The 72,089-nt window shown below is 37.4% G+C and overlaps 1 protein-coding gene across 2 annotated transcripts; it reads left to right on the top strand.

Moving 5' to 3' along the window:
• Positions 1-31,292: 31,292 nt before the first annotated feature.
• Positions 31,293-65,073, top strand: LOC131152660 (PITH domain-containing protein At3g04780). 2 transcript variants are annotated; one of them, XM_058104446.1, is made up of 9 exons: positions 31,293-31,535; positions 31,631-31,717; positions 31,834-31,957; positions 60,049-60,097; positions 60,202-60,259; positions 60,410-60,456; positions 60,598-60,675; positions 64,627-64,677; positions 64,826-65,073. In XM_058104446.1, the coding sequence occupies exons 1-8, from the start codon at positions 31,497-31,499 to the stop codon at positions 64,673-64,675; spliced, it is 531 nt and encodes a 176-aa protein (XP_057960429.1). In that variant the 5' UTR covers positions 31,293-31,496; the 3' UTR covers positions 64,676-64,677; positions 64,826-65,073. The 2 variants fall into 2 exon arrangements, with proteins under 2 accessions (XP_057960429.1, XP_057960427.1); XM_058104444.1 differs by having other exon boundaries at positions 64,627-65,073.
• Positions 65,074-72,089: the final 7,016 nt, after the last annotated feature.

The raw sequence follows: 72,089 nt of genomic DNA, 5'->3' as shown, positions 1-72,089 counted from the left end.
GTTGCGAGGCACAAATATATACTCCACGAGCTATGACGTCTAACAAGTGGCATCAGAGCCAGACGCTTGAATTTAACAGAGTAAAATTCCATAGTGTAAAGATCAAATAGAGCATTTGGCAAGTACCTCCTCCCAAGGGCAATCTGTGGCAAGACTGCCATTGTTCAACGGTTCAAACTACCCAACTTGGAAAAATCGAATGACTACCTTCATCAAAGCACACAATTTCAAGATGTGGTGGGTCATCACAAAAGGAGATTATGAATTCAAAAATGCCAAGGGTGAACCAAAACAACCTAAGGAGTTTTCGAAAACCGAACTAAGGTTAGTTTAGCTTAACTTTCAAACCAAAAACTTTCTTTATTGTGTTTTAAGTGATGATGAATACAATCGTGTTTGTGGTTGTGATACCGGTAAAGAAATATGTGAAAAACTTGAAGTCACATATGAAGGTATTTCACTAGTTAAGAAGTCCAAAATTTACATGTTAGTCAATGAGTATGAAATGTTTAAAATGGATGAGGGAGAATCCATCACATCCATGTGCATTCGGTTCACACATATCACAAATGAACTAAAAGCACTCGATAAAACTTATTCTATGGAGGATAATGTTCAAAAAGTTCTCTAATCTTTACCCGAGTCATGGCATGCAAAATCTACTGCCATTGAGGAGGCAAAGGGTTTAACCAAAATCACACTTGATCAGCTTATTGGGTCACTTATGACTTATGAACTTAAGAAAAATACGACTTTGGATCTTAAAAAACCTAGGAAGGATAAACGCATTATCATCTAGTCCAAATCTCAAAGAAATTCTTGAAGATGATGAAGACAGTAAGGATAACGTGGAATCACTCATAAGAGAATTGAGGAAGTTCCTTGTAGGAAAACAACACTTTAGGAATGAAGAAAAAAGCAAAAATGAGGAAGAAGCACATCAATGCTTCATGGCCAACGAACATGAAGTAGAAGGAACAAATTCGGAAGATGATGATGATTATACTCCTTCATATGATGAGTTAGAAGAAACTTTTAGAAAACTTTAAAAAGAATTAATTGCAACTAAAAGGAAAAATAAACATCTTGAAGCAACTCTCTCAAAATGCAAACAAAAAGAACTCTCTTTGAACGAAGAAATTGAATCCCTAAAAAGGGAAAATGAAGAGCACAAAACTTTAGAAGTGAAAATAAAGAGCCTCGAAGATAAATTGCTAAAATGCAAAGAAAAGGAACCTTGTCTTTGTCCTACCTTAAAAAAGGAAAATGTTTTCCTTAAAGAGGAAAATGAGAAGCTTATAGAAAAAGCTCAATAAGACCATGGATCTTTTCAAGTTGAGGTGAAAATTTTGAAAAATCAAATTGAAAATGTTTTGAAGGAAAATGTTATCTTGAAAAAGAAAAATGAAGATCAAGGCAAAGACATAAGAGGTAAAGAAAATTCAAATAAATTCTTAGGAGCTAAATTAAACAACTTTTCTAAAAAGAATTTGAAAACCTCTTTTAAATCACATAGATGTGCCTCAACAAGCAAAAATAATGCAAATAAGGCAAGACCCTCACATGAAAACAAGACTTATTTATATTGTGAAAGAAAGGGTCACATAAGATATTTTTGCCCATTTAGAAGAGCTAGAGGCAAAGCAAGGAAACTTGAATGAGTTGTGAAGAAAAACCCTTTGGGACCCAAGAAAGAATGGGTTCCAAAAGGAATCACATGAATTCCTTGAATTGCTTCCTTAGGACCAAGGATTAGGAAATAGGATTTAGGTAGAAACTTAGGAGAAATAGAATAAGTGTTGAGAAAGTAAATTGTCTTTATGATTAAATAAAAACACATATTTTTGGTTTGAGCTCAAAATGTGAAAATTCCAGTTCTTGCCTTTTAATTTGTTTAAATTATTTTGCTGAAAATTTCAGGAATCATGCCAATATTGATGAGTTCAATTGATTAAAACCAATAAAATGCTTTATTTGTTTTTATCTTGAAAATTAGTTTATTCCTTATTGAACTTTGGCTATTGTTTATGGGATGATATAACAAGTATTCAAAGCTTGTTCTCTAGGAATAAATTTTTGAGTGACAAATGGAAAGACCTTGTTTTTCTCATATGAATTACTAAGGTTTTGAATTTTTTTTTAAAAACATGCTATGATGTGTTTCGATGATATTTGCTTAGTTTGTAGAATGTCTAAGCATAGCATATCATATCCCATTTTTGAACTTGAGCTTTAATGAAAGCTAATCATAACAAAAATTGAAAAATTGACTTGAATGATTGATCTACATCATATGGTATAATTCTTCGAAATCATCATTCATGTGTTTGCAAGAAAGCCATTCTAAGCCTTCCGATGTTATGGTTTAGAAATTTTTTTGGTATATGTGTCTAACACACACTTGACTCACCACCATTGTAGTATATATTTAAGGGGGGGTGGGAATTTTTAGTTAAAGAGTACCTCTCCTTTTGATGATGATCAAAGGGGGAGAAGATATTTGGTGTTCCATTTGTTAGGAACAAGATATGTGGGGGAGAAATGGAGAATGCATGTGGTAAATATAATATGAAAGTTCTAATTGCTTACTTGTTTTATTTTGAATGAATTTTCTATCTTATGCATTGCATGTTTAAAGCTCTAATGAATATGAAAAAAATAGTTAAATATTTTTATACCTTATATGCATAAAGTAAAGGGGAACATATTTTAGTCTTATCTAAGAATATGTATAAAATAAGGGGGAGTTTTAAATTATACCCAATAGGAGAACACCAATGGTTTGCCATCATCAAAAGGGGGGAGAATGTTAGCCTTAGAAGCTACGTGAGCTTAATTGTCTTGTTTTGATGATAACAACCCATTAGTGGTTCTAGGTTAGTTTATCTTTGCATATCAAGTCATAGTAAGTATAAACACGAATGCAGAGATTAAGTAAATTAGTAATAGGCTAGACATCATAAAAAATGGGAAGAATGTTAGCCTTGGTGGTTACACCATCATTGTTTTAAGTGTTTTGACAATATTAACCTATATATTGTTCCTAGGGTTTTTCTATCTTTGCAGATCATGTTTAGTACAGGTACTCATACATGAAGTATTGGACCAAAGGTAAAGATTGGACCGAGTTGATGTGCGAATAGGAAGATCGAAAGAACACGCACTCGGAAGGACCCAAGTAAAATCGGAAGATTAATTGTTAATTTATATGTAATAAGGGTTGTATAACTTAGGAACGTTTGGTAACTCTTGTGGGTGTGTTTCTTGCATGGTTTCAGAGTAAGAGTTGAGCCAATGCATGCATACTAGGACAGTTGAGTTTATAGGATTGCACTAAAAGTCACAAACTCAATTCATAGTTTTCAAATTTAAAATCAAAGAGTTTGTTAAAAGAATCCTAAACTCAAATATGTTTTTCAAAGGGATAAGTTTTCAACATCTTGGTATTTTTAACATCTTCATACTTATTCCCAATTTTATCTAAATGAGTCTTGTATCCAAAAGCTTCAAGAAGTCAAGCATATTTTCATTAAAGGACATATTGACATATAAGATATCAAAACGAGCTTTCAAATGTGTTTTATCAAACAAGATATCTTATATTTGAGGAAAAGCTCACTTGGATAAGTTTTAATCTTCATTAGACTTTATATATTTTATATACTTTTGTCCAAGAATGTTTTAAGTGATTAAAAGATTTATTGGTTGGGTTTAAAACCTCAGTTATGCACCTATTTAATTTCTTGAACACTTTTCGGTATTTGGGATATAACTTTTGTTATAAAAATCCAAAAAGTGTGATATTGGTGTCTATGGAAAGTTAAGAAAAAATCCCACAACTTTTATGTTGATGACTTTGACAATTTCAGGAAAACCATTGATGGTTTTCCTGAAACTGTCGACGATTTGCGTCGGGATTTCCACCCCAAAGGCTAGTTTGCATAGTTTTTTATTGTTTTAAATGCCCAACAGCCATAAAATGGCTAGTAGCCTAGTTTTCCTATAAATACAAGTCCATAGACTTATTTAGTATGGTTTTTGTGATTTATATAAACATTTAGTGAAAAATCTCTTTGATTACAAAACCTAGGCACTTTGCATTTAGTTCACTCATTCAAAAGTGCTCAAACTCTCTTGTTCTCCAATCTTGTTTGATACAATCCTTGAGAGAGTGTATAAGGTTTGGTTTGTAATTTATATCAGCTCATTTTTAGAGCATCCTTTGTATTTCCATAATCTTTAAGGTTGCTTGTGAACTATTTGTTGGAAGGTTCTTTGTGAACAGTTTTGGTGAGGGTTCTTTGTGAGCCGAAAGCTCTTTGTGAGCGTGTAGGGATTTGTTCAAGAGAGTAGGATTGTGTACCCGAGTTGTAAGGCTTACTTCGCCAGGGAAGGAGCGTTTATAATGGATTGTGGAATCCTTAACTTGGTACTCAGGCGTGGACATAGGCTTGGTCCCAAACCACGTTAAAACCCGGTGTTAAGCTTTGCACTCCCTACTCTTTATTTTACTAAATGTCTTGTGCATGACTTATATTTTGATTATTGTGATATAATTGCTTATCATCTTGCCAAGACTATTGTTTTGTAGAGAGAAATTTTTAATACGTGAAAAGAGTCATTCACCCACCTCTGACTCTACATTGTACATCCGCTGCGAAGCACACGTATATACTCCACGGGCTACAACGTCTAACAATTATGTTCTTCTTTTTCACCTTCTTTATATATTAAATTCTTCGTCAAGAGTTCTAAATTTTCAATAACTTAAAATTTGGCTTTGAATTCTTAGACTTAAAAGACCAAAAAGTTTCAAACAATATCTTTTCAATGTATTAAGCCTATTTTGCCTCTTTTCTTATGAATTGCAACATGTGAGAGACTCAAGTTCGAACGACTTTCCATTTTAACTGGTTGTGGATAGGTCTCCTTGAAATTTATGCCTTCTTATAGATTGAAACCTATTACAATTATCTTAGCCAATCAACACCATTCTAACGCTCTAATTGATTTGATTTAAAGTCGAAAGCTTAAGAAGGGAGTATGTAACGACCTGATTTTACTACCGTATTCTTTTTTTTCCTATAAATATAGACTATGAAATTACACTGCTCTGTTACCTTTTAATATAAATCAAACTATTATCATTGTCCAGATAGGACCCATAGAATCTGAGACACAACAACAACCTAAGCAGCAAGAAACCGAATTCATAAAATCATAACCATATAAATTCATTACAATACTAGGGTGTCTGAACAATTTTCAAAACATACATACACAACTGTTCCCAGAAATACCCTCAACTGAAACCAGGGCTATACAAAATAACCTCCCAAAAATACTCACCCTACTGATGGAGCAGTACAGTAGCCCCCTCTATCTGCGAGCCTGATCCGCTCGCCTAACTGGTTCACCTGAAAAATGTTAAATCTTTGGGATGAGACAACACTCAGTAAGACGAAATATGTTATTACTAGTGTGTGGCAAATGAGTTACATATTCGTAAAACCTTATTTAGAAACACTATAGATAACTAAATATGAGAAAACATGTATAAATAGAGTAGCATAGTTCATATATGTGATACTTAACAAAGCTATTTCTATGATTTTTCTATTCATAATACTTCTAATATTCATAAGTACATTCACTATTTCTGTAAATCTGATTACACATATAATAATTAATAAAATTTCCCTGGATGACTGTATGTCATGATTTAACCCCTCATGATAGGGTTGTGCGGCCCGTAGGTGGGACTTATCATTGGCTGCCCTACCAAGATAAATCACTATACTCCAAAAATCAGATCGGCCTCCTCAACCCTAACTGATGGGGAGCCTGTCCACAACATAGGCATGATCGACTGCTATAAATCAACATACTATCTGAGTTAAGTGGTTGCACTCTGAACTGTAAATAGCTACAGTATCGTGCTCTGTAATTCAGTAATGAATTTGAAAGAGCATTCATAAGTGATTACAAGTCAACATTATTCTAAATAAGCAAAATATTTTTGTGCTAGTGAATATGTCCTAACTGCTTAGGCAAAAAGCATTTTGGAAGTATATGAATGTAAGAACCTAAACGGTGATAGGTGGGTTTAATTAAATAAGAGAAGGGTAAAATTAGAATTTGAGCAGGCTTCGTCGACGTAGCTAGATTTCGTCGACAAAGCTAGATTTCGTTGACGAAGGCTATGTTATGCTCGTCGACGAAGTTCAGAGGCTCGTCGACAAGGAGAAGCCAAGAGATTTCGAAAAATCAGGGATCTCAAGCTCATTGACGAGGTCACCGTCTCGTCGACAAACTAACTACAGGGCCTCGTCGACAAAGTCGCCATTCGTCGACGAGAGCAACCAAGTCAAAAGGTTATAAATATTAGTTTTATTGCTTAACCATTAAGAAATCTCAAAATTCTCTCCCTCTCTCTAGAACTCATCTTACTCTCTCTCTCTCTCTCTCTCTCTCTCTATCTCTAGATTTCTTCATCGTTCATCGCTAGAATCGATGATCTGACGTTACCATGAGGATCAGGGAAGGATTCTCTACAAAACCTAGGGATCGGAATCCCGTTTCGGAGATTTTTTGGGTTTCGGCTTAAAATCGAGGTAAGGCTCGATTTTCTTTTCTGATCTGATAGTTTGGTAGAGGACAGAGTTGTGAGTATATTCTGTACTATGTTTTGTAGATTTTGAGAACTTGATTCGCTGTTTAGGAGCCGTAGAGTTTGGGATTGATCTTTTGGGGGAAAGTTAAAGGAATACAGTTTATATTGGTTCTTTTTTAAATCAGACTCGGTAGAACTGTGGTTCACGGTCCTATGTGTGTTTGGTTACTCATTTGGGAGAATCTGACAGGTAAAATTATGGGTTTTTCATGTTACATTTTTGGGAAAAGGGGGGTATTGGGTTGCATCCCTGGTTTTGTTGAAAACCTTTGGTATATTGTGATTTATACTATGTATTAGGGATGGTCGTGCCTTGACTTTGTTTTAAACTGTATATGAATGGAAAACATGATTTTCAGATTACCAAATGGGTGTGGTATGTTTGGTTATATGAGCATGCATGAATGTGTTATGTTAAAATGAAATAGGAACTGGGTTCCGAATTGTTCGAGGTACTAAAAGAGTGTCCGCCTCTATATCTGAGGGCGTGTGTTTATCGCCTGCCATGTTGGCAAGAGTGTCCAGCTCTATGTTCGAGGGCATGAGCCTATACCGGTTGATCACTGAAGGGTGTGGATCCACCAGATAGCGTCGGTACGATGCCATGGGAGTTTGGGACTAGCCATGTGCCGGTGGCACCGTGTGTTGCGGGTTGGCTACGGGCCAACGCCGGATATCGCGGACCGGCTACGGGCCGAGGGGTGTGACGACACCGTGTAGATCATGGGCGTGCGTATGCGTGTGTGTGCGTGTATGCACTGTACTGGAACTGTATTGTGAGAATACTGGAATTGCATTAACTGTGTTTATTTGCTGTCATGATAACGCTTGAATGCCACACACTAATATAACCTATGTTTGCCTTACTGAGATGTGTCTCACCCTTACTATACGTACATTTTTACAGGTCCTTCGAGTAACCGAAACTAGGATTGCGGGTAGCACTTGGGTAAGTGCTAGGACTTTTGTTTCGTGGGTTGCCGTTTTGGGGTATGTTGGCACCCGGATGTACGGTTAATATGTATAGAGCCTGGACTCCGTTTTGTTTTGTATAGGCTCTAGTATGGTACGGTACTTGTATAGAATGACCTTTTCCGCTGTGTATATGCTTTGTATATGGATGCGTATAGGGTGCCTGGTAACCCCATGGGGTCGGACCCTCATTCATTATGTTGTATCATTGTTATCTGTATGATACAGGGACAGGTTAGGTTACTAATTCACCCCTGGGTCCCATTTCCAGGTTCGGGATGTGACAGCTTGGTATCAGAGCTATCAGGTTACTAGGTTTTACAGACTTGGTTAGGTGTAGCTATGTGTACATACCGGAGTATAGGAGGAAGGAAATGGGTAGAGTACGTCGAGGGTTGTTTTGTTGCTAGACAAGGATTTGTTGGCGGTGTTCCGTGTTTTTCCTGGAATGACGATTCCAGTAAAATCAGGGCAAACCATTGATGACTTTCGTGTCGGTGTGATAGAACAAACCTAAGCCTGTGAAAGGGTAGTTAACATGATTGTTTGTTAATTATTGTGTTAACTGTATATGATATGGGAGTCCTAATTGATTCTTATTCTGTTTCAGAATGGAGCCCAAGGATAATAACTTAGGGAGTAGTTCTAAGGATACTGTCAGCGACGAGTCTCCTTCTGTGCCTCGGGGTTTGACGAGGTAGGTCATGCGAGAAATCAGGTGGAGTGTCAGGGGACGCGAACGCTCTCCTACTGCTGCGGGGTGTACCATCGAGAGGTTCACACGCATGCACCCACCGACGTTTGTAGGGGGACTCGACCCAATTATAGTGGAGGACTAGGTCGAGAAGACCGAGAGGATTCTGGAAGTCCTCCACTGTATAGATGGGCAGAGAGTCCTATACGCTACCTTCCAGCTATTTGGGGGAGGTGGGGCGTTGGTGGACTGCCGTGAATCTGCTGGAAAAGCGGAGAGCCAGTGTTTCAGAGATGTCTTGGAGCCATTTCAAGGAGGTGTTCTTTGAGAGATACTTCCCGGCCTCCACTCGTGATGCAAAGGCGAATGAGTTTTCTGCTATGTTATAGGGAGATATGACTGTGTAGGGGTATGGTGCTAAATATATGGAGTTATCCCGCTTTGCACCGTGTCTTATCTTGAGCGAGTATGAGAAGACTTGGAGGTTCGAAAAGGGTTTGAGGAAGGATATTCGCAGGTTGGTGGGTATGCTTCAGATCCCCGAGTTTTTGGTTTTGGTAGACAAGGCCACGATGATTGAGAACGACATTCAAGAGGATGAGGTAGATCAAGAATCAAAGAAGAGGACAGTACCTTCTAGTTCTTAATCGAGATCTCATTGGGGATCATGGAAGAAGAGGAACAAAGGCTCGGGTTACCATCAAAATACCGAGTGCCAGAGAACTTAGGCGAGTTAGACGTAGGATCGTTGTACCAGGTGCCTCAAGTGGCACGAGGGCGAGTGCTGGTCATTTGGGGGTAACTACTACAATTGTGACCAGTCAGGCCACATGGCTCGCGATTGTCGTGTACCGAAAAGAGATATGCCTGCATCTTGTGTGAACTGAGGGAGCTACCAGATACCTCAGGGAACCATTCAGGTGAATACAGCTCTTACCAAAGTATACTCTCTTACTTCAGCGGATGCTAAACATGTAGGGAACGTAGTGACAGGTACCCTATTATTGCTTTCAAATAAAGCTTCTGTTTTGTTTGATTCGGGTGCGACCCATTCTTTTGTATTTTTGAGTTTTCTTAAACTATTTGGGGTTGAGACCCAAGTCATGAACGAGGTATTATCTATTGCTACACCATCTGGGAGTATATCATTCTGTAGTAGGATGTTAGCAAACTGCCCAGTGATAATTCAGGGAAGGCTACTACCGGCGAATTTTATGGTATACAATATGTCGGGGTTCTAAGTCATTCTAGGGATGGATTAGCTATTCTCCAGTTATGTTGTGATTGACTGTTGTAGGAAGGTAGTAGTTTTCAGACCTCCTAGGAAGCAGGAGTATGGGTTTATAGGATCATGTGTTCATTCGATGCCACAGGTTCTGTCGGCATTGCAGGTGAGGAGGTTACTCTTGGACGAGTGTCAGGGGTACCTAGCATGTGTGAAAGAACCGCCGTGGGATGAGTTGAGACTCGAGGATATTTGGGTAGTCAGCGAGTTCCCAGAATTGTTTCTAGAAGATTTACTCGGTTTACCTCCGGATCGTGAGGTGGAGTTCGCAATAGAGTTGCTGCTTGGTAAGACACCGATCTCTAAGGCTCCATACTGGATGGCTCCAGCGGAACTTTGGGAAATGAAGGAGCAGCTACAAGAACTACTGGACAAGGCTTCATCCGACCGAGTGTTTCGCCTTGGGGAGCTCCAGTATTGTTTGTGAAGAAGAAGGACAGATCGGTGCGTATGTGCATTGATTACCGTGAGATCAACGAGGTGACTGTGAAGAATCATTATCCTTTACCTCAAATAGATGATCTCTTTGACCAGTTACAGGGGACATGGGTCTTTTCGAAGATTGACCTATGGTCAGGGTATCATTAGGTGAGGGTTCGATCTAAGGATGTTGCAAAGACTGCTTTTCGAACAAGATATGGCCACTATGAGTTCTTGGTTATGCCATTTGGGTTGACCAATGCTCTGACGGTGTTCATGGATTTGATGAATAGGGTTTTCCATGAGTACTTGGACCAATTTGTAGTGGTATTTATTGACGACATTCTGGTGTATTCGAGGAGTTCGGAAGAGCATGAGAACCATCTGAGGTTGGTACTACAGATTCTGCAAGGAAGGAGGTTGTATGCCAAGCTGAAGAAGTGTAAATTCTAGTCGAATCAAGTCGTGTTCTTGGGACATGTGGTGTCTAAGGGCGGTATCTTGGTTGATCCTAGTAAGATTGAAGTTGTGGTCGACTAGGTGAGACCGAAGAGTGTGCAGGAGGTTCAGAGTTTTCTGAGACTGGTGGGTTACTATCGTCACTTCGTAGAGGGTTTCTCTAAATTGTCTAAACCTCTGACACGATTGACCAGGAAGGGGGTGAAGTGTGACTAGACTAATGATTGCGAGCAGTGCTTTCTTAAGTTGAAGCACCAGCTGGTTACGGCTCCAGTATTGACCATTCCTTCGGGGGATGGCGGGTTTGTGATCTATAGCGACGCGTCCCTAAAGGGTTTGGGATGTGTGCTTATGCAACAGGGTAAGGTAATAGCCTATATTTCTCGGCAACTTAAGAAGTACGAGAAGAATTACCTTACGCATGACCTAGAGTTAGCTACTGTTGTTTATGCCCTGAAGATCTGGCGACACTACATGTACGGTGTTCAGTGTGAGATTTTCACTGACCACAAAAGCCTCAGGTACTTTTTCACGCAAAAGGAGCTGAATATGAGGCATAGACTGTGGCTAGAGTTAATCAAACTACGATTGCACGATCAGTTATCACCCAGGGAAGGCTAATGTGGTAGCAGATGCTTTGAGTTGAAAGTCAGAGCATGCAGTAGTATCTGCAGTTGTAGCTCAGCATCAAGTCAGACGGGATCTAGAAAGCCTTCGTGTGGAGTTGGTATTTGGTGATCATCAAGCTTTTGTTGCTAGCTTGGTAATCCAGCTGACCTTGTTTAAGCGTATTAAAGTCGTGCAGGCCAGTGATGCAGAGTTAGCTAAGATTATGGAGAAAGTGCAGCAGGGATTGGCTGCAGATTTTAACATCTTTGAAGGAGGTGTATTAAGGTTTGGGACCAAGCTATGTGTTCCGAATGATGATGAGATCAAAAGGATGATTCTGAAAGAGGCGCATCGTTCTTTGTATATGGTACACAAAGATGTATCGGGACTTGCGCGAAACCTCTTGGTGGTTTGGTATGAAGAGGAAGATTGCTCAGATCGTAGGGCAATGTCTGATGTGTCAGCAAGTGAAAGCTTAACATCAGAGGCCAGAAGGGCCGTTGCAGCCTTTGCCTATTCCGGTGTGGAAATGGGAGCATATTTATATGGACTTTGTGACCCTATTGCCGCCAGCACTTCACGGGCAAAATGCTATTTGGGTGATCGTGGAAAAATTGAAGAAATCTGCTCGTTTCATACCGATGAAGGTTAGCTATCCTTTGAGTAGGCTAACAGATATGTATGTGCATAAGATTGTGAGAATGCACGGAGTACCGGTGTCCATTGTGTCAGATCGGGACTCGAGGTTTACTTCTCTATTCTGGACGAGTTTGCAGAAGGCGCTAGGGATGAAGCTTACTTTCAGTACAACGTTCCACCCCCAAACTAATGGACAAATGGAGAGGACGATACAGATCTTGGAAGATATGTTGCGAGCTTGTGTGTTAGACTTTGGTGGTAGCTGGATACAGTTTATGCCACTAGTGGAGTTCGCGTATAACAATAGCTTTCAGGCTAGTATCGGGATGACACCATTCGAGGCTTTATATGGTCGGAGGTATCGATCTCCTTTGTGTTTGGATGAGGTTGGTGAACGTCAGGTGTTAGGACCTGAACTTGTGTAGTAGGCGTCTGAGAAGGTGGGTTTGATCCGGGAGAGGATTAAATTAGGTCAAATTTGGTAGAAGAGTTACGCAGATGTTCACCGCCGTGAGTTAGAGTTCGAGGTGGGGGGTAAGGTATTTTTGTGTATCGCTCTAATGAAAGGGGTGATGAGATTCGGAAAGAAGGGCAAGCTGAGCCTGAGGTATATCGGACCATTCAAGGTTCTTAAGCGAATGGGTTCGGTAGCCTACATGATTGCACTACCCCCAGCACTTTCGAGGGTCCACGATGTGTTTCAAGTATCCTTATTGAGGAGGTACGTGTTGGATCTTTCACATGTTATCAGCTATGATAAGTTGGAAATTGGGGATACTTTAGCGTATGAGGAGAAACCTGTTCAGGTTCTGGACCGTAAAGTTCAGAAGCTTCATACCAAAGATATACCATTAATGAAGGTATTGTGGCAGAACCACGAGATTAAGGAAGCTTCTTGGGAATTGGAAACGGAAATACGCCGGAAGTATCCACAGTTGTTTTGAGTACTTGTACATCATCCTACTTTGGGTTGGGATAGGTGGTTATGTCACACCCCGAACCCCAAAATGGGACCTAGGGGTGAAAAATGTAATCTAACATGTCCCTGTATCATACAACATCCAAAGATACAGTACAAAGGATGAGGGTCCGACCCCGTGGGGTTCCCAGGCACCCTATACGCATCCAAACATAACAAAATATACGCAGTAGAAAATGGTATTTCTATACAAGCATGGTACCATACCAGAGTCTATACAAGAGTAGAAACAAGGTTCCACCAAAAACGTACAAACGGGTATCCAACATATCTCAAAATGGCAACCAACCAGAACACGGTCCTAGCACTTACCCAAGCGCTAACCGCAGTACACCGGCTACTACGCTCCCTACACTAGGATGTTAGTTCCGGTTACTCACAGGACCTGTAAAAATGTACGTATAGTAGGGGTGAGACACCTCTCAGTAAGAAAGAACACAGGTTATATCGGTGTGTGGCATTTGAGTGTTATCATGATACAACATACACGCAGTTAAATACAGTTCCAGTACTAATTTCACAACAGTGCATACACACACACACACACACACACACATGATTAGCAATCTCGGTGTCATCACACCCATCAGCCCGAATCCAGCCCGCGACATACGGCGTTGGCCGTAGCCAAACCGCGAACACGACACCACCGGCACATGGCTAGTCCCCGACTCCCATGGCATCGTATCGGCGCTAAACTGGTGGATCCACACCCTTCAGCCTGATCTTCAGGAATAGGCTCACGTTCCTACTAGCATTTCAACCAATCACACACACACACATGCATGCTCATATAACCAAACAAATCACACCAATTTGGTAATCTAAAATCACAGTTTTCCAAACACATACAGTTTAAACAAGTCAAGGCATGAGCATCCCTATAACACAGTATAAATCAACATATACGCTCGGTTTTCAACAAAACCAAGGATGCAGCCCGTCGCCCCCTTTTCCCAAAACTATAATCATGAAAAACCCATAGTTTTTTCCATTAGATCCCCCCAAATAAGTAGCCAAAACACACACAGGACCGTGAACCACAGTTGCATCGAGTCTGATTTCAAAAATAACCGATATAAACACAATTCCCTATACCTTTTCCCCAAATAGCAAATCCCGAACTCTAAGGCCCTTAAACAGCGAACCGAATTCCAAAACCTTTAATCAATAGTACAGAATATACTCGCAAGACTGTTACCTACAAAACTACCGGATCAAAATTGAAAACTGAGCCTTACCTCGATTTTAAGCCGAAACCCGAAAATCTTCGAAACGGGATTCCGATCCGTAGAACTTGTAAGAGAATCCTTCCACGATCCTCGTGGTAACTTCAGATTTACGATTCTCACAACGAACAACGAAGAAATCTCGAGAGATAGAGAGTAGGGAGAATTCTAGAGAGAAAGAGAGAAGATATTTGAGTTTTCTTAGCTTGGAAATAATGAAACTTCTATTTATAACCCTTTGACCCCACCACTTCTCGTCGACGAATTGCGTCCTCGTCGACGAGGCTCTATAGTCTTCTCGTCGACGAGACCAAGACCTCGTCAATGAGTCTGGGATCTCCGATTTTTTGAAACCCCTTGGCTTCTCCTCGTCGACGAGCCTCTAAACTTCATCGACGAGAGATGCATAGACTTCGTCGACGAACTCTGGCTTCGTCGACAAATCCTTATAAATTCCCAACTTGCCCCTCTCTTATTTATTTAAACCCATATATCATAGTTCGAGTTCTTACAACCTCCCCTCCTTACAAAAATTTCGTCCTCAAAATTTGCCATCTCTCATTCACAAACTTATTCGTATAATCAAACATATATACACAACTCTAGAGAAAACTGGCGACTACTACAACATAGCCCAATCATACAAATATATACACACCCTCACTTATGGTAGAGGAATACCGTGGTTACAACATAAACTGTCTCACGAGTTCACAATATACACACTCCCGACGACTAACCACCTATCCCAACCCAAAGTAGGATGATGTACAAATACTCAAAACAATTGTGGATACTTTCAGCGTATTTTCGTTTCCAATTCCTAAGAAACTTCCTCATCCTCGTGGTTCCACCACAATACCTTCACTAACGGTATCTCTTTGGTATGAAGCTTCTGAACTTTACGGTCCAGAACCTGAATAGGTATCTCCTCATACGCTAAAGTATCCCCAATTTCCAACTCATCATAACTAATAACATGTGATGGATCCAACACGTACCTTCTCAATATGGATACGTGAAACACATCGTGGACCCTCAAGAGTGCTCGGGGTGGTGCAATCCTGTAGGCCACCGGACCCACTTGATCAAGTACCTCAAATGGTTTGATATACCTCGGGCTCATCTTGCCCTTTCTCCCAAATCTCATCACCCCTTTCATCGGAGCGATACGCAGAATTACCTTACCCCTCACCTCGAACTCTAAATCACGACGGCGAACATCTGCATAACTCTTCTGCCAACTCTAAGCTAATTTAATCCTTGCCCGGATCAAACCCACTTTCTCAGATGTCTGCTGCACAAGTTCAGGTCCTAACACCTGACGTTCACTAACCTCATCCTAACACAAGGGATATCGACACCTCCGACCATACAAAGCCTTGAACGGTGTCATCCCGATACTAGTTTAGAAGTTGTTATTATAAGTGATTTCTACTAGTGGCATAAACTGTATCTAGCTACCACCGAAGTCTAACATACAAGCTCGCAACATATATTCCAAGATCTGTATCGTCCTCTCTGACTATCCATCAGTCTAGGGGTGGAACGCTGTACGGAAAGTATGCTTCATCCCCAATGCCTCCTGCAAGCTCATCCAGAATTGAGAAGTAAATCTCAGGTCTTGATCAGATACAATGGACTACAGTACTCAGTGCATTCTCACAATCTCTTGCACGTACATATCAGCTAGCCTACTCAAAGAATAGTCAACCTTCATCGGTATGAAATGAGCAGATTTCGTCAATCTGTCCACGATCACCCAGATAGCATTCTTCCCGTGAAGTGCTGGCGGCAATCCGATCACAAAATCCATGGAAATATGCTCCTATTTCCACACCGGAATAAGTAAAGGCTATAACGGCCCTGCCGGTCTCTGATGTTCAGCTTTCACCATGCTGACACGTCAGACACTGCTCCACGAATTAAGCAATCTGCCTCTTCATACCAGACCACCAGAAGGTCTCGCACAAGTCCTGATACGTCTTTGTACTACCCAGATGTACCGTATACAAAGAACGATGTGCTTCCTCCAGAATCGTCCTTCTGATCTCGTCGTCGTTTGGAACACACAGTCTTGTCCCAAACCTCAACACACCTCTGTCTAAGATGTTAAACTCTGTAGCCAGTCCCAGCTGTACCTTTTCCATAACCTCTGCCAACTTTGCATCACTGGCCTGCACGACCTTCATACGCTCAAACAAAGTCGGCTGGACCACCAAACTAGCAAAGACAGCCTAATGATGCCCAAATACCAACTTTATACCTGAGCTCTCCAAATCCCATCTGATGTGACACTGAGTTATAACCGCAGATACAGTCGTAGTTCCCGACTTCCAACTCAACGCATCAGCCACCACATTAGCTTTTCGCGAGTGATAGCTGATGGTGCAATCGTAGTCCTTAATCAACTCAAGCCACCGTCTCTGCGTCATATTCAACTCCTTCTGTGTGAAGAAATACCTGAGGCTCTTATGGTCGATGAAGATCTCACACTGCACCCCGTACAGATAGTGTCGCTAGATCTTTAGTGCATATACAACAGCAGTCAATTCTAAATCATGTGTATGATAGTTATTCTCATATTCCTTCAGTTGCTGAGAAGCATATGCTACTACCTTACCCTGCTGCATAAGCACACATCCCAGACCTTTCGGAGATGCATCGCTATAAATCACAAACCCATCATACCCCGAAGGAATGGTCAAAACTGGAGCAGTAACCAGCCGATATTTCAACTCCTGAAAACACTGCTCGCAATCACTGGTCCACTCAAACTGCACTCCCTTTCGGGTTAATCGAGTCAAAGGCCCAGACAGTTTAGAGAACCCCTCCATGAACCGATGATAATAACGTGCCAGTCCTCGAAAACTTTGAACCTCCTGCACATTCTTCGGCCTCACCCAGTCAACCACAACTTCAATCTTGCTAGGATCAATTGATATACCATCACTAGTCACCACATGGCCTAAGAATGCAATCTGACTCAACCATAATTCACACTTCTTCAGTTTAGCATACAACTTCTTCTCCTGCAGGATCTGTAATACTAACCTCAAATGGTCCTCATGCTCTTCCAAACTCCTTGAGTATACTAGAATATCGTCAATGAATACCACCATGAATCGATCTAGGTACTCATGGAAAACCCTGTTCATCAGATCCATGAACACCATCGGAGCATTCGTCAACCCAAGTGGTTGTATCTGGTTCGGAAAGCAGTCTTCGCTACATCCTTCGACTTGACCCTCACAAAATGATATCCTGACTGCAAGTCGATCTTCGAAAAGACCCGCGTCCCTTACAACTGGTCAAAGAGATCATCGATACAAGGTAAAGGATAGCGATTCTTCACAATTACCTTGTTGATCTCACGGTAATCAATGCACATCCGCATCGACCCGTCCTTCTTCTTCACAAACAATAATGGAGCTCCCCAAGGTGAAACACTAGGTCGAATGAATCCCCTATCCAGTGATTACTGCAACTGCTCTATCAACTCCCAAAGTTCTACTTGAGCCATCCGGTATAGAGCTTTAGAGATCGGTGCCTTGCCATGCTACAACTCTATAACAAACTCCACCTCTCTATCCGGAGGTAAATAGGGTAAATCATCTGGAAACACGTCTGGGAACTCACTAACTACCCGAATATCCTCGAGTTTCAACTCATCCAGCAGCGGTTCCTCCACATAAGTTAGGTACCCCTGACACCTGTCCAAGAGTAACCTCATCGCATGAAGTGCCGAGAGAATCTGTAGCGTTGGACGTACACACGATCCCACAAATTCGTACTCCTGCTCCCCAGTAGGTCTGAACACTACTACCTTCTTACGATAGTCGATCACAGAATAACTGGAGAACAACCAATCAATACCCAGAATGACATCGAACCCTAACATGTCGTATACCACAAGATTCACCGGTAGCAACTTCCCCTGAATTACCACTGGGTAGTCTACCAACATCCTTCCACAGAAAGATTGTAATGACCCGAATAATAATAATGTAATTTAGATAGAGAGGAAGGGAAATTATCAGGGCCTCGTTGACGAAACCAAGAGATTCGTCAACGAGGGTATAAGAGGACCTTGTCGACGAAGACAAGATTCGTCGACGAGAAAATACCAAGAGAGGGTTTTAGGGAAGTCTAAAATTCATCGATGAAGGTGCAGGTTCGTCAACGAAATTTCTACTGGACTCGTCGACAAGGTGACGTGTCTCGTCGACGAATTCAGTCCTATAAATATCAAAAACTCGGATTTAAACTTCAAAATTAAGAAATCTCTCACTCTCTCTCTCTCTCCCTTCGGCTTCCTCCTCTTCTCCCTTCGATTTCGGGTCAGATTTCCGCCGGATCGACGATCTGAAGCCACCATGACGCTCCTAGTGGATCATCGGTGGAACTCTGTTGGAAATCATCCCTAAGTTGAGGTAAGGCTTTTTAAGCCAAATTTGGTCTTACGGTAGTTATAGGAAATGATATATACATGAAAATACTGAAGTTTAGTACTAGGAGTTTTCATTTTCAAGGTATTGATTAGGAAACCCTACGGGTGTGAGACCAGAATTTATAGGGGCTTTTCTCAATAGCCAAGTAAGGGAATAAACTAAAGCAATTATCTTCCATGCAAATTATTATTATGTATGAGTAAACTTATTTTCAGGAAAGCATGTATTATATTAGTATATTACAAAGGAAATGCACGTTTGGGAAAATATTGCTATTATGCTTAAATGTATATATATGTATGAGATGCCAGAAATCATGATTTTTAGAATAGAATGTATGGCTTTATACAGCAAATGTGTGGCATGAATATTACTTTACGTGAAATGTATTACGATGTGACTTTGTTACAAATGAAGCATGTTTTCAGGAATATGAAATGTTACAGTACAAATGATGTTGAAAATACATGATAATTGATTTATTTTCATAATGGTATTTATGAAATGTTCGGCGAGAGGCCGTATATATGAAATGATTTTTGGCGCGAGACCGTATTTATGAAATATTCAGCATGAGGCCGTATATATGGAATGATTTCGGCGCAAGGCTGTATTTATGAAATGATTTTCGGCACGAGGCTGTATTTATGAAATGATGAAAAATGCTATAATATCATATATTATATGTTATCAGAACCCATATGTTAGTTTAGTTCAGTTCAGGAGCACGGTACCGTAGCTTATAGATCAGATATCTATGATCAGATTGGTACTAACCACCCCACGAGGGGGTGGGAGATGGATAATCGATGTGGCTTTCAGTAGAGTGTGGACGTCCACCTAGCAGTCCGGACTAGGGTGTGGCAGGCCCATCGTACTTATAAACATTTTTGATTTGGCAGTGGTCGGCCAGCTATTGTCGGGTCCCGCCTTCGGGCTGCACAACCTGTCATGGGAGGTAAAACATGACATCAGCTAACTATTCATCATGTGTATGTTTTCAGTATTATCAGTTATAACAGACGTTTTATGAACAGTATGAATTATTAGAAAATATGAAAGTATATAATTATTCCACCATGTTATGATGTATGTGTTTTTTTTTTAGATATATGAAATGTACTGAGTATGTATAACTGCAATAAATATTCATGTTGCCACATAGCTGTATTTAGTTTATTTTCCCTTACTGAAAAGTGTCTCACCCCCGAACATTAAATGATTTTCAAGAAACCCAGAGAGACCGGCGGGTTAAGGCCGCCGTTGAGTGAGTTGAACTTCCCTACTAGAAGGGTAAGCATTGATCTAGGATCAGAAGATTTTGTTGTATGATCCTAGGGTTATTTTGATGTTTTGGAGGTTGTATATAAATACAGTATTTTGGTGATGTAGTAAACTCTGATATTATGTATTCTATGGTTTTGAAAATGTGATTTATATTTACTACTTCTTAGGTTTCCGCTGTGATTGACAGGTGTCCCCGTTAGCCACGGGTTCGGGTCGAATTTTCTATCTATTATATTTCATTTTATATTAAGATTTTTGTGGATGTTACAAAGATTCACTCCCAGATGGCGTAGTAACAGATAACACTTCGTTCATGATTTGGGTCTCAACCCCACACCGTCCAACAAAATTTACAGATATAAAAGAATGGGTTGCACTTGAAACAAACAAAACAGAAGCCTTATTTGAAAGCAATCATAAGGAACCTGTCACTACGTTCCCTACATGCTCAGCATCCACTAGAGTAAGAGAGTATACTCTGGTCGAAGCTGTATTCATCTAAACGGTTCCCCGAGGTATCTGATTGCTCCCTCGGTTCACACTGGATGCAAGCACGTCTCACTTAGGTGCACGACAATCATGAAACATGTGGCCTGACCGACCACAGTTGTAACAGTTACCCCTAAATGACCGGCACTTACCCTTGTGCCATCTGGTATAACGACCACTGGTCAGCTCCCCTGAGAATCCTGGCGCTCGGTATTTTGACGGTAACCCAAGCCCTTGTTCCTCTTCTTCCACGATTCCTGATGAGATCCAGATTGAGAACAAGAAGGTACTGTCCTCTTCCTTGATTCCTGATCCACCTCATCCTCTCAGATGCCGGTCTCAATCACCATGGCTTTATCCACCAACACCAAGAATTCACAAATCTGGAACATACCCACCAATCTGCGGATATCCTTCCTCATGCCCTTCTTGAACCTCTGAGTCTTCTCAAACTCGCTCGAGATCAAACATGGCGCAAACTGAGACAACTCTATGTACCGAGCCGCATATCTCTGCACTGTCAAACTCCCTTGAGTTAGAACAAAAAACTCATCTGCCTTCACATCACGTACAGAAGCCAGGAAGTACCTATCAAAGAATACCTCCTTGAAATGGCTCCATGTCATCTCCTCAGGACCGTCTCTCTGCTTCTCCAGCAGACTCACTGCAGTACACCATCGACCCGCCTCCCTAGATAGTTGGAAGGTAGCATAAAGGACTCGTTGCCTATCCATGCAGTGCAAGAACTCCAAGATCCTCTCAGTCTTTTCTACCTAATCCTTTGCTATCGTTGGGTCAGGTGCTCTAGAGAACGTCAGAAGATGAATGCGTGTGAACCTCTCAATGGTGCACCCCGTAACAGTAGAAGAGCGCTCACGTCTCCTCACGCTTTGCCCAATCTCCCGTGACACCTGCCTCATCAACCCTCGAGGCACATAAGGAGACTCATCACTCGCAGTCTTCTTGAAGCCACTTCCCAGGCCATTATCCTTGGGCTCCATTATGCAACATAATAGGAATCTATCAGTATCCTTACACACATACAGTTAACACAATGATCTATATCTAATCGTGTTTACTACTCCCTGCCAGGTCTAGATCTATCCTATTACACCAACACGAAAGTCATCAATGATTTACCCTACTTTTATTAGAATCGTCATCCTAGGAAAAACACAGAATACTGCCAACAAGTCCTGATCTAACAATGGAACAACCCTCAACCAACTCTACCCATATCCAACATCCTATACTCTGGTATGTACTCATAGTTAAGCTTGACCAAGTCTACAAGACCTAATAACCTGGTTAGCTCTAATACCAAGATGTCACGCCCTCTGAACCCCAAAATGAGACCCAAGGGTGAAAAATGTAATTTAACATGTCCCTGTATCATACAACATCCAAAGCTACAGTACAAAGGATGAGGGTCCGACGCCATGGGGTTCCCAAGCACCCTATACGCATCCAAACATAACAGAATACATGCAGTGGAAAAAGGTTTTTCTATACAAGCATGGTACCATACTAGAGTCTATACAAGAGTAGAAATAAGGTTCCACCAAAAACATACAAACGGGTGTCCAACATATCTCAAAATGGCAACCCACCAGAACACAGTCCTAACACTTACCCAAGCGCTAACTGCAGTACATCGGCCACTGCGCTCCCTACACCAAGATACTAGTTCCAATTACTCAAAGGACCTATAAAAATATACGTACAGTAGGGGTGAGACACCTCTCAGTAAGGAAGAACAGAGGTTATATCGGTGTGTGGCATTTGAGTGTTATCATGATGCAACATACACGCAGTTAAATGCAGTTCCAGTACTAATTTCACAACAGTGCATACACGCACATACACACATGATCAGCAATCCCAGTGTCATCACACCCATCGGCCCGAAGCTGGCCCACGACATATGACGTTGGCCCATAGCCAACCCATGAACACGGCGCCACCGGCACATGGCTAGTCCCCGACTCTTATGGCATCGTACCGGCGCTAAACTGGAGAATCCACACCCTTTGGCGTGATCTGTCGGAATAGGCTCAAGCCCTCATATATAGAGCCAGACATTCTACCAATCTATGGCCAGCGATTTCATACGCCCTCGGATATAGAGCCGGACACTCTCAGTACTTGGAACAATTCGGAACCACGTTCCTACTAGCATTTCAACCAATCACACACACACATGCATGCTCATATAACCAAACAAACCACACCCATTTGGTAATCTAAAATCATGGTTTTCCAAACACATACATTTTAAACAAGTCAAGGCATGACCATCCCTATAACACAGTATAAATCAACATATACGCTTGATTTTCAACAAAACTAGGGATGCAACCCATCGCCCCCTTTTCCCAAAACTGTAATCATGAAAAACTTATAGTTTTCCTTGTTAGATCCCCCCAAATGAGTAGCCAAAACACACATAGGACCGTGAACCACAGTTCCATTGAGTCCGATTTCAAAAATAACCGATATAAACACAATTCCCCTTACCTTTTCCCCAAATAGCAAATCCCAAACTCTAAGGCCCCTAAATAGTGAACTGAGTTCCAAAACTACAATCAACAGTGCAGAATATACTTGCAAGATTGTTCCCTACAAAACTACCGAATTAGAATTGAAAACCGAGCCTTACCTTGATTTTAAGCTGAAACCCAAAAATCTCTAAAACGGGAATCGATCTGTAAAACTTGTAGAGAATCCTTCCATGATCCTCGTGGTAAATTCAGATTTATGATTCTACGATGAACGACGAAGAAATCTAGAGAGATAGAGAGTATGGAGAGTTCTAGAGAGAGAGAGAAAAGATATTTGAGTTTTCTTAACTTGGAAGTAATGAAACTTCTATTTATAGCCCTTTGACCCGACCACTTCTCGTCGACGATTTGCGTCTTCGTTAACGAGGCTCTATAGTCTTCTCATCGACAAGACCAAGACCATGTCGATGAGTCTGGGATCTCCGGTTTTCCGAAACCCCTCAGCTTCTCCTCATTGACAAGCCTCTGAACTTCGTCGACGAGAGATACATGGACTTCGTCGACGAACTCTGACTTCATCTACGAATCCTGCTAAATTTCCAATTTGCCCTTTCTTACTTATTTAAACTCATATATCACAGTTCGGGTTCTTACAGGTTAGTCATCGAGAGTGTGTATATTGTGAATTCCTGAGACAGTTTATGTTGTAACCACGATATTCCTCTGCCATAAATGAGGGTATGTATGTATATGTTATGATGGGGCTGCGCTGTAGTAGTCGCCAGTTTTTCTCGAGAGTTGAGTATGTGTGAATGTTTAATTGTATGTATGAGTTTGTGAATGAAAGATTGCAAATTTCGAGGATGAAATTTTTGCAAGGAGGGGAGGTTGTAAGAACCCGAACCGTGATAGGTGGGTTTAATTAAATAAGAGAAGGGTAAAATTAGAATTTGAGCAGGCTTCGTCAACGAAGCCAGATTTCGTTGATGAAGGCTTTGTTATGCTCGTCAATGAAGTTCAGAGGCTCGTCGACTAGGAGAAGCCGAGAGATTTCGGGAAACTAGGGATCTCAAGCTCATCGACGAGGTCACCGTCTCGTCGATGAACTGACTATAGGCCTCATCGACGAAGTCGCCATTCGTCGATGAGGGCAGCCGGGTCAAAGGGCTACAAATATCAGTTTTATTTCTTAACCATTAAGAATTCTCAAAATTCTCTCCCTCTCTCTCTAGAACTCATCCTACTCTCTCTCTTTCTAGATTTCTTCGCCTTTCATCTCTGGAATCGATGACCTGATGTTACCACGAGGATTAGGAAAGGATTCTTTACAAAACCTACGGATCAGAATCCCGTTTCAGAGATTTTTGGGTTTCGGCTTAAAATTGAGGTAAGGCTCGATTTTTTTTTTTCTGATCCGATAGTTTGGTAGAGGACAAAGTCGTGAGTATATTCTGTACTGTGTTTTGTAGATTTTGAGAACTTAGTTCACTGTTTAGGAGCCGTAGAGTTCGGGATTGATCTTTTGGGGGAAAGTTAAGGGAATACAGTTTATATTGGTTATTTTTGAAATCAGACTCGGTAGAACTGTGGTTCATGGTCCTATGTGCGTTTGGTTACTCATTTGGGAGAATCTGATGAGTAAAATTATGGGTTTTTCATGTTACAGTTTTAGGAAAAAGGGGGTATTGGGTTGCATCCCTGGTTTTGTTGAAAACCGTTGGTATATTGTGATTTATACTGTGTATTAGGGATGGTCATGCCTTGACTTTGTTTTAAACTGTATATGATTGGAAAACATGATTTTCAGATTACCAAATGGGTCTGGAATGTTTGGTTATATGAGCATGCATGAATGTGTTATGTTGAAATGCAATAGGAACTGGGTTCCGAATTGTTCCAGGTACTGAAAGAGTGTCCAACTCTATATCCGAGGGCGTGTGTTTAACGCCTGCCATGTTGGCAAGAGTGTCTAGCTCTATATTCGAAGGCGCGAGCCTATACCGGTTGATCACCGAAGGGTGTGGACCCACCAAATAGCGTCGATACGATGCTATGGGAGTTTGGGACTAGCCATGTGCCAATGGCGCCGTGTGTCGCGGGTTGGCTATGGGCCAACGTTGGATATCGCGGACCGGATACAGGCCAATAGGTGTGACGACACCGTGTATATCATAGGCATGCGTATACGTGTGTGTGCGTGTATGCACTATACTGGAATTGTATTGTGAGAATACTGGAATTGCATTAACTGTGTTTATTTTTTGTCATGATAACACTTGAATGCCACATACTAATATTACCTGTGTTTGCCTTACTGATATGTGTCTCATCCCTACTGTACATACATTTTTACAGGTCTTTCGAGTAATTGGAACTAGCGTCTTGGTGTAGGGAGCGTAGTGGCCGGTGTACTGCGGGTAATGCTTGGGTAAGTGCTAGGACTTTTGTTTCGCGCGTTGCCATTTTGGGGTATGTTGGCACCCAGATGTACGGTTTATATGTATGGAGCCTGGACTCCATTTTGTTTTGTACAAGCTCTAGTATGGTACGGTACTTGTATAGAATGACCTTTTTCACTGTGTATATGCTTTGTGTATAGATGCGTATTGGGTACCTGGTAACCCCACGAGGTCGTACCCTCATTCATTATGTTGTATCGTTGTTATCTGTATGATACAAGGACATGTTAGGTTACTAATTCACCCCTGGGTCCCATTTCCGGGTTCAGGGCTTGACAATGAATCTTTCTTAAACAATGCTTTTTGGTGAGAGAAGATCTTTTTCTCCTAATTTACCACTAATGGAAGGTATCCTTTCAACATGATCACTACTTTGAGCAAGGATACATAATAATGAAACTATACTTCTTTATCGAGTATTATTGATGTTTGGTAAAGAGTTCCTATAGAAGAGATGACTTTCTATATTACCATTAGCCTTGTGATTTGTCACTGATTAAGCACAGAAGGAATATTTTAATTTCACTAAATGAAAAACTTGAATCCCTTAGTGGATGGCTCTAATTTGATTATGAAAGGATGTCTTTTAATAAGCACTAGTAGATGAAGAATCAATTATGATAATCATTGCTTATAACTAGATTTGAGATGGTTTCACTAGTGAAGTTTGACATGCTTAATTATGAGTGATGACTAAATTTTGATCAAGGATTTAATCTTCTAAAATGAGTTTAGGATTGGATGGTACATAGAACATGATTAGTTCCCTAAAGCTCAAATTTGTGCAATGGAAAAAATATGCTTAACTTTAGATTTTCATATTTAAGCATGAATTAAACATTAAGAAACATTTAACAAATAAAGACACATTTGTTCATTTGGAAATGGATTTACTCGAGCATGCTTCTGAGATTTTATTCATGAGTTGATGATTTATGTTATTCATCTCAGAAATAAGAGGTTCCAAATGTTATAACCAATTACGTCCTTAACCTTTTACTTTGAACATATCAGAGGAATGATATGAATTATGTGGAGACTAATGTCCCGTTTAGGCAATTCTCATTCCTTTCGGGTTCAAAGTTAGCATGCTATAGCCTCTATTTTCAAACTTTAACCAATTATAATGATATATAAGTTAAGCTATCAAATTGGATATATCACTTGAATTTTCATATTGGCTTGGTTCTCTAAGGCAATTAGTATAACAATAGCATATACTAGGATTTGAAATTTTAAGCACAAACCACTTTCCAAGCATTTGGTCATCACTATCCTCTTTTCATTTAGGGATAGTTAACTTTACTAAGTTCTTAATCCTAAGATCTAAGGAGGAGTCATTGGGGCTCGTTTTGGTACCCATTTTCCTTGATCCTCGATGGGTTAGAACCTGGGGATTCTTTGACTCTCCAAACCTGTTTGAGTTTCACACCTTTTCTTTTAAATGGACAATCAAATTTGTTGTGACTCTTCTTTTTACATAGGAAGCACGTGGTGTGAGCATGGGTACTATAGGAGGTACTAACATAGAATTTTGATTCTTTCACAAAGTACCCCATGTATAGGTTATTTTTCTTCCTATTTTCAATTCCATTAAATCCTATGCCCTCCTTGTCTAAGGCCATCTTTTGTGAGCCTATGAGCTTATCAAAATTTTCTTTGCCTCTAGTAAATGTATGGATGATCTTAGATTGGTCTTCTATTTTGCTTTCGAGCTAAGTGTTTCTGAATCTTTTCTGCCTTGGCAATTTGCTTGTAGTCTTACAAGTTCTTTAGCCATCTTGTTAATTTTCTTATCAAGTTAATAAATATACAGATCCTTCTCATTTTCAATGGAAATTTGGGATCTTAGATCTTCCAGTTCTTTCACCACTTTTTCATTCTTGTTTTCTAACCTCTTGATTTTCAAGTCTTTTTCTTTTTCAACAAGAATTTTAAATTCTAATTCTTTCATTGATGTTTCATTCTTGTTTTTCGAATAAGTATATCGTTTATTTATTTTAACAAGAAACTTATGAGTCCTAATATATTCCTTTTGAAGTTCCTTATAAGTGGGGATGCTATCATCACAGGATTCATCACATGATTCACTACTAGATTTATCACAAGATACATTACAAGAATCATTGTACAAATCATTTAATGAAGTAGAAGGCGAGGAATGTACCTCTTCATTAGTCAAAGCTATAAAGCAACAAGTTTTTCCTTCTTGATCTTTTGAGCTCGAATCATTTGGAGTGGTGGCCTTCTCTTTCTCGATTTCTCCATACTTCTTATTGAGTTCCTCCCAAATAGCCTTAGCATTTTGACATGTCATGATTTCTTTAAAAACATTAGTATCTAGAGCACAACATAACATGTTCATGGCACTATAATTGATTTGCATTAAATTTATATCATGCTCATTCATCTCATTTTTCTAGTTTATGAAACTATATATTTTGAATAGTTTTTTATGGGAATATAGTCCCCTTGATCGATCACTTTTCAATCCCTCCAATCAACAGTTTAAACAAAAGTGATCATTCTTTGTTTCTAAGCGATGCAATCTATACCCCAAAACAATGGAGGCCTTGAGAAAGATCGACCCTCACAAAACGGGAATACACCAATGTGAGTCATGCAATCTTTATACAAAAACGGTTAAACTTATTACAACCGGACTCTGATACCAATTGTGAGGATTTGTGTAATTCCATGGGGGGGGGGGTGGATTGGATTTTTAAAATTTTTTTATAATTATTTAACTAATTCACAAATAATATCCCAAACAAAATTAAAGACGTGTGTGTAAAACAATCACAACAATATATAAATAATCATACAAGTGCGAAAATATAAAAAGTATAGGGAAAAAGAGATCGACACCGAGATTTTTACGAGGTTCGGCTATCCCCGCCTACGTCCTCGCCTCAAACAAACCACTTGAAGATTTCCACTATCCACTCCTTCAAAAAAGGCGAAACCACTTTATACACACTCCTTCACTTGGGCGGAGCCACCCGTTACAACACTCCTTATAGGCGGAGCCACCTCTCCGAGTAATCCCCTCACTCGGTACAGTTCACAACTATAATCCCTCCTTTTAGGCGGAGATACCTCTCCAAGTGATATACCCTCACTTGGCACGGTTCACAACCCAAACCACAAATACAGATGATTTGAAAAATAAATTTGCATACACTGAATATTCCTTCAAGAGTTGATTTGTACAATGAAAAATATTTCTAAATGCACTTTCAAATGATTTAAAATATGAAGCTTGGTAGAGTATGATATTCCTCTCAAAAATATTTTGCAAGTAAGTGAGAGTATGGAAAATGATTTTCTCAAAATTTGACCTTTGCACTATAAAGAGTAAGAAGTATTTGAATCAATATATATGAGTGGATATATGCTCAAGGCTTTCAAGAAAATGTCAAAAGATTTTCCTAAAAAAAATTTTCAAAGTTAAAGTAGGAGAAAAATGAGTTTAATGCTCAAAATGAGTATAAAATATGAGTAAGAATCAAAGAGTAATCAAATATGCTTGTAATATATTTTTCTAACCTTCTCCAAGTGATTGGGCAAGGTATTTATAGCCAAAACCAAGATATATCTGTTATATGACCGTTGGGGCTTTAAAATATATGTTTATTTTGAAAACTAACTGTTTTCCAGCCATTGCTGTTCAGGTCTCGATGTTAATCGTTCATGAATTGCACCCAATCGTCGACAAGTGACCTTGAGTTGTCGACGAATCATCCCTTTTCGTCGACGAGTCACCTGGGCTGAAAATCACATTTGCCTACTGGAAAAATTCATCGACGAGTCTCTTTCATTCGTCGACGAGTTAGCCCCATTCGTCGATGACTCGACCCCATTCTTCGACGATTAGTCTGGACAGATTCTCATTAAGGCTACTAGATATATTAGTCGACGAATGCACTCGAATAGTCGACTAATCCCTTATTTTTCATACTAATACGCCTTCTAATGACTTAACCCATGCTAGGACAAGTGTATATAAAATATATTGAGTCTAATGGTGATTAAAACATGTCCTAATGATTCTTCGAAAGACCATAAGATATCTTGTATATGAAAGTGCCTTTAAAACTCATTTTGATATCTTATGCACTAGTATGAGTTTAACTTTTTAAGTAAAAACATTTTCCATGAAAAGTTTAAGTTTTTAAGGTCAGTCTAAGGTCAATGGTGAGCTTCACATTAAATCAAATGATATGCATATACAATTGAAACCTATAAACATTACAACTGAAAAACACAAGTCTTCAAACTTTTGCTCTTCTGATTCCCATGGATTGTGCCAAGATATGTGTGCGTTTAAGTGCTTCATGACTTTCGTTTTGCATCGGTCATTTGTGCTCACAGAAACATAAACCTATTCAAATATTTAGTGCACAAATGAGATGTTATAATTTGTCATTATTAAAATGGGATAGGACTCAAAAAGTCAACAACCTTATTTGGATTAAGCAATGAGTCAATTTAACCTTTTTTAAATATAAAAAAATAAAGAAACAAATAGAGAAGCAATTGGACTTAAACTTAAAACTCTGATATTATTTGAGGTTCAAAGTAATTAATACCTTTTTTTTAAGGGTTAAATCCAGCAACACCCTATGAGTTTTGTGAAAATAACACTCCACTCCTTGTATTTTTGAAAACTACAAAAAAATCTCTTGAAATTTAAATTTTGTGACAAGATAAAACTTCTGCTAGTTGACCGTTAGTCACCATTAAATATATATGAAAAAATAAATAAAATGATAAATTTGTCAATTTTTATGCGCTAGTGATTAGATTGCTTAAAAAATGACATTAACTTAATGAATAAAGTTAAAAAAAAAATTGTTCAGTTAAGTAGAATATGTTTTGTAACTTGATCTCATAAATAAATTGGACACCTAAACCACTCGATTAGTTCAGGTCAACCAGTTGACATAAGTATGACAACATAATTAAATTATTATTTTTTAAAATTTAAGAATATATGTAAAATAAATAATTTGATAATTTAGAAAAACACTTATACAATTTAATTGTTCCAAAAATTGTTATATACAATTTACATGAAAATTAAATGATGAAATATAATTTTAAAATTAAAATTTAGTTTTAAAAATCAACTCATATCAACTGATTGATCAAATTGTCACGTGTTTTCTAAGTCTAATTGAATTCGTATTTAATAAAATAGTAGCTTGATTAAAATTTAAAAAGATTGGTGAATTGGTTAGATCAAAAGTTAATCAATTAATAAAAATTTAGGCATTTTTTTTTTATCTATTTAGCACTCATATTTTACATAAAGATCAACAACCATTAAACTTTATAATTTTAATTTATGAGTTTAAATTTTGAAATTTTAGTTTATTTTTTTTTTAGCATTATGGTTAATAGGTTACTTGAATTTTAAAATATTGAATTATGTTTTATTTGTTTTATAATGTGTTTAGTCAAAATTTTTTATGACATTAAATCTAACATCATTATGTAATGCTATAATTACTAGACATTTTTATGATTTATTAGTAATTTTAATTTTTATATATATATTTTTAAAATTTAAAAATAATAATAAAATTATTTTATCATGTTTATGTCTCAATTGATTGATCTAAAGTAATCGGTCGACAAACTGCTCAATTCAAGAATTGGTTAGATTTCTACTTTGTTTATTCAGCTTTCAAGACATTATACTAACTAATTTTTTAATTTAATTTATTTTTAAAAATAATAAAAATAATAATTAAATTATTTTATCATATTTATGTCAATTAATTGATCAAAAGCGATTGAACTAGTAAATTATAATTCATTTGTTTAGTTTTTATGACATTACATTTGTCAATTTTTTTGAATTTAATTTATTTAAGCCAGTATCATTTAAAAAAATTATTTTATTAAGAATAAAAATTTATTTTTTTACATATACTTAATGGTTAATTAACAGTCAACTAAAGGAGGATTTATATTATTAATAAATTCAAAATTAAGGATAAAGTGTCATATTTAAAAAATTCAGAGAATATTGTTGAATTTTATCTATTTTTTAAATATATGCACAAGTAGCTAATATTTTTGCAAACCAACTTAAGTAATTATTAATTAAATCGGACTTCAATCTCATTTGTAACAATGTTCTAAGAATTCGCAAGTGTTGCGCTTGTTGTGCTAGCCGTGAAATATCCATTACAAATAAAACGCCATATTCCCCCCGCCCCCCCTCTCTCTCTGTCTCTCTCTCTCTCTCTCTCTCTCTCAAGTCTCAAGTTCAGTATTCCACTTCCCAAGTTTCTCCCCGTCCTTCCGTTGAACTGTGATCATTCACTCATTCATCGGCCATGTCCACCGAATCTGCCAGTGCAGTTCAAAGAGGCCATGTACTCTCTCTCTCTCTCTCTCTCTCACACACACACACACACACACACACACACACGCACGCACGCTCTCAATCTGATATATATGGTATTGGCAGGTTGATCTACTGAGCTTTGTGTACTGGGCTGGCGTCGAATGCCTCAACCAAAGCACCACTCACTCTCTCTCCAACGCTCTCCAACAGGCAACATTCCTTCACAACCTCATTTTAGGTTTTTCTTTTTTATTTTGTATTTTTTCTTGAAAGGTTGTTAGGGTTTAACGGGTTTTCGTAATTCTTGTATTTTTGGTCGACTATAGACTGAGAGAGAAAACGATGATTTGAATCTTGAAAGCGATGCAGACGAGCAGCTTTTGATATATATACCTTTCACCCAAGTCGTCAAACTCCATTCTATTCTCATCAAAGGCCCTGAAGATGATGGTATCACCCTCATTTTTCGTTTTATTTGTTTATAGTTGTGTGATTTATGTATGTTTTAATTTGTTCTATATCATGCATGTATGTATGAATGCATTCCTGTGTAGCGTAGTTGTATGAATGTATCTACAAACGGTCACAAGCATAAAGAGTATCAAAATTATTTACTGTTAGTTGAGAGATTGTTTATGTTTCAATCAATTTTTATTTGTTTGGAGGAAACTCATGCCGCTGCACTATACATGTCTGATCATAAATGATCAATTAGTCACTTTTCTTGGATAAAAAATCACTTTTTTTTTAATGTCTAATAAACAAAGCAAAGAACAAATTTCTCAATTTTCAATTATGAGAAGTTAAAATGCTTACAAGCCAAATATAGGAACAATTTTATTTTACATGTTAAAAGGAATGTAAGCCCATAATCTCTATATATATTTAATTACGTAATTTATGCTTAATTTTTATGATTTGTTTAAGGGGCTATCAATATCATAACTCTTATAGCCTTCCTTCTAGGATGATCTGATCACGTTTCTTGAAAAAATTCTCACTGTGTGAAATTTAATTTTTATTATTTTCTACAAATGGAATAATAGCTCGCCATTTGCTTTATTGTATAGAAGGATAATTTTGTTTGAATAAATTCATTAATTACTCATATGGCTATGTGTTAAAGGAAGGGGTCTTTTGTTAAATTTAATGGCTATTTGTTAAAGGAAGGGGTCTTTTGTAACAAAAAGAGATAATTGGAGCCGTTTAAGTGTCACTTTTAGAAATTTAGGGGGGCTGTTTCTAACAATAGGTGTACCTTGGGTGGTGTAAATGATTTTCTCCTTTTTGTGATTAATCTATTGTCAGGCACAGTTGACCCTCTGGATATGATTTTCATTTTTCATTTTATTTTTTTGATATGAAAAAAAGGTATATGAAGGACTTCAATGAGAATTCACTACAGTACATAAGCAGTAAAAATAAAATGATTTACAGCCACAATGGAAGGCTCTATAAAATCAAGCAGAGAAACAAAATGGTTACAATAGGAGACATTTAGCCAAAAAAACAAAATAGATTGTCACTTCAGCTTCAGAACTTCCGGAGAGGTTTCAACTCCCATAAAATCTTTTGCACTCCTTTCTCTTGATAAGATCCTGAACTCCTGATCCATGGATAGCATCTCACAATTCATTCCCTACTTTCCTTTGAAACAACCTTCCAGGCATGTAATTTAGCCCCCACCATCTATGCTACCACCCATTTGCTAACAAGGTTGGTATAAACAAGATTCCACATGGCTCTGGCCCAGATACAATGAAGGAGAGGCTTCACCTGGTTTGTTGCTCTAAAAGCACCTATTTACTATACAAATTCCTCTTTCATCAAACTATAAATTATTAAAATTCTTTCCTATGCGGTTTCCCAAGTAAAAGAGCCACTTTGGAAGGAACTTTGATTTTCCACCCCTGCTTTCCTAACAACTTGACTGCCCCAACAAATTTTGTATGAATCCAGCAGATTTCATTTTCCTCTCCTTGCAATATTCTTGCTATTTTTGCAGGTTTTTGAGTTGTTCTCAGGAACCATGGTTAATTTGAGTAAGTGTGGTATAGGGGCTCTTAGTTTGAGTCCAAAGGTGACTTCTAGTTTAGCCATGCTTGTGTGTTATGGGGCTCTTGAGTGGCTTTTGGCTTATTTGGGAGTGCTTTGGATGTTATTGTGCATTGAAATTTTCCTTTGAGGGGGGGGGGGGGGGGGGGTTGCATTAGTTTAATCCAGATTTGTCTTTTGTTGATTCCCCTTTATTTTCTTTCTTTGTTTAAGATTCTGGTTTAGGTTGCTGATAGAATGGAGAGGATTATGGCTTATGAGGGATTTTCTTTGGTCAGGAGTGGGGGAGGTCTAAGTGTGAGCAGCAATAGGGTCTTGGTAACTGGTGCTAGGTTGGGGAGGACCATGAGGGATTTTCTTTGCTTAGGAGTGGGGAGATGGAAAAAGTGAGAGGTGGTCTTGGGTCTTGGTAACTTGGTGCTAGAACATACTGTTGGTGGGTAAATGGTTGTGGCTTAGGCATAAAGCAGTCAAGAGTGAATTTGGCCTGTAAGCATATGGGTGGGATGCTAAGACCAGAGTACGAGTGACTCTTCGCTGATATTTCTCCTTTTCATTTCTTGTATTAAATTTAAAAGTGGGAGATGGTTGTCGTGTTTATTTTATAGAGGATCTTTGGCTGGGGGAGCAGTGATTTTCAGTTGCCTTTCGGTTGTGCTTTTCTCTATATCGTGATGCACCTTTTCTTCTTTTTTGAGCGTTGTTAGTGATCTTGTTTCTTGAGATTTTCATTTCCATAGAGATTGCAATGGTAGGGAAGCTGAGGAGCTATCTTCTTTTCTTATGTTATTGGATTCCTTTTGTTATTCCTTTAGTGGGGATGTTGAGGTTTGGACTTGGATGTTTTCCGATGTTTACTCTTGTATTTCTTTTTTAGTTACCTGATTTAGTACTCACATGTGTTTCCTCTTGCTAATAGTTTATGAAAGCTACACTTCCGTCTAAGTTTTAAGGCTTTTGTGTGGTTGGCCATTCTTAATGTAGTTAACACTAATAATCACAGTTCAGAAAGCCATTTAAGGCTTTGTCTCCTGATGCACGTGTCTTATGTTAATGCTAGTAATCAGGTGCATTCCCATATATTCCTTAATTGCTTTATGGCTTGGACTTTGTTGAACAAACTTTGTGTTCTGTTTAAAGAGTGTTGGGTGTGTCCTACCTCTTTGGAGGATTTCTTATTGATTGCCTTTAGAGGGTCTGGGAGGCAGAAGGATGTGAGGGCATTTTGATGGTGTGCAGTTTTGATGATATTGTGTTTCGTGGGGGCTTTGGTTGGAGAAAAATGCTTGTGTTTTCCGAGATAAGATTTGCCTATTCATTTGATTTGGGATCAGATTTGTCTTTTTTGTTTCACTGAGTTAATCGTTAGGTTGCTTTGAAAATGTGAGTTTTTCTGATATGAAGTGTGACTGGCTGGCTTTCTTTGCTTGATGCTGTTGTTTTTCTTCTTCTTTGTTTTGCAGCGTGTATTTTATCTTTTTGGTTTTTTGTTTTGATTAGGAGGATCAGTTATCCTGCTTGTACATTCTTTCTTCTCTTTATAAAATTTCTCTCTATCAAAAAGAAATTCCAGTTTTATACTGCATCTTCAACAGGTTGACATGTTCCTCCATCTCTCCCTCCCTAAAGTTCATTCTGAAGTTTAAATCTGATCCCACCTGATCTCCTTCCCTCGATAGAAATTGAAGACCGAGGCATCTTTGTTGAAATCCAACTGGAGTGGCCTTGAGAACTGGTTTCTAATTGGAGTATCCACATAATAAACATCATGCCATAAATTAACAAGCAAGCGTAAGGCTGCACTTGAAAGAAATCATCTGATCCTTTACTTAAAATTCCATAAACCAATGGTATGAAATCTTCTAACAATCTTCACTTCCTCTCATTATGACCTTCCCTGTATGTTGCACTATCTTTTGTCCAGAAACTAGTTTTTTCTTGAGTACATCTCCATAATCATTTCAAGGCGAGCTCTATTCATTACCTCTAAATCCAGGATCGAAACTTCCCAACTAATAAGGTAAACATACCCCATCTCGCCTAGAGATATTTGAAGATATCTGTGTTGCTGCTCATAGGAATCTTCTTTGGATGGAGGGATGAATAGGGTTTTCTTTCATTGGGGTTAACAATGCAGTGTCATTATTTTTAAAAAATGTGTTACGTATAAATTTATGTCATACCATAAATTAAAATTTATCAATCCTACATTATTGGTCGACAAGTAATACACATTTCACATAGACAAAAAAAAAAAAAAAAAAAAAAATTTCTCTATCTCAGGAAAAAAAGGGAAACTTTCACCGTCTATTTTGGATCTCTCCTTTCTCTTGTCATCTATTTTTGTTAGACCCCTGTGTTTTGATTAGAGAGAAGAAATAAAACATGGAATTGTGAGGGACAATAAAAATTTTGGATTTGACAGTCAATTATATGAAAAATTTGATCATGATAAAGAATTTGTGAGAGATGCTAAGTACTTAAGTTTCTACGATACTGAAACAGCACAATAATTTTTAAATGTTAATCTGTCCCCCTCGTAATTTCTAAAACAAGTTGATGATTTAGTGGAGACAAATTTAATGGTAAGGGCAGTGTAGTTTCATTCGAATAAGTTCATCACCATTTGTAAATGGGTGGGGCAGGTGCTCCAATTGTCCCCACTGTACATCCACCTGTCTAGATGCTTTTTAATCCTTCTAGTAGCAGAAAGCGGGATAGGGAAGAAGTAAAGAGGAAGATTGGATGATGCACTTTCAAACAAAGTCAACCTAGACCCCTTTGAGAGAGTTTTCGACCTGCCAACTTTTTCTCAATTCTATGATGGGCTCCCAAACACTTCTATCCTTGATTTGGCACCCAAAGGCAGCCCAAGATGAGTATTGGACAATATCCAGGCCTGCAACCCAAAAGTCAAGCCAGTCTATGACCATTCTGACTACCCCACCCCCACCTCCACCCCTACCCCGGACCGGGATAATATCTCTCTACCCTAGGTCTAATTTTAACTCTAAAATATCATCAAAAGCTGACAATGTGTCTGATGTTTAGGATTTGATCCTACACAGCATTATAGAAGATCATAGTGTCATCTGCAATTAGCAGATGAAATGCTTTCAGTTCTCTGCTTTGAATTACTGATTTTCCTCCTTCAGCCTGATTTTTCTGTTTAGTGCACTTCACCAACACTGAGAAGTGCACTGAGGAGATACGCCTCCAAATCCAAGATCTCCATTTCATGGCAAGCCCCATCCTATTCAGAATGTGCATATATTTCGATCAAATACTTTCTCAATATTGAGCTCACAGCTAATATATGAAATCCTATCTTTAATTCTAGCATCTACTTCCTCATTACCAAGAAGAGTTGCATCCATCATTTTGCTCCCCCTAAATGAAGGCAATTTTGATTCTCATCCACAGCTCTTCCTATTGCTTGTCAAGACGTTGGCCAGGATCTAGTAGACATTTTCACAAGGCTAATTGATTGATATCCGTAATGTCCACACCGCTCTTCTTTGGAATCAAAGCAATAAATGTTTAATTAAGGCTCAGAACAAGGTCAACTGTAAATTAAAACTTTTGCAGCGTGAGGACTCTCTCTTCAAGAAAACTTTTGAGATTAAAGATCATATCCTGCAAGCTGTTAGTTCCAGCAGGGAAGCTGAAGAGTTACTTTGAAGCTGTTTGGTTGGTGATCAGATCTGCTGTGCATTGGCTTACCAGTTCTATAGAATTAAAAGTCATAAAGTGGCCTGGCACCCTGTGATCTGGAAAAGTGGTAATACCCCGAAATATGCCTTTGTTCTGTGGCTGCGTGCTAGAAATAAAATTCTTACAGCAGATAAGCTGCTTGTTGAAGATGCAGACAAGCTTTGTTGCCTGTGTTCTGCTGAATCTGAATCCATGAGCCACCTGTTCTTCAATTGTGGTGTCTCATTGACAGTTTGGAATCATCTTAAAGCCTGGCTAGGCCTCACTAGAAGAATGTCTACGATTAATGCTGCCCTTAAATGGCTTCACAAAGAAGTAAAGGGTACTGGTATACAAGCCATTGCGAAAAGAGTCTGTTTTACCTCAATGGTCTAATTTATTTGGCATTTCAGAAACAAAAGGAGGTTTGAAGGAAGTGTTACCTCCTTGGCCACAATGATTAGAGTAATTCAAAGCCACACCTACAGAATTTTATTTGACAAATTTCCTCGGTTCATAAACTCCTGGGTGGAAATTACTTAGTTGTACTTCCTTTTTTGTGCTTTGAATGTTTTGCTCTTGTGGCCCTGGGAATGCCCAGGTTTGATTGTTTTGTGGCTTTTTTGAGTTGCTTTCTGTTTCTCTTGGCCGGTTGGCCCTGGGTATGCCCAGTTTTTGTCTTTGATTGATTGGTGTTTGCTTGGGGCTTTTGCTTCCTTTCTCAGGGTATGCCCACATATTGTGCATATCCTTTTAGATCTGTACAATTTACTTTAACTGATAAAAAAAAATAAAACTTTTGCAGCATTTCCATTACATTCCCCTTATGGTTGCCCAGTTCTGTTGAACAAAAGTCAAGACCCATTGGGCACTGGGCTAGAGCTGCCAGATCTTTAGCCAACCAGATTCTTCTTGTTAGAAGAAAATATGTTATTTTAGTAATCAGGTTGTTTGAGTGGGGATATTTGTTTCATTTAATCTCCTATATATATATATATATGTATTTATATATATATATATATTCTTATTAACATATAAGAGGGCAGACCTGGAGTGTACGTAAGGCTCTAGGAAACTGTCACCTTCTTTTTTTTCTCCTTGCTTTCTTCTTTTTTTCTTCTCCTTTTCTTTTCTTATCTTCTCTTCTCCTCTTCTCCATCTCTAACTTTACAACATGGTATCGGAGCATTAATCTCCTCTAAATCTGATTTATTTGAGCTGTTTTTTAGACACCCCCCCCCCCCAAAAGAAATCTTCCCCTAATTAGTTGTCAAATCTGATTTTCTGGTTGGTTTGAGAGTCTTTAGGGTCTCTTTTGATCTTGGTTTGGCTACGCAGCATCGTTGGTAAGATGATGTGTGTTTCTGGTGATTTGCTCAGTTATACTCTGTTTTGAGATATTACTGGTGCTGTTCCGCTGTGCACTAGCTTGTTTTGGCATTATGAAGATGTTTTAATGCAGTGTTTGTGCTTGCTTGCTGCAAGCTTGTATCAGTTGCTGGTTGTTTTCCAATTGGTGTTACATGATTCTATTTTCTGTTCTTGCCTGCACTCGCTTCTAGTTGCTGCCAACAATAATGCCTGTAGCTTCTGGGCAGCCATATTATTTATTAAGTGCCTGCAGTGCTGCTTGTGAATCTTATGATCTGCCTAATTCGTTGTAAGATTGTAACTTTATTTTTGTGGATAGAGCTGTCTCTTGAAGTTTTGGATCATTGAAGTTCTGAAGTGTTGCTCTGTGCCTGTCTGTGCTGCCTGATTCTGCATAGTTGCTTTGTTATTCATTCTCGATAAGGGTGTGAAATAATTGTAGTGTTTAAGGGTGGTTTTGAGAGCACTTCATACTGTTAACATACAGATCACAATCATCAAATTTGTGGGATCCTCCAACTACTACCTATTGTGATCTCAGGCAATGTGTGTGTATATTAATGCAAAGGGGAAGTCGAAGCATTTATTGCTTTCTACCCTGATTCAGACCCCAAGGATTATGAAGATTGGATGAAATGGAACGATATATTGCTTGTGTGGCACAGAACCACAAATTGCTGGGAACGTGATGTTTCATAGATCAACCAAGGTTGCATGGGATAATCTTCTGCATAGTCAAGTTATTCCTCATAGGATTTTAACTTTAGTTTTGTGGTCAGAGCTGCCTCTTGAAGTTCTGGATCTTTGAAGTTCTCAAGTATTTGTTGCATTCACCCATCTCTGGACTCCAAGAATTATGAAGATTGGATGAAAGGGAATGATATATTGATATATTGCTTGTGTGGTTGTGGAATAGCGCAGAGCCACGAATTGCTATGAGTGTGATGTTTCGTAAAATAACCAAGGTTGTGTGGGATAATATTCTGCATGGCCGAGTTATTCCCTGTTGGATTGTAATTTCAGTTTTGTGGTCAGAGCTGCCTCTTGAAGTTCTAGATCTTTGAAGTTCCCAAGTGTTGCTCACGTGCTTGTTTAGCTGCCTGATTTTAATAGTTGCTGTGATATTCATTCCCAATACTATTGTGCGCTGATTTTGTAGTGTGTAGGGGGTGGTTTTGATGGCTACAGAGAGGGCTTCAGCATCCCTGTAAGTCACAACCATCATTTTGATTGGATCCTCCAACTACCTATTGTGGTTTCAAGTAGTGCATGTGTATATTAACGCAAAAGGAAAGTCCAAGGGCAGACTTTGAGCTTGCTTGCCAAGACTTGATTAAGAGGCACTTTGAAGGATATTTGGGAGGAACTCAAGATCTAGCTCCGATGTTGAGATGGTTAAGAGGCAAAGGGCAAAGTTTTTGGCTGCCAAGTTTTTATGTGGGTTGAGTTCTAAGCTTCAACCCATCTGCAATTAGATTCTTCCTATGAATCCATACCATCCATGACACAGCATATGCTAGAATATAATGGATCATCCAAGATGGCTCTCAGTATTCTTCTCAAACTTCTTCCTATGATAGTTCTACCGTGGTCAGCTATATCTCCAATTGTGGTAAGGGAAGTGTAATGGTGGCAGTTCTCGCATTTGCACTGATTATGACAAGGAAAACCATACCGTTTATTGCTGTTGGGATCTCTATAGGAAACCAACTTGGGCCAATAAGCCTCTTGCCGAGGGTGATTCTACTGTAGAGCTGAGTACATCATCTACCATGTCCTAGGAGGAGTTTTAACAGTCTTGTCTGCATGGTTCAACTACTTCAAGCTTAGTCTTCTATATCTAATGCTAATGTGGTCCATTTAGGTAGAGTTGGGCCTCTTACCTCTTCATCCTCGTCATTTTGCCTTATTGTTTCTAGTGCATCCTTTCATATGATGAGTAGTCCTAGTTTATTTAAATTCTTAAAACCTATACTTTACACTCTTAAGGATACTCTTGCTCATGGTTCAGTTACATCGATTTTTGGTTGTGGCAATATTCTTTTATTTCCTTCTATGCTTCTTTCCTTTGTGTTATATGTGCCTAAATTTCCTTTGAACCTGTTATGAGCCAGCCAATTAACTAAATCTCATAACTATTTGGTGGCCTTCTTTCCTTCTTATTGTGTTATTCAAGATCTCTAGACCAAGAAAAGGATCAATGGAGGGCTTGAGAAGGTCAACTTGTACCATTTGTGGTGGCAGTAGAACCAGTTCTTGTCGTAGTGCTTCCTTAATTTCTACTTGAGTTTCTCATGATTAGCGGCATGCTAATAAGACCATAGGTTTTTAGCTAGGGAAATTGGGGAAATTGAAAGGATGGAAAATAGAAAGAGAAAATAGGGTTGATCAATTCGAGAGGATCTGCCCCCCAAATTAGCCAAAGGCTCTTAATTGTGTTATTGCTTGAATGAAAAGTCCTATAGGGTTATATATATAGTGTAGGAAACCTACTTATATTAGGAATGTAAAAATCCCAATCCAAGTCCTTTAATAAACTCAATCCTAATTGATTTGGGAATCATTACATTAAATAAAAATCTCAATTGATTGGGGAATCCCAGCACATTAAATAGAAATTCTAATTGATTTGGGAATCATAACATTAAATAGAAATCCTAATTGATTTGGGATCCTAACACATTAATTAGAAATCCTAATTGATATGGGAATCCTAACATTACCGCCTCCTTCAAGTCAACCTTGTCCTCAAGGTTGAGCTATAATAAACTTCGGGAATCTCTCCTCCAAGGATTGATGAGTTTCCCAAGTTGCATCTTCAATTGGTAAATGGACTAGTGAACTAAAACTTTTGTGATTTTTCAACTTCTATGTTTGACCACTTGGTGATCTAGGATTGCTTGTGTCTGCACTTGAACCTGTCTAGTAGGTGCAATATCGGACAAATGGTGTCGCACAGTAACTCACTGTCTAACTTCTTCTTGAGGCAAGGGACATGAAAAAACTAGATGTACCTTAGAAACTGTTGGTAAGCTAAGATGATAAGCAATACGGCCTATATGTTTCAGGATCTTATTTTAGGCCCATAGAACCAAGGAGACAACTTTATTAAACAATGAACAATCTCATATATATCCCTTTCACTACGATGCTTGTCAACTTGCTGTTTCATATGAGCTGGAGCTGCAACTAGATTTTCCCTAAGGAGTTGAAGTACTTCGTCTCAATTATGCAACTCCTTGTCAACTTGATCAATTTTGGAGGATCCAACTGAATATCTAGCAAGGACTGGAGAGGCTTGGCCATAAACAATGTCGAATGGAGTCAACTTGATGATAGAATGATAAGTGGTATTGTACCACGATTCAGCCCATGGAAGCCATGGTGCTCAATCCTTTGATTTATTGCTGTTAGAGCAACAAAGATAAGTCTCCGAGTACTTGTTAATAACTTTAGTTCTCCCATCTGATGTGGATGATATGCAGTGCTCATATTTTATTGTGTTTCTTGCAAATAGAAAGCTCCTTCCAGAAGTTGGTAAAGACTTTGTCACAATCACTAACAATTGACTAGGGATTTCCATGCAACTTGACAATATTCTCAACAAAAGTACAAGCAGCACTTATAGCAACAAAAGGGTGAGTTATAGCACAAAAATGAGCATATTATGTGAGATGATCTACAACAACAAAAATATTAGATTTACCATGAGAAATTTTAGTCCCTTAATGAAATCCATGGAGATATCACTATATCAGTCCCAACTTCTTCTGGAAAAGGAAGAGGCTGTAGAAGGACCGGACTTGCCACTTTTTCACCCTTTTGTCATTGAAAAACATGACATTCTGTCAGACTTTTTGATTTCACCCTTCTTTCCCATCTAGTAAAACTCCTGAGAAATGCGCTTGTAGGTTCTAAGAAATCTAGAGTGTGTGATCGGTGATGCTTGTAATTCCCAAAAGTAAGGAGGGATTGAAATTTGCTCTTTTTGTAGCCTTTGGATAATATCTCTAGCAGTTGAATTTTACCACCATTTTTTCTTGATTTGGTCAAGAGTAGTACATTTAGGTATAGAAATAGCTACAAGTTCAACTTGCGTAGGAAGTTGTGAGAGTGCATTTGCCACCTCATTTTGGCCCCTTTTTTGTAAATAATCTCATAGTCATAGCCCAACAACTTGGTGGCCCATTTTTGTTGTTCCTTGGAAGAGATTACAACAACAACAATAACAAAGCCAAGCCTTAGTCCCACTAAGTGGGGTCGGTTATATGAATCCTTTTCTGCCAATTTTTGCGATCATGGACCATTTCTTTTGATAGATTCAAGGATATTAAATCCTTACTCACTATCTTCTCTCAAGTTATTTTAGGTCTACCCATACCCCTTCTACTACTCTCCACAGTAACTAAGTCACTCTTCCTCACAGGTGCACTATGTGGCCTACGTTGCAAGTGTCCATACAATTTGAGTCGTCCCTCCCTTATCTTATCTTCTATAGGAGCTACACCTAACTTACCACGAATATGTTCATTCCTTAATTTATCTTTCAATGTTATACCACTCATCCATCTAAGCATTTTTATCTCGGAAACCTTTACTTTTTGGATATTATGTTTCTTCGTCGCCCAACATTCCGATCCATATAGCATAGGTGGTCTTATAGCCATCCTATAAAAATTCCCTTTCAATTTTAAGAGTATTCTATGATCACAGAGCACACTTTAAACACTTTTCCATTTTACCCAACCTGCTTTAACTCTATGCATTACATCATCTTCAATTTCTCCTTTAGCTTGCATAATAGATCCAAGGTATTGAAATCTACTAGTGCTATTTATTTCTTCATCATCAAGTTTAACCTTGTCTCCAATATTCCTCCTATCATTACTAAAATTACATTTCATATATTTTGTCTTATTTCTACTTATCCTAAAGCCTCTAGATTCCAACGCTTCTCTCCATAATTCTAACTCTTCTTCTACTCCGTCCCTAGTTTCGTCAATTAATACAATATCATCTGCAAACAACATACACCATGGAACCTCCTTTTGAATACTCTTAGTCAATTGGTCCATCACTAAAGCAAAAAGATAAGGACTCAAAGCAGATCCTTGATGTACACCTATAGTGATTGAAAATTCTCTAGTTTCTCCATCTATAGTCCTTACATTAGTCATTACTCCATTGTACATATCTTTAATGACATCGGTATACCTACTACATGGACCCTTTTTTTCTAAAACCCACCATAGAATTTCCCTAGGTATCCTATCATATGCTTTCTCAAGGTCAATAAATATCATATGCAAGTTTCTCTTCTTTTCCCTAAACTTTTTCATTAGTCTTCTTAAAAGATAAATAGCTTCTGTGGTAGATCTCCCAAGCATAAAACCAAATTGATTTTCTGAGATCTTCGTTTCTAACCTTAATCTTTATTCAACTATCCTTTCCCATAGTTTCATCGTATGACTCATAAGTTTAATTCCACGATAGTTATTACAATTTTGAATATCTCCTTTATTTTTGTATATAGGTATAAAGTGCTTTTCCTCAATTCATTTGACATTTTCTTAGTTTTTACAATTGTATTAAATAAATTAGTTAACCAAATAATTCCGTTATCACCAAAGCATTTCCAAACTTTAATTGGGATATTATCTAGTCCCATAGCTTTCCCATTTTTCATTTTTTTAGTGCAAACTTAATTTCGTTATCTCTAATTTTACGAATAAATCTTATATTTTTAGTCTTTTCCTCATTTGACAATTCTAAGTTTAAGCCTTCTATTTGGTTTTCATTAAACAATTTACTAAAGTAATTTCGCCATCTTTCTTTAATGTCTTCGTTCTTAACCAAGACAATATCATTCTCACTTTTTATACATTTTACATTTCCAAAGTCCTTGCTCTTCCTTCTCTAGCTTTAGCAAGTTTAAATATATCTCTTCCCCCTTCTTTTGTTCCTAATCTATCATACAAACTATTAAATGATCTATATTTAGTTTCACTAACGGCTTTTTTTTGCATCTTTTTTTGCCTCCTTATATTTTTCAAAGTTATCTTTGTTTCTATATTTTTGCCACGTTTTATACCAAATTTTTTTTTGTCTTTATGATTTTTTGTACATCTTTATCCCACCGCCAACTCGCTTTGCTATTCGAGAATCTTCCCCTTGATTCACCTAAAATCTCTTTTGCTATCTTTTTAATAGAGCTAGCTAATCTATTCCAAAGAGTATTTGTATCTATCCCGTCCTCTATGGTCCAATCACCATCTTTGATCATTTTATCTTTAAATTTTATTATATTTTCTCCTTTTAGGTTCCACCATCTAGTTCTCTTACACTAGTTTATTTTATCATTTTTCTTCTATTTTTTAATACATATATCTAATACTAAGACTCTATGTTGTGTGGTTAGGCTTTCACCTGGAATAACTTTACAATCCTTGCATGGTAAATAATCTACCCTCCTAGTTAAAAAAAAAATCTATTTGACTTCTATTTTGTCCACTTTTAAAGGTTATTAAGTGTTCTTCTCTCTTCTTAAAGCAAGTATTTATTATACTAAAATCATATCACATAGCAAAGTCTAAGATCATCTCCCTAGACTCATTTTTGTCTCCATATCTATATCCTCTATGTATTCTATCATAATTTTTATTATCTCTTCCAACGTGTCCGTTCAGATCTCCTCCTATAAATATTTTCTCAGTCCCTGGTTTGCCTTGTATAATACTATCCATATCTTCCCAAAATTGTCTTTTAAGATTTTCTGCTAAGCTGACTTGAGGAGCAGAAGCACTAATGATATTTAGTATCTCTTGTCCTAATACCATCTTAATTTTTATAATTCTTTCCCCTACTCTAGTTACATCCACAACGCTATCTTTTAAATTTTTGTCTATAATAATGCCTACTCCATTCTTATGTTTTTCTTTTCCAGTGTATCAAAGTTTAAATCCTGATTTATGAATTTCTCTAGCTTTCTCCCCCACCCACTTAGTTTCTTGAAGGCAAATTATATTAATTCTTCTTCTGATCATTGTATCCACAATTTCCATGCTTTTACCCGTAAGTGTTCCTATATTCCAAGTTGCTAATCTAATCCTAGGTTCCTGAACTAATAGCTTTACCTGCCAACGTCCAGAATGATGCAGGAACCCTCGCATATTTGACATCGTACCCGAGCGTCGACACGGCGCGTCGCTTCGGGGCGACGACCTAGCCCACCCTCGTCCACTTTTCGCTACACCCGGGTGGTTCAAGTGCAACGCGTCGCTCGTAGCGGACGCCCCAACAAATATTCGGCAAGGATTCATATCATAGTGATCTAACAAATTTTACACTGGCTGTCAGCTACCTAACGCAACCCTCCTCCTTTACCCGTGCCTTGAAGAGGTTCATTGCTCCAAAAAATACATCAAGCTCTTGTGATTAGTTTGGATTTGGAAATGTTGGCCAATTAAATATGGTCTCCATTTTGTAACTGCATATACAATGGCTAGCATCCCTTTGTCATAAATAGACTTGTTGATGTTGGATGGAGAAGGAGCCTTACTGGTAAAAGCAGTGGAGCGTCCGTCTCCAATGCCAACTCTTGATGCATCAGACTCAACGATGAAAACCGTGTTGAAATTTGGAAGGCAAGAACTGGTGTGGTGGACATTAAGTGCTTTGTAAGCTTGGCATTTGCTTGTTCAACTTCCTCAATTTATTTGAATGCATGATTTTTCAATAGAATGGTAAGTAGACTACTAATTTTTCCATAATCCTTGACAAACTTGTGCTAGTAACCAAAAATACTCTTAGCATCTTGATTGTTTGTGGAATAGGCTAGTTTGTCGTTGCTTATATTTTTAGAAGGATAAGCTGAAATACTGTCTTGGGAAACAATATGCCCAAGGTATTCCACATGCGGTTGAGCAAAGTTGCATTTAGATTTGATGCTCACAAAGAGTGGTGAGTGCGATTTGCAAATGACATAAATGATCTTCTAGAGATGAGCTATATATTAGGATATCATAAAAAAAAGTGAGAACAAACTTACATAGGTAAGATCGGAAAATGTCCTTCATGAGACTTTGGAAGGTGAAAGGCGCATTGATTTACTCAAAAGGCAAGAACTCGTAATGGCCATCTTGAGTTCTAAACACCGTCTTCTGAACATCATCCTCATGTATCCGAATCTGGTGTTAGCTTGATCTCTAGTTGAGTTTGGGGAATTGCCGGGCTCCTGCCAACTTATCTAGCAACTCATCCACAACAGGGATACAATATTTATCCTTCACAATGCTCTTGTTCAGTGCTTCATAATCAACACACATCTGCCAAGAGCCATCCTTCTTCTTCTTCTTCTTCTCCAATAAGATAGGAGAAGAATATGGACCGACGGTTGAATTATGCCAGAATCTTAAACATTTCTTTCACTATCATTTCTATTTCTGCTTTGCGAAAATAAGGATAGCGATAAGGATGGACATTAGTAGGGACGCAACCTAGCAATAGAGGAATGCAGTGATCATTTGTTTGCTGAGATGTGGCTATCCCTATGGCTCCACCAACAAGTTAAAAAATTCTAAATAAGTGATTCTAGTCCTTTATCTTGGCCATATTGATGTTGTAACTCATCTAGTGCTTGAAGTTGTACTAGGCAGCCATGTCACTCCTTTGTAGTAAGCTTCTCCATACAATGGCTTGAAATTGTAGTACATTACCACAACATTTGCTTTTAAAGGGGTGTTTGGTTCGCAACATTTTAAACATTCGTAGGAATGTGATACCCATGACATCTCATTCCCACGTCTGTTTGGGCATGGTATCCTACATGGTGGGCATCTTCACATTACTGTGAATGAAAGATTCCCACAAAACATGAAACATAGAATGGGAATCCTACTTTTTTTTGATCCAATTGCCTTGTTTTTTTGGTGAGTTGGACAATAATGCCCCTAGAATCTAGTTTTAATACACTCTATTTTATATTTAAATAGCAAATTATTAATATAATAAAAGTAATATTACTGTGTTATACTAATATAATTTAATTATTAATATTTACTTATTGTATTACCTCAATTATTTTGGTTAATTGGATTATTTAAGTGTTGTTTTTTTATTTATTTTAATTTATGAATGTTGAGAATTTTTAAACTAGTTTAATTAAGTATATATTCTTAGTATTTTTTTGGTTGAAAATATACTTATTATTCATATATTGGGTATGCACATGCCAAAGGTATAATGGTCATCTTCTTGCAATGCTTGCTACAATTCTCATGTTGAACCAGATACTGATAAGGGAATCGTGTGTGCATTTATGGAAAAATCTTATAATGCAATGCAAACAAAAATGTTCCCATGAGGCAGGCAACCCTTCTTGGGAATGGGATTCCTGGGAATGTCATTTTGTGGGAATATTTTTGATGCTGCAAATCAAGCGCTCCCTAAGAGTCACTCTTTGGCATGCAACTTCATAACTAGTTTAGAAAAATTCCAAACTATATCACCTAAAGTCTGTAATACTTCAATAACCAAAACCACTTCATAGTTTTCTGGTGGCAGCCAAAAGAATTCAACATACAACCCATGATTCTGCATGGTAAGTTTAACCTTTGGACACTTGCTCTAACATGTCAAGGGCCTTCCATCTGCAACCTTCACAACAAACTTTTCACATTGCTCCACAGGATAGGCTAGTCGTTTAGCAATTTTAGTATCCATGATATTAGTGCCTACTCATATCAATTAAGATAGTGATAGGTTGGCATTTGTTTTCATGGTTGATTAGCATACCCAATTAAAGCATGAACTATAGAAGTGATAGATTCTTCACTATCATTAGATTCCATACCTTCTTGATCTGAATCAACACAATCATCCTCAACCCCTTTTGGCTCCTCCATTGGTTTAGACATTAAGAGTTGTCCCTTTTTGCAATGGTGTCCCCTATGCCATTTCTTATCACAATGCCAGCACCAAACCTTATCATTCGCTTTTTAAGTTCCTCTTGAGTCAAATGTTTGGTAGGAGGATTGCAAGGACCAGGTGGTATGATAGTGCTGTTGACATTCTGCTTGCCAATGGCTTTGCTAGAGTGACATCATTCTTCTCCCAATTTCTTTTCTTCTAACCGTGCAAAGGAAATTGGAGCAGCCATAGTTTGTGGCCCGACACAGTTTGACCTCACACTGAATGTTAGGAAGGAGAACTTCAATAAAAGTACCGATGGGCTGGCTTTCATTTAAATCTTTAGTTCTATTTGATAGCTGCTCAAATCATGTCTAGTACTCCAAAGCAGTGCTAGTTGGCATATTTTGGCAAGCGCTCCATCTATGTTCTTATATCCAGTGGGCCCAGTGGGCCCAAACTTGACAAGTTGTCCGGAAACAAATTTTCCCTCTGAAAGCATTCCGTAACAGCCTCAAATCAGTTATACCATTGAATAGCATTGCATCCAGACTAATACTGACAATCTCAACTTTAGATGTTTCTAAAGTGCGATGAAAGTGAAAGTATTTTTCAATCCTAGAAACCCAACTTGTAGGGTCATTGCTGCCTCACCAAGGAAATTCCACCTTCATGCAAGAAGGAATCATGCTCTCCTTGGTAACTTCTTTTGCGCACTCCTTTGTGAGTGTGGTTGCTTCTTACGATTAGCTTATGAAGAGACGAGTTTTTTACTAAAGCGGGGTTATGGAAGAAAGAAAAATACGAAAGTGGGGTGAGGAAGAAGCATATTACAAAAGTGGGGTTGTTTGCATCTTGAAGATGTGGACTTAAGGTGCCACTAAAAAGTCAAAGAAAGCTGGCCGAAGTCCCGCGATCGGGATGCATTTACGCTTATTCCGACCACAGATTCATTGGTCACTGGATGCGTGCTAACAGAAAAGAATAAAGTCCGAAAGTCATCAGGTAGGTAAGCAAGCCGCCCTGGTGCCAAGCTAAAGACAAAGATAACATTGATAAGAGCAAAAGCAAAGACGGGTTATGCCGATGTCTGCATCTTGAAGATGTGGACGTAAGGCAGTCAAAGAAAGCTGGCCAAAGTCCCTCTTGTCTGAAGGTTGAAACCGTGGGCACCTACAACAGTGCAGGAACCTGGGCTGGGGAGGGAATTAAATTGGCCTTAAATGGTCTGCTGGTGGGAGTTTGGTGTGAAAGGGAATTAGTTTTGGCTGTATTAGTTGCTGCTGTGGGTTCTGTGAATTTACTTTGGGGTCTTCAAAAGGTAATTAGTCCATATATATATATATATATTATATTCATGTTTTTAATTATTGTTATTATTAAATTTGATAATTTGCATTTTAAAAAACTTGTTAAATTTATAATTTAATTTTTATTTGTAACTGCTAGTAATAATGGAATTAATATTTGTCTGTAATGATTCATAATTATTTAATCAATATTTTTGTGAACTATTAATAGTAGTTAAATTAATAATTTTATATCTTCTAATAATAATTGACTAAATTTATAAAATAATAAATATAATAATTAATATTTTAAAATCATCTCATGAATAAATTAATTAGCATATAAAAACTCATTATAGTTTACTAATTAATAATTTAATTATTAATAGTGATTACAAAAAATAGTTCTTTAAATATTATTAGTAGGTAAAAGAAAGTAATAAAGAATTTTATTTGCATCCCCGTTTCAAACTAAAATTTCTCTCTATGAAGGAATGTGACCTTTTTGGTCCTTTTTCTTGAGAGCAACAGGGGTAAGCAAGATAATATACAAGAGTTGAGTAATCAAGCATATGCTGCTAGTGTATTTGGGAAGGAAGAAATAGAGTTATTTTTTCTTATTTGAAGTGGTACCACTACAAATTATCTTTGGGGCCAACATTTGTTCATTGTGTTTATAGTCATTTTCTTTTACAAATTCAGGGCAAAGAGGAGACTTTGCAGCTCAAGGAGTGTTTCGCCCCTATTCTTTGTGGCCCTTCCGTAGGCTGTTTCTTTATTTTATATTGATCCCCTTTTGGCTTCTATGGTTACTAATTAATAATTTAATTATTAATAGCAATTATGAAAAATATTACTTCAAATATTTTTAATAGTTAAAAAATAAGTTAAAAATATAAGGAAGTTATAAATACTAATTAATTTATTTATGTGATGATCTTAAAATATTAATTTGTTATATTTATTATTTAATGAATTAAGTTCATTATTATTAAAAATTATAAAATAATTAATTTAGCTACTATTAATAGTTAACAAAAATATTAATTCAATTATTTCTACTTATTACAAAAAAACTTTAATTCCATTATTATTAGGGGTTATAAATAAAAATTAAATTATAAATTTATAGATAGTTTTTGAAATACTACTTATTGTATTTAATAATAATAACAATAACAATATAAATGAAAAAATGTATGTGTATGTATATATAAATATATATAATATGGACTAATTATCTTTAGAAGACCCCAAAGTAATTTCACACAACCCACAGCAGCAATTTATACTGCTAAAACTAGTTGTGTAATTCCCTTCCCAGTTCCCACAAAGCCTCCCCATCAACAGGCCATTTAAGGCCAATTTAATCCCCGCAGCCCAGGTTCCTGCATTGTTGGAGGCGTCCATGATTTCAGCCTTTAGAAAATGCGATTTCGGCCAGCCTTCTTTTAGTGGGACCCATTCCTGTATCAAATATATAATTTTTAATAATTATACTTAATATTTATATACATGTATCTAGAAAACTTCGCATCATGGGCAGTTTTCTCATACGGATAACGTGCTTTCTCATCCAATGCTATTCTGACCCCGCTTGGTTAAACTGCCTTTCATAGACCTATTTCTTCTCCTACTACGGTATGACAGTTCTAGATCAGAACGAAGAGGAGCTTGCCCATGGCGTAGAGTAAGCCGTCCACTAGCTGGCCAACCTCTTTTTTATTTCTTCTTTCACTTGGTGAACCAACACGTGAGTCTCTTTGCGGGAGGCAAAAACCATGCTTTCGGAGAAGTTGGGGTCCGAATTTGATTGAACTGCAGATAGGAACTAGTTTGAGGTACAGGTTCTCCCTGTTCTAGTATTCACATCTTCAAGATGCAGACGAACCACTTTTGTAATATGTTAATTTCTCACTCCATTTTTGTATGTTTTTCCCAGGGCATCATCTTCTCTATTTATGGGAAGATGCATTGACTAGTTTAGAGTGGGATTCCTAGGTCTCTTCAAATTGAGGTTTTAACATATTGCTAAGTTCAGCCTTTAGCCTAGCTTTCATCTGGGACTTCTGCTGAATTTTCTAAGGCTATTGTGCATGAGTGAAGATCAAGAATTCCAAAATTTTGCTTTTTTCAACAGGTTAATGACATCCACAAGAACATTGTCTCTAATACCAAATGGTCCAAACGATATGATCCTAGGGTTTTATTGCAGGGAAATTGGAGAAATTGAAAGGATGGAAAATGGAAGGAGAAAATAGTGTTGATCACTTCAAAGGGATCAGCCTCCAAATTAGCCGAAGGCTCTGAATTATGGTATTTCTTGAATGAAAAAGCTCCATAGGGCTACATATATATAGGGTAGGGAACCCTACTCCTATTAGGAATGTAAAAAATCCCAATCCGAGTCCTTTAATGGACTTAATTCTAATTGATTTGGGAATCATAATATTAAATAGAAATCTCAATTGATTCGGGAATCCTAACATATTAAATATAAATCCTAATTGATTTGGGAATCGTAACACATTAATTAGAAATTTGAATTGGCTTTGGGAATCCTAACACTCGTTTGTTTGGGTCATATATCCCGTCAAAAACCACAAGTTTTTTCCCATGTTCAAGTTTGTTTCTTGTTTTGGGTGTTCGACGTGTAGAAAGCATGTTAGTACATCTTTTCCATTTGGAATTGAATATTGTAGTCATTGTTTTCTTATATTCATTCAGTGATTAAGATATTTGGGGTCATATAGAGTCAAGAATTTGACTGGTCATCGATATTTTGTGTCCTTTGCAGATGATTTTTTGCATATGACATGGATCTATTTGTTAAAAGATAGGTCTGAATTTTTGAATGTATTTACTCAATTCTATTAGCTCAGTTTGGTATTGTTATTCAAACTATTTAATCTAATAATGCACTTGAATTTGTTTTTAATGAACTTTAATATTTTTTTCCTTGTCCAAAGGAATTATTCATCAAACATCATTTTTTTTATCAATAAAAAATTTATTAACAAGGCATTGAGGGGATGCCAACCCAGCACAACCAAAAAATTAAGGATCACACACCTTGTATGGTGTTACAAAAATAAAGAATTGCATTATCATATAAAAACTTGCCACTATGCCAACAGTAACGATAGCAAATCACATATCTTTACTTGACATAGCATCGTCTCTACACTTTTATATGCATATTCCTAATACATTTTTGGACTAATGCTCTTCTTAAAGCTTGTTTTCTGCTTAATTGGATGCTCTCCGATGTTCTATGACAAATTCCCTTCTCCATTATGAACCCAGAAATATCCATGTTCTTTGTTGTGCCTTGTGTCTTTGGGTGCACATGTTTTGTTCATGTTCCTATTAGGACAAGTTCTCTCCTTGTGCTGTTAAATATGTCCTTGTTGGGACTTGGGTACTCGAGAGCTTATTAAGGTTATAGATGTTATGAACCCATACTTGTAGGAAATATGTAGTGCAGATGTAACCTTTTTGAGGGGTACAACTTATTTTTCTAGTGCAAGGTCCTCCTTGTATGAATCTATTTTGTGTCCATCAAGGATTTATGATTCCCCCTCGCGTGTTGATCCTCCTATTCCTACTATTATCCCTTTCCAAAAAAATCTTCTAATCTTCCAAATTGAGTAGTTATTGACCCTAAGAAACAAATGAGGGTTTATGAATGCTGGTAAGCTAGCGCAAGATGTCACTACCACCATGTAGCCACCTCTTATGGCCATAACTATTTCTACTTTTGGTTTTGGAGATCCGTCTCAACTTGATTTGGATTTGGCCATTGCTCATTGAAAAAGTACTTGAACATGTGTTCAGCAATCCTTAGTTGCTTATCCTATTGCTCATTATGTTTCAATTCTTCATCTTCATAGTCTTATGCAATCTTTTGCCTTGTCTATTTCCTCACATGTTGAAGTGCTTGTTAACCTTTAATGGAAGCATGCGATGGACGTTGAAATGGATGCCTTGACCACTTGAAGGTCATAGGACTTGGATCTTTTGTAAGGAGCTGGTTAGGTATTGTTGGTGTCTACATCATCAAATATTTTCATAACTGCTCTATTAAATGGCTTAAGGCTTGATTGGTTGCCAAGGGTACACACAAAAACATATTATATTGATTATTTTGCGACCTCTCCTGTTTCTAAACTAAATTTTGTTCATGAATTGATCGACAGTTAATTTTGATTGGCCCATATACTAGGTGGATGTGAAGGATGCCTTCTTGTATGTAGATCTGGAGGGAGAGGTATACATGGAGCAAAATCCTGCATATGATGGTCAGGGGGAGGATGGTGAAATATATAGGTTGCATAAAGCCTTTAATGGTCTTAAGCAATCTCCTTGAGCTTGGTTTTAGTGTGGTGGTATCTGCATTTGGCTTTATTAAGTGCTACTCTGATCATTTGGTCTTTGTTTGCTAAAAGGAGACTGATGTGGTACTTCTGGTAGTTTAGGTTGATGATATTATCATCACTGGTAGCGATTAGAGTGGGATTAGAGATGTTAAGTGGTGGCTTCAAGCTAAATTTCAAATCAAGGACTTGGTACTTTGCGTCACTTTCCTGGTATTAAGATTGTATAGTGCAAGAAATGGTTGCATCTATCTGTTGGACTTGCTAAGTGAGACTAGTTTGTTGGGAATTAAACAAGTTGATACTCCTGTGAATCCTAACATGAAGTTGTCTAGGGATGTTGGATTAGACTTTTGAAGACAAGCATCAATATAGGCAATTTGTTGGCAAGCTGATCTGCTTGACTGTCACTACACTTGACATATCCTTTATAATGGGATGGTGAGTCAGTTTATGGAAAATCCAAAACCACCACACTGGGATGTTGTTTGTAGGGTTTTGCGATATCTTAAAGGCTCTTTTGGAAAAGGTTTGATTTCTCAATGTAACAAAAACTGTGGATCATAGGATACTCTGATGCATATTGGGCTTGTGTTTTTTATGATCGAAGGTCTACTACTCGATAATGTACATTGGTGGGACTGTGGAAGGTAATCTTGTTACCTGGCATAGCAACAAAACTACTGTAGCAGTATCTGGTACTGGAGTAGAAATCTGAGCTCTGGCTTGTGAGTGAGCGTATATCACTGAATTCTCTCGCGTCAGAGATGGGATTCTTACTAATTAAGTGATATATTCTGTGATAATGAAGTTGCCATTATATCACTAGTAATCCAGTATTTCATGAGAGGACAAAGCACATTGAAATAAATGTCATTTTGTGAGGGATGTTGTCTTGAAGAAAGTCACAAGGACTCCTTTCGTGAATTCTGTGCATTAGTTGGTCGATATTTTCACATAGCCTTTATTTAAGTCTGCCTTGTCTAATGGTTGCACAAGCTGGGGATTAGTTATTCACCTCGAGGGGAAGTGTTAGAAGAAAATATGTTGTTTTAGTAATTAGGTTGTGTGAGCAGGGTATTTTTAAGTCTTTCCATCATTAGTATCAATATATAAGAGAGCAAACCTAGAACTTTACAGAAGGCTTTGGAAAACTGCTGCCTCTTTTTTTCTCTTGCTTTCTTGTTCTTTTCTTCTCCTTTCACTTCCTATTTGCTCCATCCCTAACTTTACAACATTTCTCTAGTTCGTCACCTCATATTAAGCTTTTTATCTCATCAATTTCTTGAATTTGAGGAGTCTCCTCTTTGACATTGTATTATACTTTTATCCCATTAGTCACATGACTCATAGGTGGTTAGTTAAAATGCAATTCATACCTCTAGGGAAAAGTCGAGAAATTTTGACTCTTTCTTTCGGGATTGTGAACTTTGGGATGTTCCCTTGAATAAGGTTGTTTTACTTGGTAGCATATAGGGATAGACAAGCCTTGACTTGCATTAATATACTTCTTTTTACCGATGCGTGGGAAGACTTATTCTTGAACATTGTGCAAGAGGTTTTGGTTAGGCCTACTTTTGATCATTGCCTAGTTCGTCTGGATTCTAACCTGATACAGTGGGATCCACCTCTTTCATATTTGAGAATATGTCGCTTTCGCGTCCTTTGTTTTGTGATATAATTGGAGTGTGGTGGAAGGAGTGCTACGTACATGGTTGGGTGGGTTTTGAGTTCATGAGAAATTGAAACTTGAGGAAGATATAGTTAGGAAGGGTTTGCCTTAGCAATGATCTGGAGGTGATTTTGATGAGGGAAGAGAAGAGTTGGCATCAGAAATCAATGGTTAGCTGCATCAGAGAGGGGGATTGTAATTCTAGGCTTTTTTTAGTGGCTGATGGAAGGAGGAAAAGTCTTATTGAGGAGTTGAAGGTAGATTCAGGGAGGATGGTGACAGATCATAAACAAATCAGGGTTGAGCTTACTAAGTTCTATAAAGGGTTGTATGCACATGAGTATAAGAATAGGTTAATAGTGGAGGGTTCATATTTTTTAAAGCTTGATATGAATTGCTGGCCCGCAACCTAATAGCTTTAGCTTTTAGGTGAAGTGGTAATCTAATATGGTGTCGAAGCAAGATCCCACCTAAACCCAAATTGCATTACCCCTGCAAACCTGCTGCTGTAGAAGGATCATCAGCATCACCAAAGTCCAGAAGTAGGCTCAGGAGTTGTTTGGATGCTCAACAAATGGGCAAATAGTCCTTTCATGCTTATCAATTCGGATGTTTGGGGTTCTAGTTGTGTTAGGTTGAAATTGCGGTTTTGGTACTTTGTTACATTTGTCAATGACTACTCAAGGACGATGTTTTGTTATTTAATGAAAGATTGTTTTGAGTTGTTTAATAGCTTCTGTGCCTTCTGTTCTCAAATAAAGACTTAGTTGATATGTTAGTCAAGATACTTCATAGTGATGATGCTAAGGAGTACTCTTTAGTAGCCAATTATTCAACATGGTATCAGAGCTGGTTGCTAGGAGGTCTTGGGTTCCAGTTTTGTTGCCCGCATTAACTGTATGGTGTTCAAAAATTATTATGTTCTCTATCATTAGTGTTATTTATTGTGCGTTTATATCTTTATGTGCTGCCAGGTTGCATGTGCAGGGGAGTGTTAAAGCTTGATATACATTGTTGACCCATAACCTAATAAGTTTAACTTTTAGGTAAAGTGGTAATCTAACAATATTAGGAACCAATGGAGGAAGAGGTGGTTAAGTGGGTGGAGGGGCCATTTGATTTGGAAGTAGTTGAAAGGAGGTGTTTGATATGGATAGAGATAAAGCACCAGGTCCCACGGATTGATGATGGTTTGTTGTTGTTGTTGTTGTTTGTTTTTTGTTTTTTGTTTTTGTGTTTTTTTTTGCTTTTTGGGATAGTTGGAAAGTGCTGAAAGAGGATCTGGATTTTTTTTTAGGAATTCAATAGGAGTGTAGTGGTGTGTGAGCATCAACTCTATTTTCATTGCTCGTATATTGAAAAAATAGCTCCAACAAGGTGAAGGATTTTAGGCATATTAGTTTTACCAATGTCTATAAGGCGTTAACTAAATTTCTTTTGAGAAGGATTAGAGAGATGACAAGTGCTTTCCTTATAGAAAGACAATTTAGAGGCAGTTTGGGTAGATGTTGTCGAATTATGGATTTCTGCACCAAAGGTTGTAAGAGGGGATGGTTGTTGGAGATGCATGGTCACTTCCAAGATTTGCACAATGAAGCAAGTTCTTGGTGGTCCTAGTGGCCTTCGGGGGATCTCTTTGATGCCTAAGTCAATGAAAGCCTTAGAGAGAGAGAGAGAGAGATGTGACGGTCGTTTGCACGTCGGCGTTCCATCCTTGACATGGGCAGTTATTCACGAGTTAATAATTGCTCATGTGCGGTTGTTCTACTTGTGTGGGTTTGGATGTGGTCATAATTGCCTTGATCATGGTTATTGGGTGGTTTCTCCACGGTTTGGGGTGGAGAGTTGGTTTACTTTTGACTTCTTCCCATATAACTTGCATGTGGATGAGGTTGAGGCTAAGTTGCCCCGGAAGAGGTGAGGCTGAGCTGACCTCTCCCCATGTAACTTGCTCATGAATAAGGTGAGGCTGAGGAGACCTTGAAGAGGTGAGTCCAAGCTGCCCTCTCTCCACATGACTTGCATGTGGATGAGGTGAGGCTGACTTGCACTGCCATATCTTTCCTCTTCACACATTTCAAAGCGGTAGTTAGTTTAGAATTCGTTTCTGGGAGGATACTTGGGGTAGTGAATCTTTGTTGGAGCTGTTGCTGCTGCCCTTGTTTAGACTTTCTTCTGTTCATAATGCACCAATTTCAGTTTTATATTTCCTTGAGGGATGCTCTCTTTCTTGGGACTTCTGCTTTTCTAGGGGTCTCAATGAAAGAGAGGTTGATGGGTCAACTTCCTCACTCTGTGCATTGAACTCTTTCTTGCCAACTTTGCGGGGGGACATTAGGCTTTAGATTGGGGACACTTCTTTCTTTTCTGGTCTTACAAAATCCTCAATTTCAGCCCCTTTTTAAACAAAGCTGTTTGGAAAGCAAGGTTCCATTTACAATCCAGGGGCTTTTATCTGGACTTGAATTCTGAACAAGATCAACTTGAATGTGTTACAGATAAGGAGGCCTTACTAAGCCCTTAATCCAGAAGAGTCAAATGAGACCTCAAGCCATATCTTCCTTCATTTTAAGGTTGTGAGATATATGTGGAACAACTTGTTTACGTATTTTAGAGAGGAATTGGCAGCTCTGGAAACTGTTCATGGCTTTTTGATGGTGAAGTTTTTTGGGGTTTTGGGAAGAATAAAAGAGGAAGGATTTCTTGAGACTGCAGTTTTTATAATTCTATGGTTGCTTTGGCTCGAAAAGAATGCTAGAATCTTCATAGACCAGACTTTTCCAAAAAAAATTTGCTTTTGGAGAAGGCTACCTTTTTTGCTTCTTTTTAGGCACATTCTTTTGAGGTCTTTGGGGATTTCTAGCTGTCCAATCTTTTTAGTTTGCTTGTTTTTTTATTTACTTTCTTGCATTCTTTCTGGGAGGAATTCTTATTCTCATTCCATTCTAATTATTTCTTCTCATTAATAGATTTTTATTTTGTTATTAAAAAAAATATATTCTCTGTTTTTACTGAAAAATTTCCTGGGAATTATTTTTCGAGGCTTCTTAATGATGCTTTGGAAAGTTTCTAGAAAATATTTTGTAATTTTTTTTTTCAGAGAAAGTTTCATTAATTTTTTAATGAAAATAAGTATTTGCCATTTATGGGAAGTCATCCCATGATGGATAATTGACTTGATTATTCTCTTATCAAATTACATTCAGCTAAATTCAGTTCCATGCCGAAGGTTTTTTGAATTATCAATTCTGTCATACTTTGTTGTAATGTTGAGGGGATTTTCAATTTTAGTCAGAGTTGAATATTTGAGAAATTGTATGTGATTTATGTGCCTGGTTTGGTGAGCCCTTCTCCCTTCTTTTTCTCTCTCTCCATACTTTCTCCTTTCTGAATTGAATTGATTATATTTTTATTTATATTTCTTTATTGGTGATGTTGGAACGATGATCTACAAGAAAAGTTTTTAGTTGTCTGATGTAGTAGAGCATGAGAAGAGTAAAGAAATAGAAATGTCTAGAATTTGGAGTAGGAAGAAGGTTAAATGGTCTCATGGTAATTATCTCAGAGACTAAACCTAAGAACCAATGGACTGAATTGAAATCAGCTGAGGAAGGAAAAGCAGTGGAATTTTATCCGAGGTTTTCGATGTAAGATCTAACCTCGGGAAGCAGAAAGGAGTCAAAGTGATTGGAATTATTTAGAATGTTAAATAGAGGTATGTTCCAATGATATTATGGCCATTGAGGTTAAAGGATTATTTTCAACCTAGAAATGGGCAATGGCAGCAACATCGTTTTAGGTAAGAGTAAAAGATTGGGGGAAAAATGAGCTGGAGTCATAGGCTACTCAGAGAACTAGACACAGGCCATTGTTATGATTGTATTTTATATGGTCATGGGAGACATGAAGCATTTGCATATTATATCTTTTAAAGAGACTCATGATCTTCCTTCTCCTTCATCTTGGACTTTTGGTCCTTTTTGAAGACTGTTTAGTTCTATTTTTATCCTTTTGAAAATTTTTATTTTATTTTTTTTAGTGCAAAATATGACATTTTCTCCGTGCATTATCTCCGGCATGTGCACTGTGTGCAGTTTTTTTTTTTTCTCGTGTTTTCCTTTGTAAAATAGTTCTGCTCTGTATCACACCAAATGTTCTAATACAGAGGCAATTTTCCAGGTCCTAAGAATGTGAAACTTTTTGCAAACAGGGAGCATATGGGATTTAGGTATTGTTTGAGTAAGGAATACTTATATCAGTAGAACATTAGACCGGATTATGTGGAGTATTAATTCTCAGTGGTTCTTATTTTCGTTATGGCAACATTTGCAGTAATGTCAATGACTTCCCTCCAAGTGACTCAATTGTTTTATCCCAAGAGGATCTTAAGGTAGGTTTCTGTATCTGCATGTACTTCTACTGCATGGCCATTACTGTTCACGGAATGAGACGTGTTTTCAGGTTTTTAAACTGATATTGTCTTTGATATATTATGGAATGTATAATGTTGTAAATTATGTTCTGTTTTTATATTTTGTAGGGGAAACCTATTAATGTAAAATTTGTCAAGTTTCAAAATGTTCGTAGGTGCGTTGTATCTTCCTTTTCTGTGTACTGTTGTTTCTTTTTGTGTATTTATTTCTCATTTTGTTTATATGTATGTATGTGACCATGATTCTAGTATTTGCAATTTAGTACTTGTTGTCTTAACTTGTGGATGTGGATCAGCTTGACAATTTTCATTGAGGACAATCAATCTGGTTCAGAAATTACCAAAGTTCAAAAGATGGAGCTGTTTGGAATGACGTAAGCTTCTAATATATAGTTAATATGTATCTTTCATTTCCCTTATTTTCTGTCTTGCTTCTATTTTGGTTTGCTCTAGTCATATTTTTGAGCCACTCTTATGCCTTCCATTGAATTTATACTGTCACATGCACAGTGCATGCCCTCATGCTCCTTTTTATAAATGTCACATTTGAGTTTACTTCGGATATAAGAAAGTGCTGAGACATTGAATCTTTATTCCTGAAATGTGTTTGTTACTTTGGTTCACGGTAGGCTTATTCCTAGGAATAGAATAATTATAATAGAAATATTTGATAGTTTACATAGAAAAATGTGTTATTACCAGAGTAAATAAAAATGCAATTTTTTTTATAAATCCATCACTAATAATACGCGAGGAATAACTATTCGCAAATTTCACTAGGGGAAAGTATATTTCTTTCCTATTTCATGTTGGATGGAATAACATGAACTTTTGCGAGTGACTTCTTTCTGAATTATTACATCCTTATACTGTTTTCATTACATTCTTATTGTATTCCATCGTTTTCATAGGAATAGGTATTTTGTTAATCAAATGTAACCTTAGTTTTGATCAAGACTAATTATTTTTATATTTTAAAGGAAAAATATGGGATGAATAAAAAGATAAAAAATGTGAAAAGTAGTAAGTGAAAACTTCTTAAGCATAGCTTGCCAAGTAGAATTAACTAAAGATATAAGCCTTCTGTTCAAGTCCCAAGAATTCTCATGTGGAGGATCCTTTTAAAGGCAAGAGCCAAGCATACTTGCTTAATGAGATAATGTTAAGAAAATAATAATGTATTAAGAAGAAATGGAGGAGAAATCTTTGTCCTGACTTCTAATGAACCTCCTCGCACTTCTTTTAACTCATCTTCTTCTACTGTGAACTCTTCATCTTCTTCACCCATTCCTTTCTTTAAAAGCCTTTTGTCCAAGGTTAACTACCTCAATGAAGCAGAGGATATGAATGAAGGTAGCAAAGTTCCAGCCACTGATATCGATTTAAATCCTTACCAAACCATTACTTGACTATCTATTCTGTCTCAAAGACCATTAAGTATGCATTACCTCCTTTTATTTATGTTCCACCTCCACAAATGAGCTATTATTGGGCTCATCACTTGACTAGTATTTAGTGCCTGCAACAGAATCATCCCATTAAATTTACCTGAAGATCTTCTGTGTTTACACTTTCTAGTGATGTTGAACACGCGGCTGTACACATTTCTGCATTATGGTATGGAAATGGCTCTCACTTTCCATAGTGAAAAAGTGTTAGCAGCTATTGGCAAAATAGCCTTGTTCGGCACCAGATTTTTTGAATAGCAGCAAGCTTGCATTGTTACTATTCAAACCACTTTGAATGCTCAAACCGTTCTCTACTCTTTCAAACTTTGACCCACCTTTTGATTTCTTGTGATGCTCTAATAAAAACCCATCTTTTGATGGATCCTTATGTCCAGTTACCAATTATTAGTGCTCCTTTAGTACTACCTTGCAACAATGTACGCTACCACATGAACTGCAGAGCAGAAACCATGCTCTTGACCGCGCCCTTCCAAGAAATACAATGAATCATTGCTTTTGCAGATTGATGCTCAACAAAACCCTTTATGCATCTATCTTCTCCTGCAGCTGCAAGGTCAGGGTTGCCAAGCTCCACCTGACTCTTGGATCACTACCTATGAAAAGATTAATTTGACCATGGGACAAATACCTACCGATTAGACCTGAACTCTGCCCAACCCAAATACCCAAGCTTGCAGATTCTGTTCTGACTCTTTCCACCTCTACTGCAGGCCCATAATGCTAAGTTTCTCTGGTTGAACTTTTTTTGGCATCCTAGATCAGGCTGTTGCTTTGTTTTTTGATAATGCATATTGCCTTTGGTTCTTTTAGCCCATTTGCATTGGGCCTTTGAGCGACTGGCCCAGCCTTGTCCGGTTTAAAATATTTCCTTGTTTCCCTGCCACCTTCTTGTATGAGATTGGGATTCCTATAAGGAAAAGAACCTCCTGAATTCCTGTGATTTTCAATAATGCCTATTATGATTCCGTCCTCATGGAGCTCCTCTAGTAACATCATTGAAGGAGATATTCAGCGTAATTCTCTGGAGAACACTTCTCACTTTGTTCTCCTCTAACTTAACATTTGATGAGCCGCAGTCGGAGCATCTCCAGCTGCCAAATAGCAGCTTGGCAATTTTTTATTATTATATCTGAGAATTTTATGCATGTGTGTTTATGTATTTATGTGTATGTGTATGTATTTATGTATGTATGTATGTTTATGTGTGCACATACTCACATGCATATGCGGTATTTATTTTTTATTATATTAAAGGATTTGGGGTAGTTTGAGGGAGGGCTGGTTATGAATGTTGCATCCAGTGGAGTAGATTTGGGGTAGTAAAAAGCACCTCCCATTCAATGTCCCGAACATGCTCTGCATCGATAAAATTTCTCTATCTACTGACCCAGATTTGTTCAGAAACTTGCAGATCTGACCCTGTTTTGGGGCAGTATCTCCGCTTTCCCAGATCCATTTACATCCATAGAGACAACTCATGATTTGCAGGTTTCCTTTTAAGGATCATGTTTGCCCATGGATTACACCTATTTTTTTGCTTCGGCATAGGGATCACTATTCCCAGTATATTTAAAAGGGCAGTGAAGAAGTAAATATCAAGGAGAGTTTTCAAACCTCAGGCAATGCTTGTTTTTAAATGGCCAACCTTGGGGCCTGTCTTTGAAAGATGCCCTACGTAGTTTTTTATGTTTTGAAGTGCTGTGAGGTCATGCAGTTTGTTCACTGACAAAGTTTTAGATGATAACGTGTTGGAGTTGTTTAGATTGTAATATAAGGGATGGGGGGAGAGGCTTTTTTCATAAACCTTTGTCCCACATTGGAGGTTTGAAAGAATTGGGATAGGCATATACAAATTTTTGCTTACAAATTTTTCGAATTTGGTAGTTAAAAGTTCAGACAACATGACTGCTGGGTTGCCAACTGCTGGACTTAGCTGTCAGTTTAATATTCAGTTTAAATTCCAATTCAGAAGTCATATTCATTTGAAGAGAGATGAATTTGAACTGCGGTGTTTGTTTGAAAGGCATCGTTTACAACTCTTCATGTCCATAAATAAGGGGTCCTAAGGGCAGGATTAATCATCAACAACCAAATCAAACTTTGTCATCTCCCAATATCTTGTTTCTTTCAGTCAGATGCATTACTTCCAGAAAAGGTCCAGAAAAATCTTTAGGTTTGCTGTCTACAAAATTCTAGCGGTTTTCTTGTATCTTGGAGGTCATTTGCCGCATTTTTCGTGTAGGGAACTTATTTGAGTGGGACAAATATCACTTTAAAGATAGTGAATTTTTCATGCCTCAAAGCCACAGAAATTTCTCAAATTTGTTCCCCTAACACTTTATAGCCCTAACATGTAGTCTTGAATTCTGACTAAGCTGAGCTAGTAGGGATTCCTACATCCTTCAGAGTCATATTCTACACTTTTAGTGTACATGATATTGGAACAAGGGAAAGGGTTTGGGTGATATATAAAACTCGTAGCTTGTGTTTGGTTTGCAGAATGTAAATTCTTAGGAATATGACAAAATAAGCTGGGAAATAATAAAAATTGTATAGGAATATAATAATTTTTTAAAGTCATTCATATAAAAGCTTATTTTACTTCATCTAATACAAAATAAGTTAAGACTAGACTTTCTCATGGTTCCTCATCTAGGGTTTGTAAAAATATTTATATTATCATTTTCGGACACTTTTTTTTATTTTTTGAGCTAGCAATCAAGTTTTATAGTGAATCAAACATAACCATAAAGTTATAATTATTGTTTCCTTCATCATTCCTGTTGAAATATCATGTATACTCTCAGGTCTGGTGTAGCTCATGATTTGTTTACGGTTTGATTGTTTATAATCCAGGGTGGAAACAACAGACATGAAGAGTTTGAAGAAGATTGAGGATCATTAATGGTAAAATGAGCTAAAGCGTCAAAAAAATATATTGATGAACTCATTTGAATTTTTTTAAGAGGCATTGTTGCCTGTCCTCCGTCCTTTCACAACGTTCACATTTATAATCAGTTTCATGATGAAAGCTACATGTTCCCTTCATGTGTAGATCTCTTTTATCTCCCTTGTGTTGGTGAGAATGGGCTGTTGCCGTCTGAGACAAGGTAGGATTTTGTTGGTAGTGTAATCTTGGGAGGCATTTCAATTTTCGGTATTAGGAACACAGTAGCATGTGCCTGTGTGTATCAAATGATTAACTAATGAGGGTCAGAAAAGGAATTGTCCCATCTCAACATTCTCTATGCGGTTTGGTCCTAGAGTTTCTATAATCGAAAATACTTTTTTGTTTGGGTTAAATTTGAAACCTGTTTGGGTGCCTGAATTTGAAAGTTTAGATTTGAATTTGTATAGATTTGCGAGGAATTTAATAGAATTTTATATTATTTATTATTATTATTTTCTTTACAAAAGCATATGGTAAAGTTATGTGGATTTTTGAAATGAGATGGGGTATTGGTGTAATTATGCTAAACCTCTAGAGGTCTTGAGGTAATGTACAATTACATACATTATCTATGTGCATTTACTTTTTAATATTATATTTAGAGCTAAAGACACTAATCTCTCTTGAGGTTTGATGAAAAGAAAATGATCTTCCTTAAGGTTTTACAAAATTTGGGGACCCCCCAAGAGATTTGTTAAAAAGACAAATTTGTTCTTATATTTTGTGTTTTTTTGTAAATCTCAGAGAAGGTATGATATTTTTGAAATAGAGGTTTGTCATAGATCCTTTGGATTTTCGAAACCTCAGGAGGCCTATTATTTTTTAAAATTTCAGAGGAGGTGTCTTTTGTTCTTACATCTATTATTTTTTTTCTTTTCGTATGAGAGAATCAAATGGAATGGGATGAAATTGCTTTTAATAATTTTACATATGTATCATATTATTTTATATCAGCTTGGGTTAATGTTGTAGATACCTCACTCCATTTTTGGGGTTACCCTATTTGGAATGTCTTGGGCCCATGAACACTTATGTTTCGTTTGGATCAAGAATTTGAGAAAAGGAAAGGAAAAGAAGGAGGAAATTTATTTTTCATTGTATTTTTTTATATTAAATCATATAAAAAATAGAAGTTTGTTTTTATATGATTAAAAATGTGAAAAATTAAATATTAATGATGTATAAAATCAAAATTTTGTTTGTCAATTTGATATATTTTTTCGCTGTCTTTCTTACTTCTTCGATAATCAAACATGAAAACATAAATTTTTTAATATTTTCCTTTTTAATTTTTTAAAAAGTATTTTTGGAATTTCAAATGGACCTTAAAAAGTGCAAAGCTTTATTAGTTCACATGCCCTTAGGGACCAAAAGTTTAAGGAATTGGCTACTTTTTGACCTAGAAGCGATATTCGCATGAAAGATTGTGAATTTGTGAAAAAAGTGGAGCAAGACATGAACGGAGGAAAGTGATAGCAGACTCATCCTTCCATATTGTTAGTGCATTTTGTTTAAGGAGCCTTATATTAGGAAGCTTCATATTTAATTGTATGTGTTGAAGTACAACGATTTTAATTTTTTGATCAACAAAATAAATCACGCAAAGAACATTCATAGAAAAATGGAGACGAGAGATTTTACGTTGTTCGGCAAGATTGCCTATGTCCATGAAGTGTACACCTGGAAAAAAAAATTCATTATGAAACGATGACAGTATAAGATCTAATCAGTCTCTCCCCGATCCCAGATCCTTTGTACGTCCCTTCACCTTCAACCCGTTGAAGAAAAATTCTTCCTAGAAAGAACCCTTCTCTAGCTCTCCTTGTACAAAATGATAAGAAATTCCTATATTTTTCCATGACTTATAAACATATATATGACACCACACAATCGTTGGATTTAGAGACGATCCAAATGCTATGATAAAAGCCACAATAAATAAATAAAAATAACATATTTTTTAACAATCTCCACTTTGGCTTTTAATCATAGCCAAACACAACATTCCATCCCCACGCTCTGGGATGCTCTGTCAACAATGAACAATCCAGACAACACTTGAATTTAGCTAATGTAACAGACTTCGTGAGCATATTTGCAACATTTCCATCTGTGTGGATCTTCAATAATTGGAACTTACCACTTTCAACCCAACCTCTAACTGCATGGTACTGCACATCAATATGCTTCGTGCGAGAGTGGTAGAACTGATTCCTTACCAAGTAGACCGCACTCTGACTATCACAGAATATGTGTAATCTATCCTGCATAACACCAAGTTCCTGAATCAGTCCAGTTAACAACAAAGCCTTCTTACCTGCCTCTGCCAAAGCTATGTATTCAGCTTCTGTAGTAGACAAATCTATAGTATGTTGCAATATAGCCTTCCAACTAATGGAACCACTAGCCATGGTAAAAATGAAGCCAGAAGTAGACCTCCTTTTATTCAAATCACCTGTATAATCGGAGTCCACATAACCCTGAATATTACAATCATCAGTACTTTCAAACATGATACCATAATCAGAAGTGCCACGCAAATATGTGAAAATCTATTTTATCACATTCCAATGCATTCTACCTGGATTAGCCATATATTTGCTTACCAAACTAACTGCATATAACAAGTCTGGTCTACTACATGCCATAGCATACATTAGACTCCCTACTGCACTGACATAAGGCACACTAGCCATATCCAACTTATCCTCATCAGTAAAAGGACAGTTTAGCAGACAACTGAAAATGAGCAGCCAGAGGTGTACTTACCGGTTTAGCCTTATCCATGTTAAACCTTTCCAATACCTTCTCAATATACTTACCCTATGACAATCATAGCTTCTTCTGTTGTCCGTCCCTCATGATTTCCATGCTAAGGATCTTTTTAGCTGCACCAAGATCCTTCATTTCAAACTCATCCTGTAACATGTCTTTTAACACATTCAACCCATCAATACTATTAGAGGCAATCAATATGTCATCCACATATAGCATAAGGATCACATATACACTACTGTTAAACAATCTGAAGTAAACACAACTGTCATAACTACTTCTAATATACTCAATCCTCAACATATAAGAATAAAACCTCTTATACCATTGTTTAGGGGATTGCTTTAAACCATAAAGGGACTTATTCAACTTACATACCAGGTGTTCCACAAACTCCTCTAATTGCACCAGAAAGATATCTTCCTTCAACTCACCATGAAGGAAAGCTGTCTTTACATACATCTGTTTCAGATCTAAAACATGCATGCCAACCAATGCTAACAAGGATCTAATAGAAGCATGCTTAACAACAGGAGAAAAGATTTCATATAATCTATACCTTCTTCCTATTTTTATCTTTTTGCTACTAACCTAGCCTTATATTTTATCCCTTCTGATTCTAAGGTTCTTTCTTTCTGAAAACCCACTTACAACCAATTAGCTTCCTGTCCTTGGGCTTTTGAACCAACACCTAAGTGCCATTCTTATGAAGAGACTCCATCTCTTCAACCATGGCTCCAAGCCAATTATCTCGTTCAAAACTTTGAATTGCTTCCTGAAAATCAGAAGGATCTCCATAGCTAGTAATCAAAGCAAATGCAACTAAGTCCTCAAACCCATACCTGACCAGAGGGTTAACATTCCTCCTTTCTCTGCTGGTGGCTAGCCCTGTAGACTCATGTCTATCACCTGTCTGAGGAAGTTCTTGAGGAATTGTAGCCTGTCTCACTGTATCCTATGCAACAGAATCAACAACAGTAGTCTGAGTATTACCCATACCTGAATTCTGAATAATGTCTAGCTCTGTAACACCCCGAACCCTTAAACCCAGGTTCGGCGCGTTATACCTGATAAAATCCCTGATAATCCATAATCAACATATACGCAGCGAAAAACATAAAAATAATCTCCATACATATAATACCATAATACCAGAGTTTACTAATTCCTATCTATAATCCATAGTAATCATCCATTATCTGCATTTTCATAAATCTACATAACTCCCAAAACATTTCAGTATTTTCACAATCATTCCTTACTCAATAGCCTTAAAACATAAAAATATAAAATATAAATATTTACATTTCCCCAAAGTATTATCAGTATATACCCTTTCTTTTAATACTTCTCAAAAAGTCTAAAACCCTCGAGCTCTTTAAGCCCGACCTCGAGGATGTCCTGAAAAAGAAATAATCCATATTCGGGTGAGACACATCTCAGTAAGGAAAGAAACAATATATTAAAAAAGTGTGTGGCCAACATGAGTTTATATAATAACATAATATTTAACATTTCAAAATCGTTAATATAATTTTTGAAATCATTTTCTGAACCTAATAAATCATATGCGAAAGATTTAACTCACAAGATTACCCGAGGATAAGGGTGATTACCCCCCCATACAAATAGCACCCCTCTGCTATGATATTTAGGCAATCTTAAGGTCACTAATAAAGCATACCAGGGCACGCACCTTACTCAGTAAGTCCTCAAGTGTTAGATTGATCTCATACTCACACCGTTCAACAATAGCTTACCGAAAAAGGCCCTAAGGATAGGGAAATCTACCCGCCTATACAAGTTGGTTTTCTCTGCCCTAGTACGTTATGCAACTACTACCACATTTGAAGCTACTAGTGCACTCGCCTTTCTTAGCAATCCCTCAGGCGAAGAGTACGCCCCGCCCAAATCATAGCACATTCTATGTACATAAGTACTTCTAATATCATAATACATCATTCTTTCTGTCTTTATTTAATCATACACATCCATTCATGTTCATAGCTTAACATTGCATTGCATTTCACTTTAAGTGACTCTTTCTCATTTGTATCATTCACGCTTCACATTTCATTGCATTGTCATTCCATTGTCATTTCATTGCATAACGTTTTCATTTCATTCCTCCATACTACAGCTGGTCTTTAGCCATCATTAGTTAGTTTACATAGAAATGCGCTAGAATCTGCTAACATGACTGCCTTTCAGCTGTCTTACATTTACATGGTTGCATTTAGTATACACAAGCAACATAGTCCATACATATTTTATTCTCAATACTTTACTTACTTAGTCTGCATTTCATACATTTAACATATATTTGCACAGAATCTCGTGCCACACAATTTAACAATAAAATTCATACATTTTCCTATAAAATAGGTCAATCCACATTTAACATTTATATGCTGAAAATACATTTCATTTCTTACATAATTATTTAGAAAATTCCTTTCACTTTCTTCAGTTCATTTCCACAAATACATAACTAAATAAGTGGTTTTAGGCTTAGAAATCATAGTTTTACATGGTCGGCATTTCAATAATTCACACCAAAACATAAATATAATATAACATAAATTATTAGCTTTAATTTCATAAATTCTGATTTAATATATAATTTCCCCTTATCTGGTTCCTTAAACTACGCCAACAGGGACCCCGAAAAATACCTGCGGCGCTCACCCGAACCCTAAATCAAAAATCTTAATTTCATTAAATTAATCCTAGATAAAATACTACTTTAATATTTCCCAAGCCCTTAGATACCAAATAAACAGTTATACCCTCAAATATAACCAATTTGCCAAATTTCTCAAATCCCACTCTCGCTTTGGATTAGGGCATAGAAAACTCCAATCGAAAATTTACTTACTCCAAAATGACGACGATCACGAGTAGGACCCCGTGGTGGTGTCTGATCATCGATTTAACAGTAGATTTAACGAGAAATTGAAAAATTAGGGGAAAGTTACCTTACCCTAGGAATGGTGCCTATGCCGCTCTCACGACAAATCCGCTCCAGTAGAAATATCGGTGGCGGAGTTAGGAATCCAACGGCACCTCCATTTCCCAATCGGCGCTCGTTAGGCCAACGAAATTGAGGAGAGAGAGAGAGGCGGAGATGGAGACTGTGGAGAGAAAAGAAAACTGAGAAACGAATGTAGGGGATTCTGTTCTTCTGCGGTTCTCCAGGAAGCTTCAAGCTTCCTCTTTTTTTTTTTTTTTTCATTATTTTTTTTTGTTTACTTACTTTAATAAGATATCATATACTTTTATATATATATATATATATATATATATATATCATATTATTTATTCAATAAATTAAATTTAACAATACTTAATTAATTAATTGATTAATAATACATAATTTTAATTTAATTTAAAATTTTTTTATTCCTTTTATTTGTTTATTTAATTAATTGATTTAATAATGTTTAATTAATTAACTAATCAATAATTACTTTTAATTTTAATTTTTTAATTAATTAATTAATTATTTTAATAAATTTTTTTTTTGGGTTATTACAAGCTCCACCTGAATAGATACTCTCGCTGAATCAGACTCCACCTTCTTATCAACATTCTCCTTCAACATGACTTCCTCATTGAAGACAACTTCTCTGCTAATGATCACCTTCCGTGCTATAGGGTCCCACAACCAGTATCCCTTCACTCCTTCTTAGAAACCAAGAAATACGCATAGTTTGGACTTAGAGTCCAACTTTGATATGTCCCATTCCTGTATGCACATATGATGGACAACCAAATATTTTTAACACAAAGTAATCTATTGACTTACCTGTCCATGCCTCCTCAAGAACCTTTGCGTTAATAGCTATAACAGGAGACCTGTTTACCAGATAGCATGCCATACTCGCTACTTTTGCCTAGAATGACTTAGGTAGATTAGCCCGAATCCTCATGCACCTTGCCCTCTCTAGTAATGTTCTATTCATCTTTTTAGCTACCCCATTCTATTGTGCCCAAGTGGAACTGTATTGTGCCTAGTGATCCCCTCTACCTTACAAAAGTCAATGAGCTCGTTGTTTTTGTACTCTAGTCCATTGTCAGATCTCAGAAACTTCACCTGTTTCCTTATTTGCTTCTCTACCTAAGCTTTCTATTCCCTGAACTTACTGAATACCTCACTCTTGTGCTTCAAAAAATACACCCAGACTTTCCTGGAAAAGTCATCAATAAATGAGACAAAACAAATAACACTACTGTGAGACTGTACCTATATTGGACCCCATACATCTGAATGAATGTACTCTAGCACCTCCTTGCTCGTATGCTTTCCTGTTCTAAAGCTCACCCTGCGCTGTTTACCAAACAAACAATATTTATAGAACTTAAGCTTACAACAAGAATTACCTCATAGTAAGTTCCACCTGTGTAGCTCCTACAAACCACATTCACTCATGTGACCCAGCCTGTAATGACCCAAAAAATTTTAATGGTTAAATAATTAGAAAAATGAAAAATGGAATAGATAAATTAGGAATAAAGACAAAAAAGGGAAAAATTTTGAAAGAAGGGAACAACAGATCTCGTCGATGAGTTTCATGTCCTTATCAACGAGTGT

The sequence above is a fragment of the Malania oleifera genome, chromosome 4, assembly GCF_029873635.1.
Source record: "Malania oleifera isolate guangnan ecotype guangnan chromosome 4, ASM2987363v1, whole genome shotgun sequence".
Classification (NCBI taxonomy): Eukaryota; Viridiplantae; Streptophyta; class Magnoliopsida; order Santalales; family Ximeniaceae; genus Malania; species Malania oleifera.
The sequence above is the reverse complement of the archived record's forward strand: the minus strand, read 5'-3'. Positions and strand labels throughout refer to the sequence as shown.

Bases quoted from the DNA above. Each gene is read 5' to 3' on its own strand.
- LOC131152660 (XM_058104446.1), top strand. From the start codon at position 31,497: ATGTCCACCGAATCTGCCAGTGCAGTTCAAAGAGGCCAT. The intron at 31,536-31,630 runs GTACTCTCTCTC...TGGTATTGGCAG, and splicing joins GTGCAGTTCAAAGAGGCCAT to GTTGATCTACTGAGCTTTGT. The intron at 31,958-60,048 runs GTATCACCCTCA...GCAATTTTCCAG, and splicing joins CAAAGGCCCTGAAGATGATG to GTCCTAAGAATGTGAAACTT.